We start from the raw sequence: 72,089 nt of genomic DNA, 5'->3' as shown, positions 1-72,089 counted from the left end.
TAGCACTTTCATCATGTTTTATTTATATAAATTTAAATATAAATTCTGAAATAATCTGATAATATGTTATTTGAATCTTTATGTCCTAATTTTAGGTTCAGCTTAGCTATTGGATTAGCAGGGCCTTTCATATATTCAATATTAATTTGATAACTACTGTATATTTAAAATTTTGATTTAAGCTGGTTAAAGCATGTAGACATTAGTAATATATTGCAATACTTATTGTGGTGTTTAATCTTTTATACATTTACTATTATTACTGAAGGACCTGGAAGACTGAAACACTTAAAAACAAACTTTGGTTCATTATGAAATAATAATAGTTAATTGGCAATAGCTGCAGAGCGATTGTTCAAAACAAATTAAAAATCTAAATTACTTTAAAATAATATCCTTCATGGACAATTTTATGACATGAAAATAAATGTGACGCCCCTGCTGAGTCACAGTCTTTTAAATTTTTAGCAGGAACACTATCACTATAGACTATATCTTTGCAGTTGCACAGGTAACAAGCTTGAAAATTAATAAAAAAAGACATTCAAATTATGCTAGAGTACTACTTATACATCAAAATGAATATATCTCTTGTTCAGTGGCAAACAAGGCATGCCAAAGGTCATGTGAGCCTTCTCTAGCTGATGAAATCTTCTGAATTGAGTAAAATGGTGGCAACATTTTTGGGTGGTTCGTGTGAAGCAAATTTTTAGAATTTATTGAGTTTAGTAAATTAAAAAAATCACACTTCTCTTTTGAATACCAAATTAGATTGTTTTTTGAGGGGTTTATTATACCAATTTTCAATTTATTATAATGTAAAATAATGAAAAGTTTTCAAAATATTCAAACATATTTTCCCAGTTATTTTCATTTGCTAATCATTTTCATGGCCTAAAAAATAATAATGACAATTAAAATTTTGCAATCATAAATTGCTTTGATTATAAATAAATCAGATGCATAATTGGTAGTATTCACAGTATTTATTAGAGAGGTACAATGCAACATGATAGGAAACCAAAATGAGCAAAATATGTTAATTTCTTTGCTACTATATGTATAATTTATAGTTTTTAGAACGCATCAATACTAACAGTAAAGTACAAAATAGCCAAAGAGTGTTGAAGTGGCATTAAAAATCACAATAGGTCATGCTCTCAACTGGTAGAAAAGCTCTTAGGTAACAATACATGACTGTTACAAGTCTGACGTATTGCTCGGGGCTCAACTCACCCTCTCACACTAATATATGTTCTGTTGGTTTGAAAACTAAAACATTGATTAAAAACAATATTGCCAATCATGAACAGCTGGAACTGTTTCAAAACGTATATTAAAAAAAAACTGTTATCACATACTGCTTAGCAACATAATAAACCTAGATGGGTTAATAATCACCTGAATGGGTACATTTTTTAATTCACTCCAATGAAATTTAACACAGGTTTAGAAAAATCAATATTACGTGCTTATTTACCTATGCAGGAGTTGTGATACCTCAAATAAAAACTTTGAAGCTCATGATTAGAAAAGAGCAATAATTACCAGGTTCTTCTTTTGTAGTTTTTTTCCCATTTGTAGTATCCGAAATAAGTTTTGATTTTAGAATAACGACAACTGGCACAGTCACTCTATGTAAGACAAAGCAAAAAAAAATAAGGGACATTTTAAGTTCTTCATTAGATGCTTGAATTAAAATATCATATTTTTCGGAATATAAGACGCACTTTTTTTCTCCTGATTTGGAAGAAAAATGGGGGTGCATCTTATAATCAGAAGGTAGAATACTGGTGGTCGGTGACGGTGGTGGAGTGGGGTCACAGGAGGCAGGGTCACTGCTTCATGAACTTGGTGGTGGCAGGAGTGGGGCGATGCTGTGGTACCTGTGCTTTCAGAAGATGCCGGTGCCTGTGAGCGGAGTCCGCTTTTCTCATTGCTTTCCCTGTGGTAGCTTCGGGAAAAAGGCTGACAGAGGCGGCGCGTGTGCAAATTGAGATCTTGGGAGACGAGATCTTTGCTCACTGCCACCAACATCTTCTGAGAGCACAGGCACAGCAGCATCGCCCTACTCCTGATGCTTGCCTCCTGAAGCAGAAACCCTGCCTCTTGTGACATATCTCCACTGCCGATAAGCTACCATTAAGATGGACTATAAGATGCGCCACCATTTATTTTAAAAAAACAATTTTATACTCCTAAATTTGGGCTATGTCTTATGGTCCGGTGCATTTTATAATCCACAAAATACAGTATTCATTTTCTATTAAGAAAAAGGTTCTAATGACAGAATATACATTAATTTTCTCTGTCTTCATTTTTTATATTTTTCTCAAATATTAGGCAAGTCTGCAGCATTGTGGTTGATGGAAGAAGTTCCATTTCATACCCTCCTATACAGTTCACTCCCCTTCACCCCATTCACAACTAATTCCTCTTTGGCAACTTAGTGAAATTAGAATAATTTGTGCTTTTCCATTGAATTTGCAGCATGAAAGTTAGCCACATTATTATCAATGGAATAATATCTGTTGTGTTTGTGTAGTCCTTAATCAAAAATCAAGTAGCTTCTTCAAACAGTTTAGAAACATGATTGGCATCCCTGATATTATTTATGATGATGTTTTTTAGATCCAATAGTTTTGTCCTAAATTGATTGGGTGGCAGAAGTAGCACCTTTTATCTCTCATATTCCTGAGATTCTGCTGCCACAAAATTAGCATCAAATTTTATGCAGATTTTGAATCTTGATTTCTCAAATCTGTCAGCCTCTAAGCTGCTGTTGCTAGAGATATTTTTTAGTAATATGATTATCTAATGATTCCACCATTATGAACAAAATCACCTTATTGACTTAATTGGCAGTCAATAACATGCTACATGTTGGCACTATTCTTTCTCATTGCTCTATTTCTCACTTAATCTCTTAAATTGCCTAATGTTATACCAGCAATGTTCAGTAGATGAGCCTTGCCATTTTTTTTAACCTATAATATCACCATTTATTCACTAAAACACCCAATTGATTACATAGTATTGAAAAAGAGAATGTAATAGTGGACACATTAGTATGTATGCACATTAGTTTATGATATATTATGTAAAAGAAAAGCTTATTCTTAGATATAAAGTGCTGCGGCAAATAGATGGTTTGGTGAGAACACTATATGAGTCAGTATCAAAATAAAACTTTTGCTGTTATATGTTTAGATTCCAGGGAAAAATTATTATAAATTATACTTCTAACTTTCATATTTCAATGATTCCCAATCATCTTAGGTCCTGCATTGAAGAGAATATTGTACAGTAACCAACAAAATAGCTTTCTCTGAACATTGCTTTATTATACTCCCAAACGTCTAAGGAAAAGGCAAATCATAGAAGCATAAACAGGGTGGATGCCAAAAATCTATTGCATGACCTTATTGCATGTTTTGACATGGCTTTTTTGCTGTCATTTTACACTACTGTAGCTTGGTAGCTCATTTTCTTTTAATATAGAAAATACATTCACATTGAGAGAGGCAAAGTTGTTTTTTCTTCTGTAATAATGATGATTGCTAAAATTAAACTGCAATGTACTATTGAATGTGGGAATCATAATCATTGGGCATATTTGAGATCTACCATTTTAAAGTAAAGTTGGTATTTTTCATCTTTAGATTGTTTAAGCAAGTTACTATTCTGTCTACTTAAAGGAAGTTATAATAAGATTAATTTTAAAGAGACAAGTCAAAGTCTAAAGTAGGGCATCAACCAGATCGTGCAGATCACGCTAAAATTACAATAATAGTATAATATCATTTTTTTATGACAATTTATTGAATTTTGTACAACCCTATTCCCAAAAAGTTTGGACGCTGTGTAAAATGTAAAGAAAACAAGAATGAAATGATTTGGGAATCTATTATGGCCATATTTTATTCAGAACACACAATATATATAAGAAGTTGAAAGTCATTTTTCCATTTCATTGGAAAAAGTTACCTTGATAGCAGCAGAAGCTGATAGCAGCAACACATCTGTAAAAAGTTGGGGCAGGCCCATGCTACCATTATGTATTATACTATCTTCTTTTTAAAACAGTCTGTAAATGTCTCGGAAGTAAGGAGACCAATTTCTTGAGTTTTGGGAGATAAATATTGTCCAATTCATGTCTGATGTAGGTTTCTAGCTGCTCATCAGTCCTGGGTTTTACTTGCAAATTGCTTTGTTTCACAATGTGCCAAAATGTTTTTTTATTGGTGAAAGGTCTGGAATGCAGGTATGCCAGAAAATTATCTACACTCTTCTCCTGAAAAGCAATGCTGCTGTGATGTGCATATACAGCATATGGTTTATTATTGACTTACTGAAATAGGCAAGGTCTTCCCATATATAGACATTGCCTGGGTGGGAGCATATGTTGTTCAAAAACCTTTATATATTGTGGATCACTGATAATGACTGTTACGCACACGCCCGGACTGACTGGCGGGAGCATGATTAGTGATCCCATTGCACCATGAACTGAGGAGTGCCTCGAGGGGCATAACTAAGTATCAACTCGGTCCAACCAAGGTCACATGGCGGCTCAGTCGACTCCGTGAACCTGAGAAGAACTGAGCAGAGCGACCAGGTGCTTCTCCAGGTCAGACCCCGGTCACAGCTGTTGACCCACACAGGGGAATGCAGGAACAGGCAGGTTAGGCTGGCATACAGACAGGTGGATACTGGCAGGCATGGCTGGTATGCAGACAGGTGGATATTGGCAGGCACGGCTGGTATGCAGACAGGTGGGCACTGGCAGGCACGGCTGGCATGCAGACAGGCGGATACTGGCAGGTAGGAACGCAGGCAGAATAGGGACCATTACAGACTGGAACACAGGAACAAAACCGCAGGTGCGGTAGACAGGCAGAGCAGAGCAAGACCCGCAGATGGGTTAGATAAGCAGAGCAGAGCAAACCCCGCAGATGCGGCAGACAAGCAGAGCAGGGCAAAACCCGCAGGTGCAGTAAGCAAGCAGAGCAGAGCAAAACCGCAGGTGTGGTGAACAAACAGAACCAGATACACACAAGGTACTTACAATGAAGTAGCGAGTGTACATAAAACTCACAAACAGAAGTTGAGAGACAATGAGTTGGAGTTAGGTGCAGTTTCAGACACTGCAGGAAAAGGGAAGGTTCGGACATAGAGAGAAACAAGTAACGGGCTAGGACACAGTTCAGACAGGAAATGAACCAGGAATAAGATACAGGAACGAGCCTGGGAACTCAGCCCCCAGGGTGGCAGAGACAGACTAGAAGTCACAGATAGGTAACAGGCCTGGGTATACAGCCCCCAGGGGCAGAAACAGACAAGATACAGGACGGGACCTGGCAACTCAGTTGCCCAGAACACACTGAATGAAAGTGTTGCTCAGGCACCTCCTACTGGGTGGAGGGGGTTTAAGTATCCAGTGACTCACAGCAATAGGCTGGGGATGCATTAGGACTGCGCACATTGTAGCTTTAGGAATCAGGAAGCAACAGCGCCGCCACACTAAGCCAGCAGACAAGAGACATACAAACAGCAGGTACTGGAGCAAAGTGTGCAGCCTGGCCTGATAGGTAGATTGCGGTCTTGCATGGTGGGAGGTGGTAAGCCATGCAAGCACGCCGCCATTGATGTTACAGTACCCCCCCTTTACGCCCCCTCTTCTTCAAGCCAGCAAAGATTTCCTGCAGAGAATTTGGAGGCTGATCCTTCTCTTCAAGAAGACCACCTTTTCTGTCCACCAGAGGGAACGAAACTGATCTCACCATCTTGGTGACTAGGATGCTTCCTCCCATTGAGCCATCCTCAGAAACAGATGAAGTGGGTGAAGTACCAGGAACAGGACACAGGAAAGTCTCTCTCCATTTTTTAATATTGGGTAGTACCCCAAAGGATTCACGAGACAACTGGAGGTCCTCCACCGGGTTGGAGGGGTGCAGAGACTCCAGGTTAACCACCACCTTGACGTACACTTTGCCAAGCTTACTGGATGAAGTGGGCGAAGTACCAGGTGCGGGGTGTAGAAAAGTCTCACTCCATTTGTTATCAGGTAGAACCCTGGAAGATTGAGGAGACAACAGGAGGTTCTCCGCCTGGTTGGAGGGGTGCAGAGACTTGGAGGTAGCCACCGCCTTGATAGATGTATTGCCAGATTTATTAGAAATAGAGGATCCTTGCTTAGGGAACAACTTCAGTCTGGTTTCTGAGATGACAAGTCTGTGAGGTGGGACGGTACCTGAAGCCAGATCATTGGTACAATCATCGAGAATGTGTGGGGACATTGCCTCTGCTTCCCTTCCTTCGGAGACTTCAGCGCACAGCGAGTCAGCGACTAGCAGATCTGGTGAAGAAGAAGAAGAAACTGCTGACTGTCCTGAAGGTATGGGGACTGGACACCCCTTGCACCTCAGCAGTCCCCCAGGAAACACCATGCAGGATCTCCAGACCTGAGCGGGCACTAGATCACTCGGCTCTGGACGATCTGTGGGTAAACCAGACAGCACCTGAAATGTGAACTTCTTCATGTGTAATGCTCCAATCTGGAGCTTAATTTGTACAGACATATTTTGACTGTTTCTGAGTAGGGCTCATCCTTCCGCTGACAATGCGCCAAGCGGCTTCTGGAGTTGTCGGACGGGAATCAGACACTGACTCTTCAAGGCTTTAAGCCCGAAACTTCCGGTTAATCCGAGGCCTTCACTTGCCACGGAAACAGTCATGGTCATCTGTGGAGAAGAAACACTAATGCCAAGGGCAGCCTCTCCTACAGGCCTAATGTCTTGGGATACTCCAACCTTCACTGGACAAAGACCGTCAGGTGGTCCCAAACAACCGCAGAGGGACCGCAATCCGATTTTGTGACTGAGTTCCGGCCTCTGCTTTGCCTGACGAACATAGTCATCCTTCATGGATTCTGTGCGGATAGCTGCCTCTACAGGCTGAGGAACAGGAGGTCTTTTGGAGGACAGAACCTGGCGTGATGGTTGACCTCTATGCCTTGCACGTCTGGACTGCCTCTTGAGGTTGGGAAGAGAAGAATTCTGTGGTGCATTGTCATCCTGTGTGGATTCTGTTTGGGCAGCAGTCTCTTCAGGCTGGAGTACTGGTAGGCTACCTACACACAGTACCCATCGTGGCTGCTCCAAGATATTGGGAAGGGAAGCTTTAGCAGAAGCTTCAGGATTAGGGTCATCGAAGACCATTAGAAAGGCCACCAGGAAGGCCTGCTGGTTCAAGACGATAGGATCCCATGCTTCCCATAGGGGGGGTGATCCATTTCAAAGCATCACCCACTAGGTAGGGCATCAGAAATGCTACTTTAACCCAATCAGTGGGAAAATGATGAGCATAAAATTTGAAATGTAGCATGCATTGCTGCACAAACACACGGCTTTGTTTTGGGTCCCCATAATACCGTGGTGGATCCGCAGGAACGAGTGCTGATAGCTCCATTTGGGCTGGTGCATAGATCGCCTGGACCTCAGCTTGAAAAAATTTTTTTCCTTGGTGCACGTATTTGCCAGTCAAGGATTCAAATATCTCTGAGAGCAAAGGGCCGTGGAGCTCAACGTGGACCATGGCCTGAGCAAACTGTTATGCTCACGCCCGGAATGACTGGCGTGAGCATGATTAGTGATCCCACTGGACCATGAACCGAGGAGTGCCTGGAGGGGCATAACTAAGTATCAACTCGGTCAGGCCAAGGTCACACGGCGGCTCAGTCGACTCCGTGAACCAGGGAGGAACCGAGCAGAGGGACCAGGTGCTACTCCAGGTCAGACCCCGGTCACAGCTGTTGACCCACACCAGGGAATGCATGAACAGGCAGATTAGGCTGGCATTCAGACAGGTTGATACTGGCAGGCACTGCTGGTATGCAGACAGGTGGATATTGGCAGGCACCGCTGGTATGCAGACAGGTGGGCACTGGCAGGCACGGCTAGCATGCAGACAGGTGGGCACTGGCAGGCACGGCTGGCATGCAGACAGGCGGATACTGGCAGGTAGGAACACAGGCAGAACAGGGACCAGTACAGACTGGAACACAGGAACGGAACCGCAGGTGCGGTAGAAAGTCAGAGAAGAGCAAAACCCACAGATGCGGTAGATAAGCAGAGCAGAGCAAAACCCGCAGTTGCGGCAGACAAGCAGAGCGGAGCAAAACCCGCAGGTGCAGCAGACAAGCAGAGCAGAGCAAAACCCGCAGATGGGGTAGACAAGCAGAGCAGAGCAAAACCCGCAGATGCGATAGACAAGCAGAGCAGACCAAAACCCGCAGATGCAGTAGACAAGCAGAGCAGACCAAAACCCGCAGATGCGGTAGACAAGCAGAGCAGAGAAAAACCCGCAGGTGCGGTAAACAAGAAGAGCAGAGCAAAACCGCAGGTGTGGTGAACAAGCAGAGCAGAGCAAAACCGCTGTTGCGGTGAACAAGCAGAGCAGAGCAAAACCTCAAATGCGGTAAACAAGCAGAGCAGATCAAAACCTTCAGATGCGGTAGACAAGCAGAGCAGAGCAAAACCCGCAGATGCGGTAGACAAGCAGAGCAGAGTAAAACCCGCAGATGCGGTAGACAAGCAGAGCAGTGCAAAACCCGAAGGTATGGTAAAAAAGCAGAGCAGAGCAAAACTTCAGGTGTGGTGAACAAGCAGAGAAGAGCAAAACCGCAGGTGTGGTGAACAAGCAGAACCAGATACACACAATGTACTTACAATGAAGTAGCTAGTGTACACAAAACTCACAAACAGAAGTTCAGAGACAATGAGTTGGAGTTAGGTGCAGGTTCAGACACTACAGGAAAAGGGAAGGTTCGGACATAGAGAGAAACAAGTAACGGGCTAGGACACAGTTCAGACAGGAAATGAACCAGGAATAAGATACAGGAACGAGCCTGGGAACTCAGCCCCCAGGGTGGCAGAGACAGTCTAGAAGTCACAGATAGGTAACAGGCCTGGGTATACAGCCCCCAGGGGTGGAAACATACAAGATTCAGGACGGGACCTGGCAACTCAGTTGCACAGAACACACTGAATGAAATTGTTGCTCAGGCACCTCCTACTGGGTGGAGGGGGTTTAAGTATCTAGTGACTCACAGCAATAGGCTGGGGACGCATTAGGACTGCGCACACTGTAGTTTTATGAATCCGGAAGCAACAGCGCCACCGCCCTAAGCCAGCAGACAAGAGACATACAAACAGCAGGTACTGGAGCAAAGTGTGCAGCCTGGCCTGATAGGTAAGATTGCGGTCTTGCATTATGGGAGGTGGTAAGCAATGCAAGCATGACACCAGGGATGTTACAGTGACTTTCAAGATGTGTAAGCTGCCCATGCCATAGGCACTAATGCAACCCTATACCTTCTGAAATGAAGGCTTTTAAACTGTGCACTGATAACAAGCTGGATGGCCCCTCTGCTCTCGAGTCTTTAGAACATGGTGTCCATGGTTTACATGAAAAATTTCAAATTGTGAATACTCTAACTACATAACAGTTTTTTATATTGCCTTAGCCTAGAGAAGACTGCAGCATTTCTAGATTGTGTAGAGCTTTTACCTGCATTTTTGATGGTGAATTGTTTTCACAGACACTGATTCCTAGAAGTATCCCTCAGCGAATGCCAGTAATTTGCATGATTAAATCATGCCTGTTTTTAATGCTGTGTTGCCTAAAGGACCATATATCATGAGCAGCATCCAATATTGACCATCATCATTGTCCAATGAGCACATGGATTTCTCCTAAATATTTGAATAAATTGATGATATTAAGTACTGCAGATTGTGGGATACTTATAATCTTTGCAATTTTACATAGAGGAACATTTTTCTAAAATTGTTCCACAATTTGTAGATGCTGTTGTTCATGGATTAGTTAATCTCTGACTATATTTGCTTCAAAGAGACTTTTTCTGTCTGACATGCTATGTACGGTCATGTGACTTAGTTGAAAAAGGCCTTCCCAGTGTTTGCCCTTAGTACCACGTATTTTTTTAGCCTTTGGTTAAACCTTTCTAAAAATGTGATTCTGCCATAAATGTTTAAATTAGTTATTTTTTCAAATGAATTGAAAAAAAGTCTAACTTTCAACTTCTGATATGATTTCTGTGTTCTGTTGTTAATAGAATATGGCTATAAGAGATTTTGAAGTAATCACATTCTTGCTTTCTTTACATTTTACACAGCATACCAACTTTTTGGGAGCTTATGTTGCATGTATTATTCTATTTTTTAATTTCATGTCTAGATTTTTAAGTATAGTTTATGTGACCTGAAATAATATTAAAGATTTGTGTGACAGCAGGAAGATTGAACCAAAGTGATAAAAAATTAGGCTAGGTTAATTTTAAATACACATATCATTTTTAGACCTGCTATATTAAAGTTATACTTACCAATACTGTAAGCACACTTATATGTAATATACTTCATGCTACAAACAGATGGTAAGGGAGTAAGCAACATGTTAATAAAGTCAATGTTGTGCATTGATATTTGACGCATCTGCTAAGGGACCCAGGTTTATAACATTACAGTCAACTTGATACATAGGCTTCATAACACATAAATGGATTGATGCTCCACAGAAATGTTAAGTTTATGGCATTGGAGCCAATACAAATTATGCAAGCATTAAACAGAATGCAGATCCATGTGGATAAAGTTTATATTGTGTTTCTCAATTTGGCATTTGCAAAATATCTTCTAAAATATTTCTCCACACACTTCCTGTGTTTCTTATGCATTATTCATCAGTGCTTTTTTAAAATATGAATTTTTAACAACATTTAACACAAAGGTAATAAAGCAGAAGATGAGTGAAGAATGCTAGCAATAAACGGTAAAATATACCACAATGTATACATGCACTAATTCTGTAGAAAAGCATACTGCATTGGGGTCATCCAAAGTGGTCAAACATTAATAAACAAGACATGCCAAAATTTGATGACTGAATAATGAGCAATGGAAATGAAATGTTGGATATCTATGGATATATTGAAAGGAGTCTTGAGCACAAAAGACTATTTAAACCAATCAGATGCAATCGGTAAATCCTTTGGCATGGCTTAACAATTTAGTACCCTGCACATCTACTTGTTATACATTACTCTTTGCCTCCTTCTCCTTGGAATGACAACTCTGGCTTCATAGGAGTTAGATGAGGGTGAAAATAAATGAAAGCAAGTAGGTTTGAAGGAGCACTGAACAACTTGGCTATACTAAAGGCGCAATGAATGCCTATACTTAATTTAAACAGTCATTTTGAGCTGACAGACTCCCTTCAATTTTAGATGCTCTGAAGATGTCTTAAAAACTTTTAAAAAAGATGCACTTTTTAAATATTACATATCATTAAAAGTTACATATGATGTTTATTAAAACAATGTATAACCAGTTTCAAAATGTATAAATCTGTGGAAAAAAATCAGCAAAGTAAGAATGCTTTGAAAAATGGAAGTGTTAATAGTTTATATTTCTAAATTAAACAAAATGCTAAGTGAATGAACAAAAGATAAATCTAAATCAAATCAATATTTGGTGTGACCACTAACTTGGCTTTGCCTTTAAAACTCCACCAGTTGTAGAAATGCAGCTTCAAACTTGCAAGGAACCACCACTATTAGAGATGAGCGGATCTGGGGAGATTCAAACTCGACAAATAGGGCAGAGTTTACAGGTAGATTTGTTTCATAGCAAATATATTCCCTGCAAATTGAATGTCCCTATTGTGCTATGGGGTCTAGAGAGACAGCAGGGCAAAATAAATGCAAATTGTAAATGAAAAAACAAACAAACTATTGCTCATCTGACTGCTCACCTACACTGCTCCCTGTCCCTAGAATGATCCTCTACAACGTTTCTTAACAACACAGCATGCGTCAGGCCGCTTCATGCTAGGATGAGACTTCTGGCCACAGCTATGCCAACAAGGTCACTGCAACGTTAAAAGGCGCATGCACTGAGAAGTCCTGGGCCTGTCTGCAGCCAAAAGTCCCAGCCTAGAGTGCGCTTCCTATAGTCATATTGCACATCATTATGTCATGATGTGCACTACGACCTAAAGACTCTAAGCTGTGACTTCTGGCCCTACGGAGACATCCAAGGCCTAGTCACGGGCAGAATTTCTGGCCTAGTATGAAGATGCCAAAGGTTGCAGCACATGACGGCCGTAAGAAGATGAGCTGAGGATTGTAAAGCAGAGAGAAAAAAAAATCAAAATGGCATAGTTACATTTGTTTGGTCCCACAACATTGCAATAAAATGCAATAATAGGCAAACAAAGCATGATATCTACCCTAATATGGTATCAATAAAAACGTCAGCTTGGGGCACAAAAAATAAGCCCTCAAACAGCCACAGACTTTGAAAAAATGGAGATGTTACAGGTCTCAGAAAATAGCGACATAAGCAAAAAATAAATTTCTTACAAATTTTGGCATTTTTTTCACCACTTTAATAAAAAACCCTATACGTGTTTGGTATCTGCATACTAGTCAGTTTTACTCGATGTACACATCAGTTTTACCATATAGTGAACATAGTAAATAAAAAACAATTGTGGAATTGCACTTTTTTGTAATTTCACCGCACTTCAAATTTTTTTCCCGCTTTCCAGTACACTGTATGGTAAAATTAATAGTGTAGTTCAAAAGTACAACTCCTCCCGAAAAAAAAAGCTCCATTCGACTAAATTAATGAAAAACGAAAAAAATAATGGCTCTTGGAAGAATGGGAGAAAAAAAACAAGTGCAAAAATGGAAAATCACAAGGTCATTAAGGGGTTAAACCCTTTTCATCTTTATTAATGCAAACGCATCTTTAGAAATGTCCAAGTAAGGTGAACATATCTAGACACGGGAAAATTGATTGTTTTCTGTGGTAAACAACACTTGCACTAACAGACTTTTTAGAATTCTTATATTGCAACAATTGTCCAAACATATCTCTTTGGGGGGTTGAAGTCTGTCTTGTTGTTATTTATACAGTTATATGAAAAAGTTTGGGCACCCCTATTAATCTTAATCTTAATGTTTTTTAAAAATTGGTGTTTTTGCAACAGCTATTTCAGTTTGATATATGTAATAACTGTTGGACACAGTAATGTTTCTGCCTTGAAATGAGGTTTATTGTACTAACAGAAAATGTGCAATCTGCATTCAAACAAAATTTGACAGGTGCATAAGTATGGGCACCTCACCAGAAAAGTGACATTAATATTTAGTAGATTCTCCTTTTGCAAAAATAACAGCCTCTAGTCGCTTCCTGTAGCTTTTAATGAGTTCCTGGATCCAGGATGAAGGTATTTTTGACCATTCCTCTTTACAAAACAATTCCAGTTCAGTAAAGTTTGATGGTCGCCGAGCATGGACAGCCCTCTTCAAATGATCTCACAGATGTTCAATGATATTCAGGTCTGGGGACTGGGATGGCCATTCCAGAACATTGTAATTGTTCCTCTGTATGAATGCCTGAGTAGATTTGGAGCGGTGTTTTGGGTCATTGTCTTGCTGAAACATCCATCCCCTGCATAAATTCAACTTTGTCACTGATTCTTGAACATTATTGTCAAGAATCTGCTAATACTGAGTGGAATCCATGCGTCCCTCAACTTTAACAAGATTCACGGTGCCGGCATTGGCCACACAGCCCCAAAGCATGATGGAACTTCCACCAAATTTTACTGTGGGTAGCAAATGTTTTTCTTGGAATGCTGTGTATTTTTGCCGCCATGCATAACGCCTTTTTGTATGACCAAACAACTCAATCTTAGTTTCATCAGTCCACAGGACCTTCTTCCAAAAAGAAATTGACTTCTCCAAATGTGCTTTTGCATACCTCAGCCGACTCTGTTTGTGGCGTGCTTGCAGAAACGGCTTCTTTCGCATCACTCTCCCATACAGCTTCTCCTTGTGCAAAGTGCGTTGTATAGTTGACCGATGCACAGTGACACCATCTGCAGCAAGTTGATGCTGCAGCTCTCTGGAGGTGGTCTGAGGATTGTCCTTGACTGATCTCACCATTCTTCTTCTCTGCCTTTCTGATGTTTTTCTTGGCCTGCCACTTCTGGCCTTAACAAGAACTGTCCCTGTGTTCTTCCATTTAGTTACTATGTTCCTCACAGTGGAAACTGACAGGTTAAATCTCTGAGACAGCTTTTTGTATCCTTCCCCTGAACAACTATGTTGAATAATATTTGTTTTCAGATCATTTGACAGTTGTTTTGAGGAGCCCATGATGCCACTCTTCAGAGGAGATTCAAACAGGAGAACAACTTGCAAGTGGCCACTTTAAGTAGCTTTTCTCATGATTGCATACACCTGGCTATGAAGTTCAAAGCTCAATGAGGTTACAAAACCAAAAAAAGGGCTTTAGTAAGTCAGTAAAAAGTAGGTAGGAGAATTTAAAACAAGAAAATGATAAGGGTGCTCATACTTATGCACCTGTCAAATTTTGTTTGAATGCAGATTGCACATTTTCTGTTAGTACAATAAACCTCATTTCAAGGCAGAAACATTACTGTGTCCAACAGTTATTACATATGTCAAAGTGAAATAGCTGTTGCAAAAACACCAATTTTTATAAAACATTAAGCTTAAGATTAATAGGGGTGCCCAAACTTTTTCATATAACTGTACATGCAGTATAAAATAAAGAAGAAATATTGGCATTGTCATAAGGGACAGTGCAAAAAATATTCCTGCTTGTGAATTATCTAAAGCACTGTTCTTTGCTGATTGAAGAAGTGATAGTTTTTTTAGAAGCTGTCAAAAAAATTTCCATTTATTTTAGGGGCAGAAACGGGTGTGCTATTTTGAAGGTGGAGAAGTAATAGATTCTCAACTTGGTTTGAAAATGTATATTTTTGGGGGGATTCACAACAGGTTTACTATTCTCAAAATGGCTAAAGAATTCCAAAAGCTTTTAACCCTTTCACAATGTGACCAATTTCTGTCTTTTTGTCTTTGTTTTTTCCTCCACTTCTTCCCAGATTTTTATTTTACTGCCTACATGACATATGAGGGCTTATTTTTTTGCGGAATGAGTTGTACTTTTGAATGACACAATTAATTGTACTGCATAGTGTACTGGAAAATGGGGAAAAAAATTCCAAGTGGGTAGAAATTGTGAAAAAAAAATGCAATTTTGACATTGTTTTTTGGTAATTGTTTTTGCGGTGTACATTTTGTGGTTAAAATGACCAATCAATATGAGTGTGCTCAGTATAATTACGATGATACCAAAAATTTCCAGTTTTTTTATTATTTTAGTGGTGAAAACAAAAATCAAAAGTTTGCAAAAAGAATGTTTGGGTTGCGTTGCTCTTTTCTGAGACATGAAATGTTTTTGTTTTTAGGTTGATGGAGCTGTGTGATGGCTTATTTTTTTGCGGGGGGAGACAAAGTTTTTATTGATTTCATTTTAGGATAGATATGTCTTTTTGATTGCTTGCTGCTACCAAAAAAAACATTTTGGCATTCTTAATTTTCTCTTTGTTTACGGTGTTTCCCTGTTGGGTTAATTATTTTTAGATTATGATTGATCAAATTTTTCTGAATTCTATGGTTTTTTTCATCTTTATTTTTAATGGTTGAAGGGGGTGATTTGAACTTTTATGTTTTTTTTCAGATTTTTTAAAACTTCTTTCTACTTTTCACTGTTCTTAATAGTTCCCTTAGTGGACTTGAAGCTGCAATCATCTGATCACTTGTGCTATATACAGTGATGCCATAGCATCGCTGCATATAACAAAAATCCCATTCTCCATTGAAGCCCAGCCACAGGCAGGATTTCAAAGGAGCTCCATAATGACAAGAGCAGAGGTCTTCAGCAGCCCCTTGGCTGTAATAGCTACTCATCAGCTACCCATTATCACGTCACGAACACAGATGGGTGCATGGAATGATGCATCCCCATGCTGGTGCATGTTAAATGGCGCTGTCAGAGTTAGACAGCAGGATTTAACAGGTTAACAATCATGGGCAAAGCTCAGCTCTACTCATGATTGTTACAAGCAGGTCCTGGCTGAAACACACAGCCATCACCTTCCAGGTTTAGAGCAGGCTTACCCCATGAGCACACTCCATATACCCACTTCTGACTTGTGCAGTACATGTACAGTACATGTAATGAAGGGATTAATAAAACTGTCCAAAATGTATTCTGTTATATAGTAAGTAGGAACAGGTTGACTGCTTTCAAAGCAAAGAAGCAATGACTTGTCAACAAGCCATGCAAAAAAAAATCCCTGTTTTGGGAGCAGTTTCATATTTATGTACCTTGAAGATGGTATCCTTCATAGCAGCAGTACAATATAGCTAGCTTTTCAGCCCTCTGTACAAGAGCAGGAAGTGTGTGGGCATCTAGCAGCAGTGGCAGTGCCAACTGAACAGTATACCATAGGATAGCACAGGCAATGGGATGTCTGTTAGTGTAGAGCAGCAAAGGCAGCCCTGGCAGGAACAGTTCTGTCTAACACTACATAACTCAGAGGGCAGCCAAGAGATATGTAACTGGCAAGGTTATGCAGTGTCAATGGCAGTGGTAAAAGTTGCATGGTATAAAAATATAATGTGAAAGACAAAGAGATTTCTGGCAGTGTAGAGCCAGCAATTGCAGCTCTGGCAGTAGCACTACAGTACTGCACTATAAAAGATGGCAAGGAACATTTAGCTGTCATAACTTTGCAGTGACGTAAAGCAAAATATAACAACAAGGCAGGCAATAAGATGTTTGGATGTGTAGCTCCTGCTGCAGCAACAGTGCAGTGTAAATTACATGATGAATAAAGAGGAAAACAAAAGAAAAGAACCACCGAACGAAAATGTATATCATTTGAAATGAATATTGGAATCCAGTCTCTGGCATAAAATCCAATGTTGGAGATCAGCACAAGGACCATGAATGGCAGACCATTCGGTATAATTGCACTAAAAGAAAAAAAGGAGAACAACCGAACATCCAGTCCCTAAGTAAATTAATGGAGGGACAATTTATAGATAATAAAATACCTTTATTAACATAGTGGTACACCATAAAAGGAGAGAATTATGTACGCAGATAGGCATATATGTTACTTCAAAATTTAGACATAAAATGAACCAATTAGGACAATCTATCCATCCTGTCCTCTAAGTAAGCAAACAAGAGAATAAGTAAGCAGATAATACATAAATGAGGACAAAAAAAAAGGGGGGAAGGGAGGGGGGAAGGGGGGGGAGGGGAGGAGGAGAGGAAAGAACTGGTAAAGTACTCAGGCACAAGGGAAATGCTTGGAATAGACTATATGGTCATATAACCTTTATAAGGAATGAATATGGCAATGCTACAATATCATATATGAAAAATCATACAGAGTATACCAAAATTATACCAAAAATATATGTAGTCATATGTCCCGAGAAAGGTATAAAGTGCCAGGAGTAAAGTTCGTCCTACAAATAAGGGAGAATGGACAGAGGTCCAAAAGTCGATATATCAAACATTCAAGTCATCTCATACCTGTAGGTAATAAGCCAGCCGCGTAGCGTAAACCCCGACTCGCATTTGGGATCGCCGTCCTTCGTCAGGGGGTGATGTTAATAGAGTGTACACGCTTTAAATAGGGGGAATCGGTGGTTTAATGCATGGATGTAGGGAGGAGCATAGTTTAATATTCAGGGCACGTCGCAGCATACACATGTCTAGAGTCTGCGTTCCAAAGTAGCGGAAGGAGAGGGGAATGTGTCACGTAAATGCGACGGTCGCACATTGCGGTTCGACCACTGGAAGTATGCATTCCAGCATGTAATGCACACGCCTGGGCTGAGCGGCATGTGCGTGTTATTCCACTGGACCGTGCCGGAGAGTGAATGCCTGGAGGGGCATAACTAGGTTTTCACCCGATCCGACCAAGGTCGCACGACGGCATACGACGACAGTGCACCAAGGAGGAACCGAGCAGAGGGACCAGGTGCTACTCCAGGACAGACCCCAGACACGGCTGTTGGCCCACACAGTGGAATATAGGAACAGACTGGTTAGGCTGGCACACAGACTGGTAGGAATAGGCAGGCACGACTGGTATGCAGGCAGGCGGGTATGCAGGCAGGGGGGTACAGGCAAGCACGGCTAGAGTGCAGACAGGGAGGCACTAGCAGGTAGGAACACAGGCGGGATAGGACCCAGTACACATTGGGACTCAGGAACAGAACCACAGATGTGGCGGACAAACACAGCAGAGTGAGGCCGCCCAGAGAGGTGAGCGAGAGCAGGGCAGGACGAGACAACCTGGAGCGGTGAGCGAGAGTAGAGCAGGACGAGGCCGCCTGGAGCGGTGAGCAAGAGTAGAGCAGGACAAGGCCGTCTGGAGCGGTGAGCAAGAGGAGAGCAGGACAAGGCCGCCTGGAGAGGTGAGCAAAGGGTCAGAGCTGAGAGAGACTGCTGGAGCAGTGAGCAAGGAGTCAGAGCAGAGCGAGACTGCCGGAGCAGTGAGCAAAGGAGTCAGAGCAGGGCGAGACTGCCGGAGCGGTGAGCAAAGGCAGAGCAGGCTAGAACCGCCGGAGCGGTGAGCAATGGCAGAGCAGGCTAGAACCGCCGGAGCGGTGAGCAAAGGCAGAACAGGCTAGAACCGCCGGAACGGTGAGAAAAGGCAGAGCAGGCTAGAACCGCCGGAGCGGTGAGCAAAGGCAGAGCAGGCTAGAACCGCCGGAGCGGTGAGCAAAGGCAGAGCAGGCTAGAACCGCCGGAGCGGTGAGCAAAGGCAGAGCAGGCTAGAACCGCCGGAGCGGTGAGCAAAGGCAGAGCAGGCTAGAACCGCCGGAGCGGTGAGCAAAGGCAGAGCAGGCTGGAACCGCCGGAGCGGTGAGCAAAGGCAGAGCAGGCTAGAACCGCCGGAGCGGTGAGCAAAGACAGAGCAGGCTAGAACCGCCGGAGCGGTGAGCAAAGTCAGAGAAGGCTAGAACCGCCGGAGCGGTGAGCAAAGGCAGAGCAGGCTAGAACCGCCGGAGCGGTGAGCAAAGGCAGAGCCGGGGGGACAGGGCTCTGTTCACACGGAACAGACAGGAAGGGAAAGGCAGAACCAGATACCCACAGGGTACTTGCAGTGAAGTAGCGAGTGGACCAAACTCACAAACGGGAGTACAGTGACAACGAGCAGGAGTTAGGTACGAGTTCAGACTCTGCAGAAAAAGGAAAGGTACGGACATAGAGAAAGACAGGAAACAGGCAGGAAGCGTATACAGACAAGAACAGACACAGTAGCAAGATACAGGAGCGGGTCTAGGTAGCAGCCCCTAGAAAGCGGGAGGAACAGGCTAGGAGCGTGTTCAGACAGGCCTGGAAATACAGCCTCTATTATAGGCAGACAAGAGAACACAGAAGGGACCTGGCACATTCAGAGTGCAAGAGCACACTAAATGAAACACAATGCTCAGGCAGGGATTGATTTGAGCAGCTGGGTTAAATACCAGGTGACAGACAGCAATAGGCTGAGGACGCACAAGGGGTGTGCCTGCAGCAGGTACAAAAAGCAGGAAGTGATCGGGCGCCGCCCTTAAGCAGCAGAAACAGACACAAGCAGACAGCATGGAGGGAAGCCAGAGAGACATTCTGGACTGGAGATCAAGTGCGCGCTCTTGCACAGTGGGAGATGGACCACTATGCAAGGACGCCGCCAGGTATGTTACAGTACCCCCCCTTACGCCCCCTCTTCTTCAGGCCTGCCAGAAAGTTCCGCAGGGAATTCGAGGGCCAATCCTTCACTTCAAGGAGATCACTTCCACTGTCCTCCGGAAAAACTGGTCTCCTCTGGGTAGCTAGGATGCTACCTCCTATCCAGCCATCCTCAGCAACAGACGAAATGGGTGGAGTACCAGGAACAGCACACAAGGAAGTCTCTCTCCATATATTTTCAGTTGGCACCCCAGAAGGTACAGGAGACAACTGGAAGTCCTCCACCGGGTTGGAGGGGAGCAGAGACTTGGGGGTAATCTCTGCTTTGAGGTACATCTTGTCAAACTCACAGGAAGAAATAGACGGGTTATCAGGTACAGGGTGAGGAAAAGTCACTGTAACTTTGTTATCTGGTGGTACCCCGGAGCATTCAGGAAACAACTGGAGGTCCTCCGCCGGGTCAGAAGAGTGAAGAGGCTCGGGGAAAACATCTGCTTCAGAGTACACTAGGTTGGACTCACTATACGAAGCAGGCGAGGTATCGGGTGCTGAGTATAGGAAAGTCTCTGTCCATTCACCCCCAGGTGGCACCCCGAAGGGTTCTGGAGACAACTGGAGGTCCTCCGCCTGGTCGGAGGGGTGTAGAGACTCGGGAGTAACCTCTGCTTCGGAGTACGCTATGTTGGACTCACTGGACGAAGCGAGCGAGGTATCAGGTACAAGTATAGGAGAGTCTCTGTCCATTCAACACCAGGTGGCACCCCGAAGGGTTCTGGAGACAACTGGAGGTCCTCCGCCTGGTCGGAGGGGTGTAGAGACTCATGGGTAACCTCTGCTTCAGAGTACACTAGGTTGAACTCACTGGACGAAGTGAGCAAGGTATCAGGTACAGAGTATAGGAGAGTCTCTGTCCTTTCGCTACCAGGTCGCACCCCGAATGGCTCAGGAGACAACTGGAGGTCCTCCGCCAGGTCGGAGGGGTGAAGAGACTCATGGGTAACCTCTGCTTCGGAGAACACTAGGTCGGAATCACTGGATGAAGCAGCCGAGGTATCAGGAACCAAGTATAGGGAAGTCTCTCTCCAATTGTCATCAAGTGGTATCCCGGGGGATTCAGGAGGCAACAGGGCTCCTCCGGTGTGGATTCAGGGTGGGCAGCAGTCTCTTCGGGCAGGAGAACTGGTGCACTACCCACGTACATTACCCATTGGGGCTTCTCTGGGATACAGGGAGATGAAGCTTCAGTAGGGACTTCAAGGTTGGGGTCAGGAGGTCTCAGGGAGGACAGACCCTGGTGTGACGGCTTGCCTCTACGTCTAGCACGTCTGGACTGCCTCTTGAGGTTGGGAGAAGTATTCCGGAGAGCGTAGTCACCCTGTGAGGAGTCTGGGTGGGCAGAAGTCTCATTGGGCTGGAGGACTATTGCGCTACCCACACACATTACCCATCGGGGCTGCTCCGGGATACTGGGAAGTGAAGCTTCAGCAGGAGCCTCCGGGTTAGGATCATCGAAGACCATTAGAAAGGTCACCAGGAAGGCCATTATGTCCAGGACGATAGGATCCTGTGCGTTCCATAGGGGGGTGATCCAATTCAAGGCATCACCCGCTAGGTAAGACATCATGAATCCAACCTTAGCCCGATCTGTGGGAAAACATAGAGGGTAGAACTTGAAGTGTAGGATGCATTGCTCCACAAATTCACTACTCTGTCTTGGATCCCCATAGTAACGTGGCGGATCCGCAGGAACGAAAGCTGATAGATCCATCTGGACGGGTGCGTAATTCGCCTGGAACTCAGCTATGGAAAAAAAAAAATTATTTATTTATTTTTAATGCATGTATTCGCTGGAAAACGTCTCAGAGAGCGAAGGCCGTGGGGCTCAACGGGAACCATGGCCTGAGCATGCTGTAATGCACACGCCCGGGCTGAGCGGCATGTGTGTGTGATTCCACTGGACCGTGCCGGAGAGTGAATGCCTGGAGGGGCGTAACTAGGTATTCACCCGATCCGACCAGGGTCGCACGACGGCATACGACGCCAGTGCACCAATGAGGAACCGAGCAGAGGGACCAGGTGCTACTCCAGGACAGACCCCGGACACGGCTGTTGACCCACACAGGGGATTACAGGAACAGACTGGTTAGGCTGGCACACAGACTGGTGGGAATAGGCAGGCACGACTGGTATGCAGGCAGGCGGGTATGCACGCAGGGGGGTACAGGCAAGCACGGCTAGAGTGCAGACAGGGAGGCACTAGCAGGTAGGAACACAGGCGGGATAGGACCCAGTACACACTGGGACTCAGGAACAGAACCACAGATGTGGCGGACAAACACAGCAGAGTGAGGCCGCCCAGAGAGGTGAGCGAGAGCAGGGCAGGACGAGACCGCCTGGAGTGGTGAGCGAGAGTAAAGCGGGACGAGGCCGCCTGGAGCGGTGAGCAAGAGTAGAGCAGGACAAGGCCGCCTGGATCGGTGAGCAAGAGTAGAGCAGGACAAGGCCGCCTGGAGAGGTGAGAAAAGGGTCAGAGCTGAGCGAGACTGCAGGAGCAGTGAGCAAGGAGTCAGAGCAGAGCGAGACTGCCGGAGCAGTGAGCAAAGGAGTCAGAGCAGAGCGAGACTGCCGGAGCAGTGAGCAAAGGAGTCAGAGCAGAGCGAGACTGCCGGAGCAGTGAGCAAAGGAGTCAGAGCAGAGCGAGACTGCCGGAGCAGTGAGCAAAGGAGTCAGAGCAGAGCGAGACTGCCGGAGCAGTGAGCAAGGGAGTCAGAGCAGAGCGAGACTGCCGGAGCAGTGAGCAGAGGAGTCAGAGCAGAGCGAGACTGCCGGAGCAGTGAGCAAAGGAGTCAGAGCAGAGCGAGACTGCCGGAGCAGTGAGCAAAGGAGTCAGAGCAGAGCGAGACTGCCGGAGCAGTGAGCAAAGGAGTCAGAGCAGAGCGACACTGCCGGAGCAGTGAGCAAAAGAGTTAGAGCAGAGAGAGACTGCAGGAGCGGCGAGCAAAGGCAGAGCAGTCTAGAACCGCCGGAGCGGTGAGCAAAGGCAGAGCAGGCTAGAACCGCCGGAGCGATGAGCAAAGGCAGAGCAGGCTAGAACCGCTGGAGCGGTGAGCAAAGGCAGAGCAGGCTAGAACCGCCGGAGCGGTGAGCAAAGGCAGAGCAGGCTAGAACCGCCGGATCGGTGAGCAAAGGCAGAGCAGGCTAGAACCGCCGGAACGGTGAGCAGAGGCAGAGCAGGCTAGAACCGCCGGAGCGGTGAGCAAAGGCAGAGCAGGCTAGAACCGCCGGAGCGGTGAGCAAAGGCAGAGCAGGCTAGAACCGCCGGAGCGGTGAGCAAACGCAGAGCCGGGGGGACAGGGCTCTGTTCACATGGAACAGACAGGAAGGGAAAGGCAGAACCAGATACCCACAGGGAATTTGCAGTGAAGTAGCGAGTGGACAAAACTCACAAACGGGAGTACAGTGACAACAAGCAGGAGTTAGGTACAAGTTCAGACTCTGCAGAAAAAGGAAAGGTACGGCCATAGAGAAACATGGGAAACAGGCTAGAAGTGTATACAGACAAGAGCAGACACAGTAGCAAGATACAGGAGCGGGTCTAGGTAGCAGCCCCTAGAAGGCGGGAGGAACAGGCTAGGAGCGTGTTCAGACAGGCCTGGAAATACAGCCTCCAGGATAGGCAGACAAGAGAACACAGAAGGGACCTGGTACATTCAGAGTGCAAGAGCACACTAAATGAAACACAATGCTCAGGCAGGGATTGATTGGAGCAGCTGGGTTAAATACCAGGTGACAGACAGCAATAGGCTGAGGACGCACAAGGGGTGTGCCTGCAGCAGGTACAAAAAGCAGGAAGTGATCGGGCACCGCCCTTAAGCAGCAGAAACAGACACAAGCAGACAGCATGGAGGGAAGCCAGAGAGACATTCTGGACTGGAGATCAAGTGCACGCTCTTGCACAGTGGGAGATGGACCACTATGCAAGGACGCCGCCAGGTATGTTACAGTACCCCCCCCTTACGCCCCCTTTTCTTCAGGCCTGCCTGAATAATCCGCAGGGAATTCGAGGGCCAATCCTTCACTTCAAGGAGATCACTTCCCCTCTCCACCGGAAAAACTGGTCTCCTCTGGGTAGCTGGGATGCTACCTCCTATCCAGCCATCCTCAGCAACAGACGAAATAGGTGGAGTACCAGGAACAGCACATAAGGAAGTCTCTCTCCATATATTTTCAGGTGGCACCCCAGAGGGTACAGGAGACAACTGGAAGTCCTCCACCGGGTTGGAGGGGAGCAGAGACTTGGGGGTAATCTCTGCTTCGAGGTACATCTTGTCAAACTCACAGGAAGAAATAGACGGGTTATCAGGTACAGGGTGAGGAAAAGTCACTGTCTCTTTGTTATCTGGTGGTACCCCGGAGGATTCAGGAAACAACTGGAGGTCCTCCGCCGGGTCAGAAGAGTGAAGAGGCTCGGGGAAAACATCTGCTTCAGAGTACACTAGGTCGGACTCACTGGACGAAGCAGGCGAGGTATCGGGTGCCGAGTATAGTAAAGTCTCTGTCCATTCACTACCAGGTGGCACCCCGAAGGGTTCTGGAGACAACTGGAGGTCCTCCGCCTGGTCGGAGGGGTGTAGAGACTCGGGAGTAACCTCTGCTTCGGAGTACGCTAGGTTGGACTCACTGGATGAAGCGAGCGAGGTATCAGGTACAAGTTTAGGAGAGTCTCTGTCCATTCGCTACCAGGTAGCACCCCGAAGGGCTCAGGAGACAACTGGAGGTCCTCCGCCAGGTCGGAGGGGTGAAGAGACTCATGGGTAACCTCTGCTTCGGAGTACACTAGGTCGGACTCACTGGATGAAGCAGCCGAGGTATCAGGTACCGAGTATAGGGAAGTCTCTCTCCAATTGTCATCAAGTGGTATCCCGGGGGATTCAGGAGTAGAGATGAGCGTTGTTCTACTCGAACTGTTCGCCAATCTCAAATTCGAGCTGTTTTGGGCGGTGTTCGAGCCGGTCGGCGAACACGAACAATTTGAGAAAAATTCGGCTGTTCAAGGTTATGTTCGATAACTGTTCGTGCACCAAAATCATAACTGGATTTTTTCTCAGTAATGATGAAAATTAATGTTAATACGCAGTTTGAGTGTACAGCGGGGCGGGGGGAGGGGCAGGGGATGGATCTCTGCAGGAACAATGAAGATCTCCATTTTTTTTTCTCTTTCCCGCATTTGCAGTGGGGAGGTGCAATCTGTCAGCCTATCAGCAGCGCACACACGGAGCGAAGTGCTTTTTTTCACACAAGCAAGGGCATGTGTGATTGGCAGTGTATGTCACATGTCCTTGCCCTATAAGACCAAGCCATTTTCCCCGTCGCCACCATTTTCTCACTGCTGCAGCTGCGTGTTAGACGGCACCGCTGTTGCTGTGTGCGCTATACCTTGTTAATTTCAAGCCAATTTTCGCACAAATATACAGATAGCTTGGGAGTAGGGAATAGTTGTGATTGCAGTCCTTTTAAGGACTAGGTTACAGCATTTCCTACGACTTTTATCAGGCAGGTCTGTGCTCTTAAATAGATAGATTGTGGGAGTACAGACTAATTGTAATTGGAGTCCTTTTCAGGACTAGGTTACATCAGTTCCTATCAGTTTTTGCCAGGCAGGTCTGTGCCAGTGCTGTGCAAGTTTTTTTCACAGCATTTGGCTGAATCTAGCAAAGCTAATCCTTTTTGGCCTATTGCAGAGTGTGTTAGTCAGTGGAGTAGCCTATCTGTGTTGCAAGATATACCACCTGTGTATAGAATACCAATTTTTTTACTGCACCTAGTGAAGTAAAATCTTTTGGGCATAGCATCATTCTATTAGTCCATCTATACTGACCTCCATCAGGTTGCAAACTGAATATAATTTTTTTCTGCATCTAGCTCTGAAAAAATATTTGGGCTTCTAGCGGTGTGTGGGACGTGGTCTATTAGTCCATCTATACTGACCTCCATCAGGTTGCAAATTAAAAATAATTTTTTTCTGCATCTAGCTCTGAAAAAATATTTGGGCTTCTAGCAGTGTGTGGGACTTGGTCTATTAGTGCATCTATACTGACCTCCATCAGGTTGCAAATTAAAAATAATTTTTTTCTTCATTTATCTCTGAAAAAATATTTGGGCTTCTAGCAGCGTGTGGGACTTGTTCTATTAGTCCATCTATACTGACCTCCATCAGGTTGCAAATTAAAAATAATTTTTTTCTGCATCTAGCTCTGAAAAAATATTTGGGCTTCTAGCAGTGTGTGGGACTTGGTCTATTAGTCCATCTATACTGACCTCCATCAGGTTGCAAATTAAAAATAATTTTTTTCTGCATCTAGCTCTGAAAAAATATTTGGGCTTCTAGCAGTGTGTGGGACTTGGTCTATTAGTCCATCTATACTGACCTCCATCAGGTTGCAAATTAAAAATAATTTTTTTCTTCATTTATCTCTGAAAAAATATTTGGGCTTCTAGCAGCGTGTGGGACTTGTTCTATTAGTCCATCTATACTGACCTCCATCAGGTTGCAAATTAAAAATAATTTTTTTCTGCATCTAGCTCTGAAAAAATATTTGGGCTTCTAGCAGTGTGTGGGACTTGGTCTATTAGTCCATCTATACTGACCTCCATCAGGTTGCAAATTAAAAATAATTTTTTTCTGCATCTAGCTCTGAAAAAATATTTGGGCTTCTAGCAGTGTGTGGGACTTGGTCTATTAGTCCATCTATACTGACCTCCATCAGGTTGCAAATTGAATAAAAAAATTTTCTGCATCTAGCTCTGAAAAAATATTTGAGCTTCTAGCGGTGTGTGGGACTTGGTCTATTAGTCCATCTATACTGACCTCCATCAGGTTGCAAATTAAAAATAATTTTTTTCTTCATTTATCTCTGAAAAAATATTTGGGCTTCTAGCAGTGTGTGGGACTTGGTCTATTAGTGCATCTATACTGACCTCCATCAGGTTGCAAATTAAAAATAATTTTTTTCTTCATTTATCTCTGAAAAAATATTTGGGCTTCTAGCAGCGTGTGGGACTTGTTCTATTAGTCCATCTATACTGACCTCCATCAGGTTGCAAATTAAAAATAATTTTTTTCTGCATCTAGCTCTGAAAAAATATTTGGGCTTCTAGCAGTGTGTGGGACTTGGTCTATTAGTCCATCTATACTGACCTCCATCAGGTTGCAAATTAAAAATAATTTTTTTCTGCATCTAGCTCTGAAAAAATATTTGGGCTTCTAGCAGTGTGTGGGACTTGGTCTATTAGTCCATCTATACTGACCTCCATCAGGTTGCAAATTAAAAATAATTTTTTTCTTCATTTATCTCTGAAAAAATATTTGGGCTTCTAGCAGCGTGTGGGACTTGTTCTATTAGTCCATCTATACTGACCTCCATCAGGTTGCAAATTAAAAATAATTTTTTTCTGCATCTAGCTCTGAAAAAATATTTGGGCTTCTAGCAGTGTGTGGGACTTGGTCTATTAGTCCATCTATACTGACCTCCATCAGGTTGCAAATTAAAAATAATTTTTTTCTGCATCTAGCTCTGAAAAAATATTTGGGCTTCTAGCAGTGTGTGGGACTTGGTCTATTAGTCCATCTATACTGACCTCCATCAGGTTGCAAATTGAATAAAAAAATTTTCTGCATCTAGCTCTGAAAAAATATTTGAGCTTCTAGCGGTGTGTGGGACTTGGTCTATTAGTCCATCTATACTGACCTCCATCAGGTTGCAAATTAAAAATAATTTTTTTCTGCATCTAGCTCTGAAAAAATATTTGGGCTTCTAGCAGTGTGTGGGACTTGGTCTATTAGTCCATCTATACTGACCTCCATCAGGTTGCAAATTAAAAATAATTTTTTTCTTCATTTAGCTCTGAAAAAATATTTGGGCTTCTAGCAGTGTGTGGGACTTGTTCTATTAGTCCTTCTATACTGACGTCCAGCAGGTTGCAAATTGAATATAATTTTTTTCTGCATCTAGCTCTGAAAAAATATTTGGGCTTCTAGCGGTGTGTGGGACTTGGTCTATTAGTCCATCTATACTGACCTCCATCAGGTTGCAAATTAAAAATAATTTTTTTCTGCATCTAGCTCTGAAAAAATATTTGGGCTTCTAGCAGTGTATGGGACTTGGTCTATTAGTCCATCTATACTGACCTCCATCAGGTTGCAAATTAAAAATAATTTTTTTCTGCATCTAGCTCTGAAAAAATATTTGGGCTTCTAGCAGTGTGTGGGACTTGGTCTATTAGTCCATCTATACTGACCTCCATCAGGTTGCAAATTAAAAATAATTTTTTTCTTCATTTAGTTTTGAAAAAATATTTGGGCTTCTAGCAGTGTGTGGGACTTGTTCTATTAGTCCTTCTATACTGACCTCCAGCAGGTTGCAAATTGAATATAATTTTTTTCTGCATCTAGCTCTGAAAAAATATTTGGGCTTCTAGCGGTGTGTGGGACTTGGTCTATTAGTCCATCTATACTGACCTCCATCAGGTTGCAAATTAAAAATAATTTTTTTCTGCATCTAGCTCTGAAAAAATATTTGGGCTTCTAGCGGTTTGTGGGACTTGGTCTATTAGTCCATATATACTGACCTCCATCAGGTTGCAAATTAAAAATAATTTTTTTCTGCATCTAGCTCTGAAAAAATATTTGGGCTTCTAGCAGTGTGTGGGACTTGGTCTATTAGTCCATCTATACTGACCTCCATCAGGTTGCAAATTGAATAAAAAAATTTTCTGCATCTAGCTCTGAAAAAATATTTGGGCTTCTAGCGGTGTGTGGGACTTGGTCTATTAGTCCATCTATACTGACCTCCATCAGGTTGCAAATTAAAAATAATTTTTTTCTGCATCTAACCCAGCCAATAGTTTTGGCCTAATACCACAGTTTGGCCACTCAGCTCTGCTCGGTTACCATCCATTGTTTTTTTGTGCAAACAACTCCAGAGTTGTGAATTAGTTAACCACCAAAATGAGTGGAAAAAGGCCTGCTGCTGGTGGAAAGGGGAATAGGCGTGTTGGGAAAGGGAAAAAAGGTTGTGTCCGTGGGGTAGGTGCAGAAGAAAGACCATCTTCCAGCCAAACTAAAATGTCTACTTCTTTTAGCGGACAATGTGATAAGATCCCTTTCTTACGGCCACGCCAATCGCTACAAATTCCAGATGAGGCACAAAAACAGCAGGTGCTTCAACGGATATCAAGTGCTCCTTTAAGTGGGCTCTCCTCCACATCAACTTCAACATCACAAATACTCCAGTCCTCAAAGGTGTCACCCAAATTGCACTTGCTTCCTCACAGCTCCCAAATCTCCAGCTGCCCGTCTGAGTATGAGGTAGAACAGATGGTTGAGTCTGCAGAGCTGTTTACTCATACTATAGCCTGGGAATCAGAGGTCGACTCCAGCGCTTCTGTGAATCCAGACGAGGAAATGATCTGCACTGATGCCCAGAATCTTTATGAGTCGGACCCAGGACCAGACGCAGAAGGTTCTGAACATAATGTAGACCCTCATTCCCAAACTGTAACTCCTGTTGGTGGAGACAATGAGGAAGACGATGATAAGACTCAAATACCTGATTGGAGCGACAACTTTAGTTTTTTGTCAGGGCAGGAACAGGTTGGCTCTGAGGACGACTGGTGTGATAACGCACAGGGTGATGATGATGAGGTCGGAGATCCCACTTACTGTCAACCCACAGTCAGCCAAGAGATGAGGTCAGCAGAGGAGGTGGAGGAAGATGCTAGTGACGACGAGGTCAGGTTGCGCCTTCCTGGACAGAGACGTAGTACTGGAAGCACGTCAACAACTGCATCCTCAAACACAACTCTGCCTCTCACCACAAGTCGTGGTGGCTCTTCAGGTCGCATGGGTGCTAAGCCTTGCATAGCCTGGGCATTTTTTCAGATCGATAAAGATGACCCAACTCGTGTTATCTGTAACATTTGTCAGCAAAAGCTAAGTAGAGGCCAAAAAATACATAGTTTGAGTACTTCATGCATGAACCGGCACATGGACATGAAGCATAAGTTGCAGTGGGAAGCTCAGTGTGCTACAATGCGGTCTAGCCGGCCGGGCCAACCACCGTCTGCCATATCTTGTGCATCCGCGGCCTCTTCATCCTCTGTGACTGGGGGGACAGCAGTCACACCTGTTTTGGGGCGCAGACCTGCCACCTCTTTACCCGCAACAGCCAGCGTGATTGGCAGGTCATCATTTTCTTTGGAGGTGGTAACACCAGCTGGTCTTGAGCGCTGTCCGACATCGATAGCACCACCTTTGGATCAAGGCAACCTAACATGTCCGCCTGCATCTTCCTCACAGACCGGCAGTTTGCCGGGGACACCCTTATCAACCCCGTCTAAGCACAATAGCCAGCCCTCGGTCCCTCAGATGTGGACAAGTAAAAGACCATTTCCTCCTAGCCATGAGAAAGCTAAGAGGTTGAATTTCACCATCTGCAAACTCTTGGCTACAGAAATGCTGCCTTTCCGCCTGGTGGACACAGAGGATTTTCGAGACCTTATGTCCGTCGCAGTGCCCCAGTACCAGATGCCCAGTCGGCACTACTTCTCAAAGAAAGGTGTGCCTGCGCTCCACCAGCATGTCGCACACAACATCACCGCTTCTTTGAGAAACTCTGTGTGTGACAGGGTGCATTTCACCACAGACACTTGGACGAGTAGGCATGGACAGGGGCGTTACATGTCGCTGACTGGGCACTGGGTAACTATGGTGACAGCAGGACAAGGGGCTGCTGTCCAAGTCTTGCCGTCCCCACGAGTTGTGCGTCAATCCTCTTTATGTCATTTTTCCTCCACTGCTTCTGCCTCCTCAACCTCCTCTCGGTCTTCCACCTGCACCCAAAGCCTGTCTGGTCATGCCACAAGCTTTCTAACTGTGCAGAAGGGATCCTGCACACCTCCTTACTATGCTGGCAGTAGGGCTCAACGTCATCAGGCGGTTTTTACATTGAAATGTCTGGGAAATGTGAGTCACACAGCTGAGGAGTTGTGGTCAGCTCTGGAGAACCAATTTCATGAATGGTTGTCTCCACTGGACCTGAAACCAGGGAAGGCCGTGTGCGACAATGCTGCAAACCTGGGTGCGGCCCTTCGCCGGGGCAATGTCACACACGTGCCTTGTATGGCTCACGTGTTGAATCTGGTTGTCCAGCAATTTTTAGCCCACTATCCCAGACTAGATGGCCTTCTGCAGAGGGCACGGTCGCTGTGTGCTCACTTCCGCCGTTCGCATCCCGCAGCTCAGCGACTTACATCTCTACAGAAGTCGTTGGGCCTGCCACTTCACCGGCTAAAATGCGATGTGCCTACCCGGTGGAATTCAACTCTGCACATGTTGCAGCGACTGTGGCAGCACCGACAAGCCCTGGTGCAATACGTTCTGACGTATAGCCTGGGCCAACGAGATTCAGAGGTGGGGCAAATCACGCTGGAGGAGTGGTCTCAGATCAGGGACCTATGCACCCTTCTGCACAGTTTTGAAATGGCGACGAAGATGTTTAGTGCTGACGATGCCATTATCAGCATGACTATTCCGGTGATTTACATGCTGGAGCACATGTTAAACAGAATTCGGAGTCAGGTGGTGGCACAAGAGGAGGTGGAGGAAGTAGAGGAGGAGGAGTTGTATGCGGAAGGGCTAACATCTGCAAGGTCCAGACGGTCGGCAGCACCAAGGCGGCAGGCATGTGAGGGTGGGGAAGATGATTTTACCAGGGCGCATAGTAGCAGCCAAACTAGTGAGGAAGGTGCAGGAGCCCAGGAAGAAGTGGAGGACGAACTGATGGAAGACTCATCAGATGAGGGAGACCTTGATCACATTTCTGTTGTGCGAGGTTGGGGGGAGAGGACAGAGGAAGGAAGCATGATTGCTACCTCGCCACCAACACAACAGGGACTTGGTGCTCCTGGATGCGCAACACACATGAGTGCCTTCTTGCTGCACTACCTGCAACATGACCCTCGAATTGTGAGAATTAGAAATAATCCTGACTACTGGGTTGCCACACTGTTAGATCCCCGGTACAAAAGTAAATTTGCAGAAATTATTCCTGCCATAGAAAGGGATGCACGCATGCAGGAGTATCAGCAGAGACTGTTGCAGAATCTTACATGTGCTTTTCCACAAAATACCAGTGGTGCACGTAGTGAATCTCACAGTTCCAACTTGCCAACCGTGGGACCGTCAAGTGTTCAGCACTCAAACCGTAACAGAACCACAGTATCTGCTGGTAACATCAATTTTGCGGAAACATTTCACCACTTTTTTAGCCCATCCTTTGCAAGGCCACAGGAGACAAGAAGTCTGACACATAGTCAACGCCTAGAGACGATGGTACAGGAGTATCTCCAAGTAAACATTGAAGCCACGACTGTGTCACTGGACCCTTGCTTTTTTTGGGCTTCCAATCTGGATAAATGGCCGGAGCTAGCCACTTACGCCTTGGAGATCTTGTCATGCCCCGCAGCCAGCGTTCTGTCTGAACGTGTGTTCAGCGCTGCTGGTGGTGTGCTGACAGATAAGCGCACGCGGCTCTCCACTGATAATGTAGACAGACTCACGTTCATAAAGATGAACAAATCATGGATCCGAAACGACTTTTCTACCCCTGTGTCATCCTGGGGAGAGTAAAAGCTTGATGATTGGTTAAAATCACCCTACCAACCGTTTTAGGCTTTCAAATTACTAATCATGTTTATCTGTATCTTGACTGGAAAATAATTTGGGCTTTGTAGCAGTGTGCAGCACTGATCCTATTAGGCCATCTATAATAAGCTTCACCAGATTTAAAATTAAAAATAATTTTTAGCTGCATCTAGCCCGGAAAATAATTTTGGGGCTCCGAGATGCGCAAGACACATAAGTGCCTTCTTGCTGCACTACCTGCAGCATGACCCTCATATTGTCAGAATTCGAAGTAATCATGACTACTGGGTTGCCACACTCTTAGATCCCCCAAACTTTTCGATCAACCTTTTCATTTTAATAAAGACCAAAAAAATGGTCATTTTTGAAATTATAAGCATTAGCAGGTTGTTAGAAACTGAAATCAAACAGTTTTCAACTCAAAACTTTATTCTAGGTGATGTTACATTTTCACAAAGGACCCCTTGTTCGAAAGGAGCTTCTGAACTCTCTCGTCCATTGAATTTGTCAGGTTTTGGATGGTTTCTGCTTCAACTGTTTTGCATGAGGACAGAATACCCTCCCAGAGCTGTTGCTTAGATGTGAACTGCCTCCCGCCATCATAGACACTCCTTTTAATGATGCTCCAAAGGTTCTGAATGGGGTAGAGGTCAGGGGAGCATGGGGGTCACACCATAAGTTTGTCCCCTTTTATGCCCATATCAGCCAGAGATGCAGATATTTTATGTGCAGCATGAGATGGTGCATTATCATGCAGAAAAATGATCTTGCTGTGAAATACACGGTTCTTCTTCTTGAACCATGGCAGGAAGTGCTGTTTGAGAAAATCCACATACATTATGGAGTTCATCTTTAGCGCCTTCAGGGATCCTAAAGGGGCCGACAATCTCTCTCCCCATGATTCCAGCCCAAAACATTACTCCACCTCCTCCTTGTTGGCGCTGTAGCCGTGTTTGCGTGGGGTGTCCATCAACCAGCCATCCTCCACTCCATTCATCTGGACCATCGAGCGCTGCACGGCACTCATCCGTGAACAAAACAGTTTTGAAATCAGTCTTCATGTAATGTTTGGCCCACTGGAGCCGTTTCTGCTTGTGTGAAGTGGATAGAGGAGGTCGACAGGATGGCATATGCACAGCTGCAAACCTCTGAAGGACCCTGCATCTTGTTGTTCGGGGGACGTTGGAGGCACAAGCAGCTTCAAAAACTTGTCTGCTGCTATGACAAGGCTTTTTTGCCGCTGCTGTTTCAACCTGACGTAATTGCCTGTAGGAAAGAGTCCTCAATTTGCCCTTATCAGCACGCACACGTGTGTACTGTGAATCAGCTACATACTTCTTGATTGCCAAGACACTTCATCCTGATCATCGCACAATGTTGATTGTAGTCATGCCTTGACCTAAACACTCCACAATTTGTTGCTTCTCAGCAGCCGACACATCCTTTTTCTTTCCCATTTTGGCAGAAAATGTAGGCTGCTTAATAATGTGAGAGAGCCTTCTTAAGTAGTCTTGCCTTTCATTGGACACACCTGCCAAACTAATTAGCACAGGTGTCTGCAATTGCTTACAGTGATATAAAGAGCCCTGACACACATCACCATCAATGAGTTTAACTGACAAACAAACAAATTCTTCCCTTATCACTCCTAAACACTTTTTGCATAATAATTTGGAACGCGGTGTACATGTGCTTTTCCACAAAACACCAGTGGTTCACGTAGTGAATCTTACAGTTCTAACTTGCCAACCGTGGTCTGTATGGAATTGTTCAATAAAGGGCCCAAAATTAAGATAACATAGATGGGAGAGGTCTCTATGAATAGGAATTCCTAAGTATTTGATACCCTGTGAGGGCCAGGCAAAGGGAAAGTTGGACTGGATGGAATCCTATATGGATTTAGGGAGGGAGACATTGAGGGCCTCAGACTTCGCTGCATTGATTTTAAAATTTGACCATGTAACAAAGTGATCTATTTCAGCCATAACAGCATGGATGGATATATGTGATTGAGTGATATATACTAGGACATCATCAGCAAATAGAGAGCACTTGTACTCGGTGCCTCCCACCTCAATCCACCTAATATTGGGGTTATGGCGAATTGATGAGAGCAGGTGCTCCGTCACTAGGATGTATAAGAGAGGGGACAGAGGACATCCCTGCCTTGTCCCATTGGTGATTGTGAAAGGTGATGAAAATGTTCTGACGCACCCCCTGGGCCTTGGGACACCCGGAGCCGGACCCTTTTTGGTGGATGCTGGTGGTTGTAGTCTTCGTGGCGGCGATCCGGTTCCGTGGCTCAGGGCGGTCAAACCAGTGGCGGAACTATTTATGTGGTTTTGATGTTTAAATGTCCGACTACGCCACCCGTGGATTGCGGTCAGAGTGAACCGCCGCTACAGGGCAGACCGCTAAGGCTGGTGTTGTGGGTGCAGCAGAGCATAGCATAACTCCCCACGGGAGGAGTATAGCCTCAGGGCAGTGTATGCGGAGGATGGGGGTGATGGTGCAGGGCAGCAGCAGTAACGACACGGAGTCAGTGATGCAGTTCAGGGCCTTTTCTCACAGTTCTTATTATCCAGACCACGTCTGCAGGTAACGGCTGCCCACGTCGAACTGTGCTCACCAGGTGAGGGGCTCAGACAACTCCCAGATAACTTTAGAGCGCTTCACAGGACCCCCTTTGTGTGTCCTTTGTCTGGCCTTTCTTACCAACACTTCTGTCCGGCTGCCTCGGGCCTCCTCTTGGTAAACTTGGCGCCAGTTTCCCTGACCCTATGTGGTGCCTTCCTAGCGGGTGGAGCAAGGGGCTGCGCCACATAAAATGTCAGAGCCTCCGGTTTCTAGCTGAGGGTCGTTTCCTGCCTCCACTAGTTCGGGGACCGGTCTCCCCCTTTGGCCTGACCCCTCCACGCAGGTGGATTCGGGCGTGCGGTGGCGACTCGCCCGTCCGCACCCCTGGGATCCCTTCATTCCTCGTTCCTGGAGCCTTCTCCGCTCCTCTTCCTTCCTTCTCCCTCTTGCAGGCCTGGGCCTCTGTTACTAGGCACGCCTCCGGAGCAGAGCTCATGCAGAGCCCCTGCTCCCTGCCACTTCTGCTCAGACTTCTCTGCACTGAACTAAGATGGTGCCCACCTTTTATACTCCCTTCTCAATGCACCCAGGAACTGCTTCCTCCCTGCTCCTGCACTGCAGGGTTCCCCTTCCTCAGTGTTCCCTCCCCCCACTCCAGCCAGGGACAGGGACTGTCGTGCCCATCTCAGGGGCATATTGGTCGCCCTGCCCCACGGCAATGTGGTGTAATGCATGCAGGTGTCGGGTCCTGATCCACACTGCATCCTTATCTGAGAGTGAGATATCACACCTCTGGGTGAGGTGCAATACGTCTGTAGCAACCGAGCCCTCGGTGCTACAGTTCCATTTATCTTCAGCCTAGGTGACGTATTGTGATACAGGGCCGTGATTTTGGCTATAAAAGGGTCCCCTAGACCCCTACCCCAAGCTTTTTAAGAGAATCATATATGGCGTGCCAGGAGACTCTATGGAATGCTTTCTCAGCATCCAACGAGAGTATCTACTTTCAAATTTTTAACTGCATCTAGCCCAGGAAATACTTTGTGCCTAGTAGCAGTGTCTGCTAGTCAGCGGATTATCCCGGCTGTTAAGCAAGCTACACCACCTGTAGTTTGGACACTTAATTTTTTCAAAGGAAATGCTTCGGGACCACGGGATACTTAGTGAAGAGCATCAGGAGGCACCCCAAGGCATAGGGGCTGGGACTGGCACTAGGATGCCTTGCGGTGGACAGCCGAGCTCGATCCTTATAAAAGCTTTTTAACTGCAGCAGCTTTAGTGGACGCTACTGGAGCTGGAATTACGCGGCTGCTGGCATGAGACTTGCCCTCCAATAGATCCTTGTAAATGGATTTAAAGTGTATTCATTCAAATTAGAGGGACAATTTAAATTAAAAAGCTTAGAGCTGCCTCCACCACAGGGGGGCTCTCTCGACCCACCAGTGGACAGGCACCAGTATTGGGAGAGGGGGGCTGGCCGTCAGGGTTCACCGCGGCTCTAGCACAACCCGGCGACACGGAGGTGGCACGGGCAGGAGCGGACTGGCCGTCTCGGCTTCTCACTTTTTGGATTTTAGAAGGGCATGACATGCCTATATCTGTGTCTCCCCCTCCTTTTACTCCTCCACCTCTTTTCTTTTCGCATGACTATATGTACTTGTCACTTTTCCATGTGTTAGTTGTGTCTTCTGAGCAGTTTGTCAGCTTTTGGACACCTTTGAAGGTGTTTTCTATGTGTTTCTATGTGTTTTTGTTTGCCTGCCATTGGTTTTAACGGTGTTCGAAGGTGTTCGACGAACAGTTCGACGAACAGTTCGGCGAACACACGGGTGTTCGACGAACCGAACCGAACTCGAACACTACGGGGGTGGCTCAACACTATTCAGGAGGCAACAGGGGGTCCTCCGGTGTGGATTCTGGGTGGGCAGCAGTCTCTTCGGGCAGGAGAACTGGTGCACTACCCACGTACATTACCCGTTGGGGCTTCTCTGGGATACAGGGAGATAAAGCTTCAGTAGGGACTTCAAGGTTGGGGTCAGGAGGTCTCAGGGAGGACAGACCCTGGCGTGATGGCTTGCCTCTACGTCTAGTAAGTCTGGACTGCCTCTTGAGGTTGGGAGAAGTATTCCGGAGAGCGTAGTCACCCTGTGAGGATTCTGGGTGGGCCGAAGTCTCATTGGGCTGGAGGACTATTGCGCTACCCACACACATTACCCATCGGGGCTTCTCCGGGATACTGGGAAGTGAAGCTTCAGCAGGAGCTTCCGGGTTAGGATCATCGAAGACCATTAGAAAGGCCACCAGGAAGGCCATTATGTCCAGGACGATAGGATCCTGTGCGTCCCATAGGGGGGTGATCCAATTCAAGGCATCACCCGCTAGGTAAGACATCATGAATCCCACCTTAGCCCGATCTGTGGGAAAACATAGAGGGTAGAACTTGAAGTGTAGCATGCATTGCTCCACAAATGCACGACTCTGTCTTGGATCCCCATAGTAAGGTGGCGGATCCGCAGGAACGAGAGCTGATAGATCCATCTGGACGGGTACGTAATTCGCCTGGAACTCAGCTAAGGAAAAAAAAAATTATTTATTTATTTTTAATGCATGTATTCGCTGGAAAACGTCTCAGAGAGCGAAGGCCGTGGGGCTCAACGGGAACCATGGCCTGTGCATGCTGTAATGCACACGCCCGGGCTGAGCGGCATGTGCGTGTGATTCCACTGGACCGTGCCGGAGAGTGAATGCCTGGAGGGGCGTAACTAGGTATTCACCCGATCCGACCAGGGTCGCACGACGGCATGCAACGCCAGTGCACCAAGGAGGAACCGAGCAGAGGGACCAGGTGCTACTCCAGGACAGACCCCGGACACGGCTGTTGACCCACACAGGGGAATACAGGAACTGACTGGTTAGGCTGGCACACAGACTGGTGGGAATAGGCAGGCACGACTGGTATGCAGGCAGGCGGGTATGCAGGCAGGGGGGTACAGGCAAGCATGGCTAGAGTGCAGACAGGGAGGCACTAGCAGGTAGGAACACAGGCGGGATAGGATCCAGTACACACTGGGACTCAAGAACAGAACCACAGATGTGGCGGACAAACACAGCAGAGTGAGGCCGCCCAGAGAGGTGAGCGAGAGCAGGGCAGGACGAGACCACCTGGAGTGGTAAGCAAGAGTAGAGCAGGACGAGGCCGCCTGGAGCGGTGAGCAAGAGTAGAGCAGGACAAGGCCGCCTGGAGCTTTAAGCGAGAGTAGAGCAGGACGAGGCCACCTGGAGCGGTGAGCAAGAGTGGAGCAGGACAAGGCCGCCTGGATCGGTGAGCAAGAGTAGAGCAGGACAAGGCCGCCTGGAGAGGTGAGCAAAGGGTCAGAGCTGAGCGAGACTGCTGGAGCAGAGAGCAAGGAGTCAGAGCAGAGCGAGACTGCCGGAGCAGTGACCAAAGGAGTCAGAGCAGAGCGAGACTGCCGGAGCAGTGAGCAAAGGAGTCAGAGCAGAGCGAGACTGCCGGAGCAGTGAGCAAAGGAGTCAGAGCAGAGCGAGACTGCCGGAGCAGTGAGCAAAGGAGTCAGAGCAGAGCGAGACTGCCGGAGCAGTGAGCAAAGTAGTCAGAGCAGAGCGAGACTGCCGGAGCAGTGAGCAAAGGAGTCAGAGCAGAGCGAGACTGCCGGAGCAGTGAGCAAAGGAGTCAGAGCAGAGCGAGACTGCCGGAGCAGTGAGCAAAGGCAGAGCAGGCTAGAACCGCCGGAGCGGTGAGCAAAGGCAGAGCAGGCTAGAACCGCCGGAGCGGTGAGCAAAGGCAGAGCAGGCTAGAACCGCCAGAGCGGTGAGCAAAGGCAGAGCAGGCTAGAACCGCCGGAGCGGTGAGCAAAGGAAGAGCAGGCTAGAACCGCCGGAGTGGTGATCAAAGGCAGAGCAGGCTAGAACCGCCGTAGTGGTGAGCAAAGGCAGACCAGGCTAGAACCGCCGGAGCGGTGAGCAAAGGCAGAGCAGGCTAGAACCGCCAGAGCGGTGAGCAAAGGCAGAGCAGGCTAGAACCGCCGGAGCGGTGAGCAAAGGCAGAGCAGGCTATAACCGCCGGAGCGGTGAGGAAAGGCAGAGCAGGCTAGAACCGCCGGAGCGGTGAGCAAAGGCAGAGCAGGCTAGAACCGCCGGAGCGGTGAGCAAAGGCAGAGCAGTCTAGAACCACCGGAGCGGTGAGCAAAGGCAGAGTCGGGGGGACAGGGCTCTGTTCACACGGAACAGACAGGAAGGGAAAGGCAGAACCAGATACCCACAGGGTATTTGCAGTGAAGTAGCGAGTGGACCAAACTCACAAATGTGAGTACAGTGACAACGAGCAGGAGTTAGGTACGAGTTCAGACTCTGCAGAAAAAGGAAAGGTACGGACATTGAGAAACACGGGAAACAGGCTAGAAGCGTATAAAGACAAGAACAGACACAGTAGCAAGATACAGGAGCGGGTCTAGGTAGCAGCCCCTAGAAGGCGGGAGGAACAGGCTAGGAGCGTGTTCAGACAGGCCTGGAAATACAGCCTCCAGGATAGGCAGACAAGAGAACACAGAAGGGACCTGGCACATTCAGAGTGCAAGAGCACACTAAATGAAACACAATGCTCAGGCAGGGATTGATTGGAGCAGCTGGGTTAAATACCAGGTGACAGACAGCAATAGGCTGAGGACGCACAAGGGGTGTGCCTGCAGCAGGTACGAAAAGCAGGAAGTGATCGGGCGCCGCCCTTAAGCAGCAGAAGCAGACACAAGCAGACAGCATGGAGGGAAGCCAGAGAGACATTCTGGACTGGAGATCAAGTGCGCGCTCTTGCACAGTGGGAGATGGACCACTATGCATGGACGCCGCCAGGTATGTTACACAGCAAAACGGAAGGGGGGTTTACGCTACGCGGCTGGCTTATTACCTACAGGTATGAGATGACTTGAATGTTTGATATATCGACTTTTGGACCTTTGTCCATTCTCCCTTATTTGTAGGACAAACTTTATTCCTGGCACTTTATACCTTTCTCGGGACATATGACTACATATATTTTTGGTATAATTTTGGTATACTCTGTATGATTTTTCATATATGATATTGTAGCATTGCCATATTCATTCCTTATAAAGGTTATATGACCATATAGTCTATTCCAAGCATTTCCCTTGTGCCAGAGTACTTTACCAGTTCTTTCCTCTCTTCCTTCCCTCCCCTCCCCCTTCCCCCCCTTTTTTTGTCCTCATTTATGTATTATCTGCTTCCTTATTCTCTTTTTGCTTACTTAGAGGACTGGATGGATAGAGGACATTTTGTCCTAATTGGTTCCTTTTATGTCTAAATTTTGAAGTAACATATATGCCTATCTGCGTACGTAATTCTCTCCTTTTATGGTGTACCACTATGTTAATAAAGGTATTTTATTATCTATAAATTGTCCTCCATTAATTTACTTATGGACCGGATGTTCGGTTGTTCTCCTTTTTTTCTTTTAGTGCAATTATACCGAATGGTCTGCCATTCATGGTCCTTGTGCTGATCTCCAACATTGGATTTTATGCCAGAGACTGGATTCCAATATTCATTTCAAATGATATACATTTTCGTTCGGTGGTTCTTTTCTTTTGTTTTCCTAACTATTCTACTGTGTTTTGCACAGGCACTTTTTACCCCGGACATGGACCTTAAGACCAGGGAGATTTCCTGGTAGGGGCATTTAAGAGAAGTTTTTGAAAACAGTGGTACTGCTATATCTGCTTCAGCTGGTTCTAATACAGACATGTTTTTAAGCACTATTTAAAGTTTGGTTTTCAAGAGAACCTGCCTCTGTTGGAACAGAGCCTTTTTGGAGAACTATGTCCTTAAAAAATTAATCCCAAGAGGCTTGAGAATTAGGGTTACACCCTCTTTTGTCGTCCAAGATGAGGACTTTATTAAGGACTGGGAGAACATATGCAATGATCCATCATGGAAATTGATGGAACTACTTATACAATGTGATCAGAAGTCTATATTAGAACTGGATAAAACACTTGAGACGACATTATCTAATGCCAAAAGTGAGTTGACAACAGAACAGATGACTTCAATTGACATCAAGGTGAATAAATCACTTGATATCTGGGTTAAGGAGATTTAGAATAACCAAACCAACAAACTTAACCATGATCTGAAGGACTTTGCATCTGGCAGAATCTATAGATGGAAACGACAAACACAGTTAGGGGAGAACAGGGATAGAGCATCCTCAATTACATCTAACCCTTCCAAGAGTGACAAATCGGACGTCTACTCTTCCGCCTCTACATCTGTTGCTGTTACGCCCAAACGCAAACGGGAACTGCGATTCCTCCCTAATAAATGCAGTTATGGATACTCACCTGAAAATAAAAATACTCTAAAGGTAATCAATTTAAGTTCCCATGTTTTTACTGAGATGGAAAACTCAATATTAAACCGAGGTTTGATGTTTTGTCCAACAACACACTTCGATTGATTTACTGCTATCAAAGATCTACACCTCTTTGCTAGAAAATTGCTCTTCAAGAGATTCTTTCATGATGAGACCACTTCTCGTTTGTTTCCCATAGAGACGGAACAGGAGGCACTGAGGGTCCTTGAGGAATTGGCCATTGAGCATGATGCTCCGTTGGGAAGTGAAATACCAGCATCAATTAAGCCGAAGTCCCGTAAATTTCCTCCCCTTTCTACATGTCCCACAATTGACATTTTTGTTAAAATGGTAAGTAGGGACTTTGAAAACATCCCACATTATGCGTCCCATAAGTATCTTACAAAAGGAGAAAGACAATCCATACAGAGATTACGGAACTTACCTGATGTAATTTTCAAACCTGCAGACAAGGGGGGAATGTGGTAGTGTGGCCCAAGGCCATGTATGAGGAGGAGGCTTACCGACAATTGGGTGTGACTAACTCTTACAAGAGATTGAAGTTCAATCGCCTCACTAAATTTCAGACAGGATTGCAATTGATCCTTCAGAATGCGAGAGATGCAGATATCATCACTAAGGAGGTATATTTAGCCCTACAGGTTACGGAGCCATCTATCCCTACCTTGTACCTCTTGACCAAGATCCACAAAAATTGCCATATACCACCAGGGAGACCTATTATCTCTGGTTGCGGTAGTTACTTAGAGAATGTTAATCGCTTCATTGACCACAACCTACAACATATCGTGGAATCTATTCCTTCGTATACAAGAGATACCAGTGATTTTCTAAAAAAAGTAGATGGACTACATATTGAGGAAAATACTTTATTGGTAACCTGTGACATTGAGTCACTCTACACCAGTATTTGCCATACTGATGGGATACGGGCAACCCAGTTTTTCCATGAAACTACATCAAGAATTACACCCTTGATGACCAAATTGATTGTCCAATTACTGGATTTCTCCCTATCTCACGATTTTTTTCTTTTCAAGGGGTCCTTCTACCTGCAGCTCCAGGGGACAGCCATGGGGGCATCATTTGCACCAGTGTATGCCAACTTATTCCTGGGGCTGTGGGAGAGGGACCTCTTCCTGGCAGATCGATATGCATCAATGGACCGCATCCTTTTTTGGACGCGGTACATTGATGACATATTTTTGATCTGGCAGGATTCTGAGGAGGAGCTTCATAAGTTTATTGATTCTTTAAATCACAATGACCTTAACATCCATATTACGTATCAGTATGACAGAGACACTATTGATTTTTTGGATGTGAAGTTGGCAAGGGACGAAAAAAACTGTCTACAGACATGTCTCTTCAGAAAACCAACATCAGTAAATTCCTTTTTATTTGCTACCTCGGACCATCCGGCTGCAGTGATTAGGTCGATACCTATTGGCCAATTTCTTAGATTAAGAAGGATCTGCTCTGTTGAGCATGAGTTTATAACACAAGCTGAGGAATTGAAGGAGAGACTACTCGATAGAGGATACAGTAGACGTTCAGTCAAAAGAGCCTTCAATAGGGCGAGACACACCACGAGACATGATGCGTTATATACAACTCGGATAAGAACTCCTCAAAAACATGTCCGCCTCATTACCCAATACAACGGAAATGAAGGACTAATGCGACACTTTTTGGAGAAATCGTGGCCTATTCTGTTGTCTGACCCTATCCTAGCCCAATATTTGGATAGTAAACCATGCATCACTTTTCGAAGATCCCCAAATTTAGGTGATGCACTAGTTAAGAGCCATTATGTTAATGTACCAACAAATTTTCTATCCAATCATAAACCATCTTGGGGATGTTAACCATGCGGCAAGTGTTTCGCATGCCCAAATATTGGATGTGCAGACAATTTTGGAGGGTCTGACTGTAAAAAGACCTTTCTGATTAAACACACTATCAACTGCAATACTAAGGCTGTGATCTATCATGCCACGTGTCCCTGCTCCCTTATATATATTGGACTAACGACACGCCAATTGAAAGTACGTGTACGGAAGCACGTTTTGGGGATCCGTGCTGCAAAAGAAATTACTGAGTTAACCCTCTTAAAAACCATACCCCGCCATTTTAAACTACATCACAACTGTGATGCCTCACTCTTACAAGTGATAGGGATTGACAAGATTACACCAAAAGCTAGAGGTAGTAAGGTCAGTGTACCCCTAGAACAACTAGAGGCCAGATGGATCTGGACCCTCAATACAGTTTCTCCCTTAGGGTTAAATGAAAATCTTAGCTTTGCACCTTTTTTATAACTGGCTGAACCAATTGTTGCTTTTGTTTCTGTTTTTAGAGTCTTTTAACATTTTCTAGTTTTTAATATCTCTTTCTCTTTTTCGGTCTTTCAATACTCACCCATTGTTGTCGGTGGTTTTCCTTTTGGGGGCTGGATCTCCTTGGACGTTGCGGACGTGGTCGTTCCCTTGGCTCTGTCGCTGGTTTCTGGCTTGTCCGAGGGGATCTACTTTCACATCCTGGAAACATTTTTTTTATAAAAATGAGAAATGAACTTTCTAATAATCAAGAATTCAAGTTATTAATATATATTTAATTATGTTTCACTATGTACTTGTTAAGCTGTACTTGTGAGTGTTTAGGCGTGCACATTGTACTCTACCTTAGTATGTCTTTGACTTTTTACTCTGCATTCTATTCACCAATTCTTGTTTTTATTATCATCACATATGTTTGCCAATGTTCCTCCCTTTCCCCTCCTTTCTTTCCCTCCCTCTCCCCTCCTCTTCCTCTCCTTCCCTCCCCCTCCCCTTTTCCTTCCCCCCTTTTTTCCGTCCCTCCCCTTTCCTTCCCCTTTCCCCTCCCTTCCCTTCACTTTCTAGTCCTATTTGTCGGGTTGGCCTAATACTGCTGTATGGGATATAGCACATAGCAGTTCTTAGCTCACTTCACCACGTACACAGTTGTACCCTATCACCACACACCCTTTACATATTTGAGTGGTTCACTTTGCACTCCCTCTTCCTCTCTTTATTTTATTCTTTATTTTTTATTTTTTATTCCTCCCCCCTTCCCCCCCTCTTATTTTTATCACTGCTGTATTCAATTTTGTTATTAGTATTATTCACATTTTATCACTCCATCTTTATATATATGTATATGTATACATATATATATCCTTTATATGTATTTTTATATATATTTTTATAATCAAATTCCCTTTCTTATATTCACTCACTTTTTTACATTATATGTTCTATGTCTTTTATTAACACTGTGACCTAACTGTGACCTTAGGGCTGATGTGTTCTTCACGAGGTGATTTTCCACTTTGAATATACTGGGTTCGGGTGCGCGCATCCCCCGTCTGTGGTCCGATGGGTTGCCGCCCCTGTGTCTTGGGGTGATCGATCGCTTGGAATCTTTGTATGTGAATGAAAATCTGCAGTAATCCATAACTAATTCATTTTTATTTAGATAAGATTTTCTATGGTTGTTGATTATATCCTGATTTGACTGGGCATTTCTGGGACACTAAAGCCATGCTAAAGCCACACTAAAATACCGTTTCCAACACTGCACAAGAGGCCGGACATAAGAGTACACACAGAGAAAACATAAATCTTGCTACTGGTCCAATCTGCTGACCTAGAAGTCTGTGGTATTAGGGCTCAAAGATTTTGCCAGACAAAAAACTAGTCTATATGCATATTGAACTGTCATGTTCGAGTAGCAGTAGTTAAAATATCTGGTCCTTCAAATCAAATATGATGTAGTTGCTGCTTGCTCATCTACTTATTATAGCCTGAGCAGGGTCACATAAAGGGGAGAATTGATTTTGAAAGTTTTAGAAAAGGATCTTCTTGTCAGCTGTGTGGTTGGTAGGCATCTGTTCAGTGAAAGCCTAGCTGAGCAGGCAACACAGCTTAAACTGGTAATATGCCAATTTGGACACTCTTTCGGAAGATATGAAAAATTCCCAATATTTTGCTTTTATAGCAAAGGTCTAAAAGCATAGCTATGGCAATAGTCATTCCATTACTTAATGACAACTATACACCTGACTTCCCTTAAGCATTCAAGAACACAGTTTGCCAGCATTACTGAGGGCACCATTGGTTCACTTTTCACATCCCGCTGCAACGGTTGGTGGTCATGAGCAATGTTGTCATTCACGCCATTATTTTGACTCTGACAGTCAGCCTCATTTCCCATCTGTACCAGCAATAACTTAATTTCCCTCTCCACATCCTTCTGCTGTTTTTCCTCCTTTTGCTCCACTTTCCATACATCCATGTAACCTTGACTTTGAGGGTTCCCAAAAGACACAATGGCAATGAACATGTACACGTTGCTATTATTTCTCATCCCTTGCTTCATTTTGGAAAGTGTTTTTTCGAGGAAAAATATCGAGTAAGAGCTTTTACTTTCCAGGAGAGAGAGAAAAGACATTGCTGACCATAAGAGCTTAGATTCTATTGGAGAGAGTGAAAGGGAATACCCTGCTAGCCATAAAAGCCTACTCTCTACAGGAGAGAATAATAGAGGATCCTGCTGACAATAAGGGATTACACTCTACAGGAGAGAGAGACTTACCCAGTGACACAGGATATGGAAAATGACTCTGCCGTACAATCTGTGCTCCAATGGGAAACAGTGATCTCAAATGGACAAGGTACTGATCCTCACTGTACAAGCAACGGGAATTGGAAAAAATATCATGGCTGTTGGGCATTAGGGAACCATGAATCAATTCTCAAAATGTTCAAATTCGCACCTGCAATTAACAGGCCAATATATTTGCTTAGTGTGTAGGGGTGTAATATTGGACTTCTACAACGAGCATGCAAAAAAAAATTAGAGCATTTTTAAAACATGTACACTTTGAGGTGCACAGTTGGATTTACATTTTTGGAGTGTTAAGATATTTTTTGTCTTTAACCCCTTAAGCCCCGAGGGTGGTTTGCACGTTAATGACCATGCCAATTTTTACAATTCTGACCACTGTCACTTTATGAGGTAATTACTCTGGAACGCTTCAACAGATCCCCCTGATTCTGAGAATGTTTTTTCGTGACATATTGTACTTCATGATTGTGGTAAAATTTCTTCGATATCACTTGCGTTTACTTGTGAAAAAAATGGAAATTTGGCAAAAATTTTGAAAATTTTGCAATTTTCAAAATTTGAATTTTTATGCCCTTAAATCAGAGAGATATGTTACACAAAAGAGTTAATAAATAACATTTACCACATGTCTACTTTACATCAGCATAATTTTGGAATCAAAATTTTTTTTGTTAGGGAGCTATAAGGGTTAAAAGTTGACCAGCGATTTCTCATTTTTCCAATAAAATTTACAAAACCATTTTTTTAGGGACCACATCACATTTGAAGTCACTTTGAGAGGTCTTTATGACAGAAAATGCCCAAAAGTGACACCATTCTAAAAACTGCATCCCTCAAGGTGCTCAAAACCACATTCAAGAACTTTATTAACCCTTCAGGTGCTTCACAGGAATTTTTTGAATGTGGAAGAAAAAAATGAACATTTAACTTTTTTCACAAAAATGTGACTTTAGACCCAATTTTTTTTATTTTCACAGAGGCAACAAGAAAAAATGGACCCCAAAATTTGTTGTGCAATTTCCCCTGGGCACGCAGATACCCAATATGTGGGGAAAAAACACTGTTTGGGCGCACGGCAGGGCTCGGAAGGGAAGGAGCGCCATTTGACTTTTTGATTGTAAAATTTGCTTGAATAATTAGCGGACGCCATGTTGTGTTTGCAGAGCCCCTGTGTGCCCAAACATTGGAGCTCCCCCAAAAGTGACCCCATTTTGGAAACTAGACCCCCCAAGGCACCTATCTAGATGCATAGTAAGCACTTGGAACCCCCAGGTGCTTCACAAATTGATTCGTAAAAATGAAAAAGTGAAAAAAAAAACACTTTTTCATTTTTATGAATCAATTTGTGAAGCACCTGGGGGTTCCAAGTGCTCACTATGCATCTAGATAGGTGCCTTGGGGGGTCTAGTTTCCAAAATGGGGTCACTTGTGGGAGAGCTCCAATGTTTGGGCACACAGGGACTCTCCAAATGCAACATGGTATCCGCTAACAAATTGAATGGAAAATCGGCTCAAATTGTTAGCGGACACCAAGTTGCGTTTGGAGAGCCCCTGTGTGCCCAAACTTTGGAGCTCCCCCACAAGTGACCCCATTTTGGAAACTAGACCCCCAAAGGCACCTATCTAGATGCATAGTGAGCACTTGGAACCCCAAGGTGCTTCACAAATTGATTTGTAAAAATGAAAAAGTGAAAAAAAAAACACTTTTTCATAATTATGAATCAATTTGTGAAACACCTGGGGGTTCCAAGTGCTCACTATGCATCTAGATAGGTGCCTTGGGGGATCTAGTTTCCAAAATGGGGTCACTTGTGTGGGAGCTCCAATGTTTGTGCACGCAGTAGCTCTCCAAACGCAACATGGCGTCCGCTAACAATTTGAGCCGATTTTCCATTCAATTTGCTAGCGGACACCATGTCGCGTTTGGAGAGCTACTGTGTGCCCAAACTTTGGAGCTCCCCCACAAGTGACCCCATTTTGGAAACTAGACACCCCAAGGCACCTATCTAGATGCATAGTGAGCACTTGGAACCCCCAGGTGCTTCACAAATTGATTCGTAAAAATGAAAAAGTGAAAAAAAAACACTTTTTCATATTTATGAATCAATTTGTGAAACACCTGGGGGTTCCAAGTGCTCACTATGCATCTAGATAGGTGCCTTGGGGGGTCTAGTTTTCAAAATGGGGTCACTTGTGGGGGAGCTCCAATGTTTGGGCACACAGGGACTCTCCAAATGCAACATGGTATCCGCTAGCAAATTTTCGGCTCAAATTGTTAGCGGACATCACGTTGCGTTTGGAGAGACCCTGTGTGCCCAAACATTGGAGCTCCCCCAAAAGTGACCCCATTTTGGAAACTAGACACCCCAAGGCACCTATCTAGATGCATAGTGAGCACTTGGAACCCCCAGGTGCTTCACAAATTGATTCGTAAAAATGAAAAAGTGAAAAAAAACAACACTTTTTCATTTTTATGAATCAATTTGTGAAGCACCTGGGGGTTCCAAGTGCTCACTATGCATCTAGATAGGTGCCTTGGGGGGTATAGTTTCCAAAATGGGGTCACTTGTGGGGGAGCTCCAATGTTTGTGCACGCAGTAGCTCTCCAAACGCAACATGGCGTCCGCTAACAATTTGAGCCGATTTTCCATTCAATTTGTTAGAGGACACCATGTCGCGTTTGGAGAGCCCGTGATTTGCCTAAACAGTGGAGCTCCCCCACAAGTGACCCCATTTTGGAAACTATACCCCTCAAGAATTTAATTAAGGTGTATAGTGAACATTTTGAACCCAGAGGTACGACACAGAATTTGTTTACATTAGGTCATCATATTGAATAAGTTGTCATTAGTCTTGAGCGCAAGTGCTCGCTACTTGAGTTTGCATCGGGTACTCAGGTATGCACCATGTACAGCGTGTGCTCGAGTGACATGCTCGAGTCCCTGCTCCGCATGTTTCACGGTTATCAGACACCCAAAAAAAAACATGCAGGGATAGCTCATGCATGGCAGGCAATCCCCGTAAAGTTTTTTTGGCCGCGAAGCATATGGGGCAGAGACTAGAGCATGTCACTCAAATACCCACGATACTCAATGCATACCAGAGCACCCGATGCAAACTCAAGTAGCGAGCACTTGCGCTCAACACTAGTCGCCATATCGTCATATTTTTTCTTACTTTTGAAAAAAATCCCAACCCCATCACAACCCTAACCCCAACCCTAACCCCAGCCCCAGCCCTAACCGTAGCACAACCCTAACCGTAGCACAACCCTAACCCTAGCACAACCCTAACCCTAGCACAACCCTAACCCCAAACCCAGCCCTATCCCTAGCCTAATCCTAACCCAAGAGTTTATTTTTGACGCCGTTCCTCGTGCGGTATAAGTGATTAGACGACTTTATTCTTCGGGTCGGTGTGATTACAGCAATACCAGAATCATATGGGGTTTTTATGACAGACAGCTGTCACACACAAAAAGACGCATTTTTTGTAAAATCTAGTTTTTGCATCGCCATATTTTGAGAGCTATAATTTTTCCAGATTTTGGCAGACAGTCATGTGACGGCTCGTTTTTTGCGGGATGAGTTGACATTGTTATTGGTGCCATTTTCAGGCACGTGACATTTTTTGATCGCTTTCTATTCCGATTTTTGGGAGGCAGAATAAACAAAAACCAACAATTCAGGAATTGTTTTTTTTTTTTTTATTCTGTTCTGCGTGTGGTAAAAGTGATAAGGCAGCTTTATTCTTCGGGTCAGTACGTTTACAGCGGTACCACATTTATATAGTTTTTTTATGTTTTGCACTTTTACATAATAAAAGCAATTTTATAGAAAAAAATATTTTTTAGCAAAGCTTTATTCTGAGAGCTATAACTTTTTTATTTTTCGGCTGATGGAGCTGTATGGCTTGTTTTTTTTGCGGGATAAGATTATGTTTTCAGCGGTGCCATTTTTATTTATATTCGTCTTTTTGATCGCGTGTTATTCCATTTTTTATTTGGCGGTATGGTGATAAAGCATTGTTTTTTGCTTCGTTTTTTTTTTTTTTTTTTTACCGTGTTCACTGAAGGGGTTAACTAGTGGGACAGTTTTATAGGTCAGGTTGTTCCGGACGCAGCGATACCAAATATGTGTACTTTTATTGTTTTTTTTTATAATAATATTTATTGATGGGTACATTATATTTTTATTTTTGGTGGATTATTTTATTTATTTATTTTTTATATTTTTGCAATTTTTTTTTTTTTTTTTACTTACTGACAGTTTTTATACTTTATTACTTTGTCCCACTATGGGACTTTAGCTTTTTTTTCTCTGATCGCCTGCATGGCACAGGAATGCAGCACCATCCCTGTGTCATACAGGCTATCAGCGCTGCACAGTGAGAAGATTGTTTGGAGATGCACTGCGCATGTCCAAACAATCTTCCTGCTGTCTGGTGACCCGGATGTTGTCATGACGACATCGGGTCGTCATGGCAACACCCGGGAAGCCTCTGCAGACAGCGCTGGAAGCCGGAAGAGGAGGTGAGTATCTGCGATCACCTCCCCTTGTCCCCGCAATGCTGCGATCGGCTGCGATCGACTTCGATCGCAGCATCGCAGGGGTTAATGTGCTGGGAGCGGTGCAGGACCGCTCCCTGCACATAGTGCCGGGTGTCAGCTGTGACAATCAGCTGACACCCGGCGGCGATCGCCCCCGCACAGCCTGTGTGCGCGCGCGATCGCGATGACATACTAATACGGGTCTGGCTCTTAAGTCCCAGGGCACAGACGTGTATTAGTACGTCAGATGTTATTAAGGGGTTAAAATAACCTCTAACCAAAAATACAAAGAATTGAAAAGTGATATGGATGCTTATTGCTTGCCCATCTCACAACAAGCCTAAAAGCACACTTTAGCAGACTGACTTGCATTGATTTCAGTATTTTTCTTCAGTAGAAAACTGAGGACTGATGAAACATAAACTGTTCTCCTGGTTTATAGAGCATCAAGAATAAAAAGAAAAATGAATCATAGAATCAAAGAATCATAGAATGGTAGAGTTGGAAGGGACCTCCTGGGTCATCTGGTCCAACCCCCTGCTCAAAGCAGGACTCACTAGATCATCCCAGACAGATGTCTGTCCAGCCTCTGTTTGAAGACGTCCATTGAAGGGGAACTCACCACCTCCCGTGGCAGCCTGTTCCACTCATTAATCACCCTAACTGTCAAAAAGTTTTTTCTAATATCTAATCTGTGTCTCCTCCCATTTAGTTTCATCCCATTGCTTCTAGTCTTTCCTTGTGAAAATGAGAATAAAGATGATCCTTCTACAATGTGACAGCCATTGACATATTTGTAGACAGCTATTAAGTCTCCTCTCAGTCTTCTTTTTTGCAAGCTAAACATTCCCAAATCCTGCAACCGTTCCTCATAGGACATGGCTTGCAGACCAGTCACCATTCTGGTCGCTCTTCTCTGAACTTGCTCCAGTTTGTCTATGTCTTTTTTAAAATGAGGTGCCCAAAACTGTACACAGTATTCCAGATGAGGTCTGACCAAAGAGGAGTAAAGACCGATAATGACTTCACGTGATCTAGACTGTATGCTTCTGTTAATACATCCCAGAATTGTATTTGCCTTTTTTGCTGCTGCATCACACTGTTGACTCATGTTCAGTCTATGATCTATTAGTATACCTAAGTCTTTTTCACATGTACTGTTGCTTAGCTCTATTCCTCCCATTCTATATATGCTTTTTTCATTTTTATTGCCCAGATGTAGTACTTTGCATTTTTCCCTGTTAAAAACCATTCTGTTGGTTGCTGCCCACTGCTCCAGTTTATTTAGGTCTTTTTGAATCCTCTCTCTCTCTTCTCTAGTATTAGCTATCCCTCCTAGCTTTGTGTCATCAGCAAATTTAATCAGTTTACCCTCAATTCCTTCATCTAAATCATTGATAAAGATGTTGAACAATACAGGTCCCAGGACGGAGCCCTGTGGTACCCCACTTGAGACATTCATTCAGCTGGATGTGAAGCCATTTACAACCACACTTTGAGTCCGATCACTAAGTCAATTATGAATCCACCTAACAGTTGCCTGGTCCATTGCATACTTGGTCATTTTTTCAATAAGGATGGTGTCAGATACTTTGTCAAATGCTTTGCTGAAGTCAAGATATACTATATCTACAACATTTCCCTGATCCACCCAGTCAGTGATTCTGTCATAGAAGGAAATTAAGTTAGTCTGACATGACTTGTTAGTTACAAACCCATGCTGACTCTGGTTAATCACTTCATTCTTATCCATGTACTTACATACATGTTGTTTAATAATTTGTTCAAAGATCTTTCCTGGTATAGAAGTCAGACTCACCGGCCTATAGTTCCCTGGGTCCACCTTCTTCCCCTTTTTGAAGATAGGAACAACATTTGCTCTTCTCCAGTCTTCTGGAACTTCTCCTGTTCTCCAAGAATTTTCAAAGATTATGGAGAGTGGTTCTAAAATTTCTTCTACGATCTCCTTCAGTACTCTGGGGTGTAATTCATCTGGACCTGGAGACTTGAACTCATTTATGTTAGCTAAATATTCCCTCACAATCTTTCTGTTTACAGATAACTTGGATTCCTCTATTCCTTTAAAAGGACAGTGAAGATCAGTTGATGTTACATTTTCTTTCTGAGAGAAAACAGATGCAAAATAGGAATTAAAAAGTTCGGCCTTCTCAACATCCTATCTTACCATTTCTCCATTTTCATCCTGTAAAAATCCTGTAGCATCTTTGACTTTTCTTTTACTTTTGACATACCCCCAAAATCCTTTTTTATTGCTTTTGACATCTCTTGCAAGCCTTAATTCATTGTCAGCTTTAGCTAACCTGATACGTGCCCTGCAGGATCTGCAGACTGCATTATAATCTTCTTTAGATATGCCTCCCTCTTTCCATTTAATAAACATTTATTTCTTTATTTTTAGCATGTGTTTAAGTTCTGTGTTCATCCATCCTGGTTTCCTTAAATGCTTGCCATTCTTCCTACTTTTCGGGATTGTTAACGATTGTGCTTTGAGAATCTCGTTTTTAAAAATTTCCCATCCTTCCTGGACATTTTTGTCCTTAAGGACATCCAGCCATTGGATCCCTCCTATTCTCTTTCTGAGTCTCTTAAAATCTACCTTTCTAAAATCTAACCTTGAAGTTTGAGTCTTCGCATGTCTTCCTCCTCTAGTTATCCAAAATTCTATAATAGCATGATTGCTGCCTCCTAGGGTCCCAGCCACCTTTACCTCCTCAACCATTTCCTCCCTGTTTATAAGGATTAGATCCAAAGTAGCAGATCCCCTTGTTCTCTCCCCTACCTTTTGGAAGATAAAGTTGTCAGTAAGAGAGGATAAGAATTTGCTTGACCTGTTAGTTTTACTTGAGAGAGATTCCCAACAAATGTCTGGCTAGTTGAAATCTCCCATGACCACTACGTCATATTTTTTGGAGAACTTGGTCATTTGATACATAAAGAGTTCATCCATATCTTCAGCTTGCCCAGGTGGCCTGTAGTAAATGCCTACAATGGTGTCCTTTCCGTTGTTCTCTCCTTGTATTCTTACCCAAACAGTTTCCACAGAACTCCCAGTCTCTGAAGCTTCAATCTCTGTGCAGATATACGCTTATCTAACATACAATGCAACACCTCCTCCTCGTTTATCAAGTCTGTTTCTTGCAAATAAGTTGTATCCTTTTAGCCTTTTATTCCAATCATGTGTATGGTCCCACCAAGTTTCAGTGATTCCAATGACATCATATTCCTTTTCCTGCTTTAGTAGTTCCAATTCTCCTTGTTTGTTGCCCATGCTTTGTGCATTTGTATAAAAACATTTTAGTTTGTGATTGGTTTCTCTTCCTCCCATATTTTTATTATTTAGATTTTTTTGTCTTTGTTCTTCTTTTCCACTTCCAGTAGCAGAGATCTCAATAGTATTTGTCAGCTGTATGGCTTTTTCTGGCCTTTTGCTTCCCTTCCCACATTGTTCTAGTTTAAAGCTCTTCTGATGAGTGTAGCAAGGCGACTTCCAAGTACATGTTTTCCAGTCTTCGTAAGGTGCACCCCATCTCTAGCAAGTAGTCCATCGTATAGGTAATTCATTCCGTGATCCAGAAATCCAAATCCTTGTTGACGGCACCATCGACGTAGCCAGTTGTTCACCTGTAGAATCTTATTCCACCTCATTGTTCCATGGCCATCCACTGGGAGGATGGATGAGAAGACCACCTGCGCTCCCAATTCTTTCACTTTCTTGCCTAAGTCTTCAAAGTCACTGCAGATGGTTTCCAGGTCCTTTCCTGCGGTGTCATTTGTCCCCACATGTATTAGCAGTAATGAGTAGTGATCTGTAGGTCTGAAGAGTCTTGATATCCTGTCAGACACATCTTTAATTTTTGCTCCTGGAAGACAGCACATTTCTCTTGAGGTTATGTCTGGTCTGCAGATAGCGGCCTCTGTTCCTCTTAACAGGGAATCCCCCATGACCACCACTCTCCGTTTTTTCTTCACAACATTCTTCTTTCTCCATCCAGGAGAATTCTGAGGGCTTACAAGGTTATTCATTGCTGGCAAAGTCTTATTTTGCTGTATTTCTTCATGGTTCTCCTGCGTGAGAGACTGGTACTGGTTCCTGAGCAGTATGGGTGCTGACTGCCTCTCGATCCTCCTGCTTCTGTGGGTCACATGCTTCCATTCCTCTGTTTCGTCAGGTGCAGTTCGAATTTCTTCTCTTTCTGAATCATGAAGAGATAATTCTGCTCTGTCTAAGAACTCTTCACCTTCCTTAATGATTTTCAAGGTAGTTAACCTCTCTTCTAGATTTCGCAACTTTTCCTCCAACAGGGACACAAGCTTGCATTTCTGGCATGTGAAGTTTGGCTTTTCCACTGGCAAGTCTGTGAACATGTAGCAGGATATGCAGCTCACCAAATGGCTCCTGGACTCTTCCATGTTCTTATTGTTAATGTTCTGAAAACAGTGAAAAAAGCTTAAAAAAAAAGCTTCAAAATGCGCGCGCCGGTAGGTAGGTAGGTAGGTTTATCGATGTCCTCTTTTCAGCTCCAACAGCCAAAATCCAGTGTTCTTTGAGCTCGCGGAGACTCTTCACTTACCCCAAAATGCAGTGGGAATATGCAAATTATCTCCTCAGGACTCCTCCCCTGGTTTACCGATGTCCTCTTTTCAGCTCCAACAGCCAAAATCCAGTGTTCTTTGAGCTCGCGGAGACTCTTCACTTACCCCAAAATGCAGTGGGAATATGCAAATTATCTCCTCAGGACTCCTCCCTTGGTTTACCGATGTCCTCTTTTCAGCTCCAACAGCCAAAATCCAGTGTTCTTTGAGCTCGCGGAGACTCTTCACTTACCCCAAAATGCAGTGGGAATATGCAAATTATCTCCTCAGGACTCCTCCCATGGTTTACTGATGTCCTCTTAACAGCTCCAACAGCCAAAATCCAGTGTTCTTTGAGCTCGCGGAGACTCTTCACTTACCCCAAAATGCAGTGGGAATATGCAAATTATCTCCTCAGGACTCCTCCCCTGGTTTTACTAAGTTGCTGTACTGTGGTATATCATGCATCAATTGCTTCATTATCACTCACACACTGCAAGTCCTGCACTTTCCTATCACTTAAATGTGTCTTATTATTCATAGATTGAAACTATGACTCCCATTTTCTGTTCTTCAGCAAAGCACAGTCGATCTTTAATGATCAGCAGTATGCCCTGACTTCCTAACTGTAGGACGTAAACCATGCAAACAACAACTGCTTTTTCTACCTTAATCTTTATACTACTTGAGATAATCCTTCTGATTGGCTGCCCTGTACTATGGGATGTGATAGCTGCAGTGTAAGGCTATGTGCGCATGTTCAGGATTTGATTGCAGAAAAGTCTGCAGCATTTCTGCATCTCTTGGCAGTAAAAATACAGCAGAAAAAAACGCTAGTCTTGTGATTTTGATGCATTTTTGAGGCGTTTTTGATGCTTTTTTTAATGCGTTTTTGTACATCAATGAATGCTTTTTGGAGCTAAATAAAGTTATTTGAAAAAAAGAAACATGGAATATTGCTTTAACCCTTGGATTACCTATAGAACTGGGGTAAGCATATTGGTTAATTTAATTGATTAAACAATGTGTTTGTTGTATTTCAAATAAAGTGTTTGCTCTTTGTCTGTGTGTTTATTTAAATCTTTACCTTACTTTAATTAGGTTTAGTAATGAAAGGGCCTGATTGACACCTTGTCATCACCACACAAAAAGGGTTAGGTGTCAGCTAATCCCATATACCCAATCTCATTAGCATTTCCATTCAAATCATTTCTGGGGCAGCTGAGAGCTGATATTTTTAGACTAGGAAGGTGCCATTAGGCAAACATGTTCCCTGGCTATAATAATAGATCACAGCTCTTTCATTAACTGCTATGTCCTCTCGAATAGCAACAAGCAGCTCTATGGACGCAGCGTATTTTTGCTGTGCCCAAAATGCTGTGTTCTAATGCCACACTTTTGTTGTCGTTACATGTCAATTCACCGCAGATAATGACATTTCAATCAGTCAAATACTGCAGTGGAGACTAGTGTCTCTGCTACAGAAATTGATATGCTGCCGGTGAGTTTGGGTATGTGGTCATGATCAGGAAATGTTGCGGGTTTGACGCTGCATATTTATACAGCAAAACCCACAGTGTCCAGATGTTACAGCATAGTGGATGGTATTTTTACAAATCCCAACTCCACTATGCATGCATCTGAGGCTGCGAATCACCGTGGACATTGACATGCCGCGCGTCTTTTAGGACTGCAGCATGTCAAATTCTCTTGCGGAGTCGCTAGTTTGACCACTAGAATGTATAGAATTCGGTAAATCCACATGGTTCAGTGAACACATGAGGATTTACCTGCATTCAATAGAATGCAATGCTTCCAAAAATATGCGTCCAAAGCTCCGCTACGTCCAGATCGTGGGAACAGAGCCTAAAACTTAAAAAAAAAATGGCATGGGCTCCGGCGTCATTTTCATAACCAGCAGAGGGAAAGCCGACCGCTGGAGGCTGATATTTGTAGCCGGGGAGGGGCCCACCAGCCAAAAATGTTCCCTGACTATTAATAGCAGCCCACAGCTGTTTGCTTAGCCTTTACTGACTAGATTACAGGGGAACCCCAGAAAAAAATTGACGTAGGGTCCCCCTGTAAAATCTAACGAGAAAAGGCTAAACATACAGCTGCAGAATGATATTAATAGGCTAATAATATCACCCCTCAGCAGTCCCAGAAATGGTGCATCCATAAGATGTGCCAAATCTGGTGCTTAGCCTCCGCTCTTCCCACTGCCCTGTAGCAGTGACGAGTGGGACAATGGAGTTGGGGTTCATGTCAGCCTTGTATTGGCGGTTGACATGAAGCCCTGGTTAGTAATGGAGGGTGTCTATAAGACGCCCCCATTACTAACCGCGTAGTTCATTTTTCAATGCTTTTTCAATAAAAGACACAGCCAGAATAAAGTATTTTATTGAAATAAAGGGACACACGGTTTTAATAATTTATTTATTATACTTCCAATCCCCAAAGCCCTCGATCTTCGGTAAAAAAAATAAAAACTAAAATACATCCATTTCCCTAACTTGTCTGCCGTCGTGACATAATCCAGATTGTCCCAGGTGATCCGGGTCATTTGTACAGCAGCCACATCAATCACTGATGTGACTGCTGTAGAAGACAGCACTGTACACTGAGAGGAGTGTAAACACTCCTGTCAGTATACATTGCTCTGCTGCAGGAGTGAGGTCACTTGGGTTCATCAGCTGAAGATCAGTGGATCAGCCCCAGTGACCTCAGCGTCAGTGCTATGTGGGAGCATACTCACAAATGTTCTAATACAGCACCGGTGCCATAAAGTGAGGTCCTGGGCACATCAGCTGATCTCCAGCTGCTAACTCGCATGACCTCAGCTGGCAATGCAGTGATGTACACTTTACGCCGTTGGATCAGGACACCGGTGGACATCGCAAAGACACCGGGGGATGCCATACAGGTGAGAATACATTTTTTAAAAAATGTTTTACTTTTTTTTCCCTGACCACGTATAGCCTCGGTTTGGCTGAGGAGACTGTTATCAGCGGGAGCGGTGGTCAGATGATGGGAGAAGTAGTCTTCCCCAGCCGACCTGGGTACAACTCTATGTGCGTTTTTGCTCTATGTGCATTTTTTCAGTGTATTTGACCCATTTACTTGTCAAACATGCAACAAGCAACTGCAGCAAATCCGCAAATATATTTATACCTGTGGATTTTCTGCAGTTCAATTAAAGTCAATAGGTGGGAAATGCTGCAGAAACGCTACATAGGATGGACATGCTGCGTATTTAAATGCAATGACAATCCTGAGCGGAAAATTCCGCATCATGTGCACAGCACATCAGGATTGTCATTGCATTAGTTGTCAGACAGATTACATTGCGTTTTTTATGCATTTCCGCTCAGAAAAAAACACTATGAAAACACATAAAAAACGCACAGTGTGCACTTAACCTAAGGCAACATTCAGGAGGCCTATATGGCTGCACCTGGTGTCATGTGAGCCCACTCTCAGACTTATGCATTCTTCAACAATGTGTAAAATAGCATCTAGCATTTTTTTACGAGTTCTGTATGAATACAATCACAAATTGTTCAAATTCACTAGGACCTGCAAATTTCATGAAATTTGGCTCAAATTATATCATTATCAGATTAATTTCTATAATTTCTAATACAGCTCAAACTTTTAGATTTGCCTTTTAATGTAAAGGATTTCCTTATTTTTAGTGAAATGTGTACATTGTAGATCCAGACTGAAGACAGCAAGTACGAAGAAACACATAGAAACATAGAGTAAATAAATACATGTGAAACAAATGAGAATATTAAAGATGAGTGTACCTTACAAAATTGAATTTGCTTGTTAAAGCAGATTTCACCTGAAAATTCTATTCGCAGAGAAGATACTCCCCATAAATGTAATGTCTCTTATTATGCTCTGGTGTCTTTACAGATCCGAGAGCATAATAATAATAATAAATGTAACATGCAAACATGAAAAAGTAAGGTATACTCACCTTAACGTTCACCTCTCTGGCTGCTCCTGCTGCTTTCTACCCTCTGTCTGTCCTCTGAGGCTCTGCCTTTTGTGTCACATCTCTGGCTCTGTGTGCATTCTAAGCTGCGGTATATTTCTCAGAGTAGGCCCGGAGCATGGCAGTGAGCTCCAGGACCTGCACGATCCATGGAAACCCTGCCTAGAGTTAACACTGGACCTGAGATACCATGCAACAGAGGTGTGGAAGACCATACAATAGGTAGGAAGCATCAGTGCAGGTTGTTAAGGCAAGCAGTGAGGTGAGTATGTTTCTTCTTTCTTTCAATTTTTGCTAGCCACCCATCTCTATAGCTTCCCCTGCTGTTTCATACATGCTGTCTGGTCCTCCGTACTTCAGTTGCATAACATTGTTGGCCTGGTTTTCACTCTAGGCCAGTCTTCTGGCCATGAGCAGGCCTTTGAGTTCACTGTGTATTCTCATTTATCATATTTTGGGATCTGGAGAGACCCCAGGGCATAATAAGTGACATAAAATTTATGGAGAATAACTTCCCGGCAATGAAGTTTCCCAGTAAAATCCATGCAAACTGGAGTACAAAAATTTTTCTTTATCCACTCATCTCTACTTAAAAGTTGAAAATTAAAATGAAAATCTGCTGAACACTCAGTGAGTGCACTAATTGTGTCAGGCATTGCTGCACTGCCTTCTCAATAATTCCCTACAGCAGTCAGATCACATGATCTAACCCAGCCAATAAGGGAGGCTATCACATCAAGTATAAAATATAGGGGCCAGTCAAGGAATGTTATGCTTGATTTTTTCTTTAGTGATAGAGGCTTAGTACACACAGCATAGGGATCAAAAAATTCCAATTGTAATTGTGGTGTACTACTTCACCAGGTTTAAACTGGAACTGATAGTCACTCAGTTTATGAATCTAAAAAATGTAAATTATATATACAGTAGGGAACAGCAATAGTTGTATAGTCTCTTAGTGTGATTTTGAATTGATTGTTTTATTATATAGTGCAGTAAAAGTGATATAATAGCTGCAATTTTTTTCCACATAAAGCAAGAAAGGAGAGTCAATAATAAAACCCTCATTGATAATTATTAGTGATGATCGAGCATGCTCGCTACTGCTCGGTGCTCACCCGAGCATTTCACTGCTCGAGATGCTTGGTGCTCGCCGAGTATTTCCGGGGTTGCTTGGCGGGAGCTCCGGTCTCCTCCCTGCATGTTTGGCACTCTCTACAGAGCCAATGAACATGCAGGGATTGCCTGCCACTCACTGTAATGCCATAGTCATGTTGGTTGTGGCATTACAGCGATTGGCTGTCCACACAGAGTCATCAGGCCTATATCAGACCTTGCGCTGCCATGCTCGTCACAGTCACTCCGGAATCAGACAGTGTAGGGAGAGCTGCTGCTGAGCTAGGGAGAGATTTGCTTGTTTCTAGTTAGTGTAGGTGTACCAAACTATATTAGAGACATATATCCATCTCAACAAACAGTCCTTCTGAGGACTAATCCATCTGCAGAGATCTCAGGCAGGCAGTGTATATAGGCAGGAAGGTAGTGTATATAGCAGACTGCAGTGCACAAAGCACAAGAGGCTCCATTCCAGTTCTGTCTGCTGCTGCTGTTAGATATTTCAAGAAATAGGCCCAGGTCTCAGGGGCCAGGAATATTTTTTTTTGGACCTTAATCCTAATTATTTGCTTAAAAAGCAATACAGAGAACAGAGCTTTTCTGCACGATTTGCTTGTTGGCACTGCAGAATACAGCTAGGTCCTTTCCATACTACAGCGCTAAAAATCCAAATATTTAAAACAGTGTTTTCTCCATCACATGGATCACATATACGTTTTCAGAAAATACTACCATTTCTGACCTCCATTAAAAATGTATTTCAGTGTGTCAGTGACTTGACACCAGTTTGCTGTTCAAAATAGTTACCTACAGGCCAGGTATTTAAAACTGTGGTTTCTCCATAACACGGATCACATATATGTTTTCAGAAAATACTGCCATTTCTGGCCTCCATTACATTTTTTTTTCAGTGTGACATATGTATTATAATATAAAAATATGACATATTTTTTACAGTGTATCACATATAAGTTTGCTCCAAATTCAGCCATTTGTAGTGAGACAGGAAGATATTGTCCACCATTTAAAATGGACAGGGCACGTGGCAAGGGATGGACGTAATGGTGATGATGGTGCATGCAGAGGCCGTGGGCAAGCTGAAATTGTGCCACAACAAACAACCACATCTTCTCGCTCGACCTTCCTGTCCCAATTAATAGGGGACCGCAGAACACCACTATTGAACACAGAGCATTGTGAAAAGGTTATTGGTTGGATAGCAGATAATGCTTCCAGTCACTTAGCCACCACCACCACCACCCTGTCTTTCACACGGTCAAGTCTCAGTAGCTATGATTCTAGACCACATATTCCTCACCCTGAACCTCCTTCCTCCCATCATTCCGAGTGCCCAGAGACAACTGATCGCACGCTTAGACACACCGAAGTGCTGTTAACTTTTCTATTTATAGATTCGGGCCTCTCGCCCGGTCCACTTGAAGCGGCGCAAGAGGAAATTGCATGTAGCGATGCCCAAATATTTGAACAGCCACGGTCACATGAAGGCGATGGTTGGAAAGTGTCACAAGAGGTGGATGATAATGAGACACAATTGCCAGAAAGTCAGGAGGAGGACCAGAATGCGGAAGTGGAAGTCGAGGTGGTGGATGATATAGTAACTGACCCAACCTGGCAGGAGGACATGCAGAGCGAGGACAGCAGCACACAGGGGAAGGGAGGCAGAGCACCCCAACAGGCAGGAAGAAGCAGTGTGGTGGCTGCAGAATGAAGGCTGGCAACCATTCCCCGTAACACAAACACGAAGGAAGTTGCCAGTACAACTGTTAGGTCTTCCCGAGTCTGGTTGTTTTTGAAAGATTCTGCCGATAACCCCAAAAAGGCCATTGTTACGCTGGCGTGTCCTTTAATAAAATAAAACTTAACGGACACGTCGGGGTCCACCGGACTGCAGAGGAGCTGCAGCAGCTGAGTCCAGAGGAATGTTCAGCTAAGCACAGAGAAAGAAATGAACTAGTGTGTTAAGTGCACACACTAGTAGTAACTAAACAAGGTACAATGCTGGGAGTTAACAACACTCCAGAAACTAAACTAATAAACGTCTGCACTGCAAGCCACCGCTGTGCAGAGCAGGAAGTATTTGGCAGCATGAAATGCCCGAGCACTAGATGGCGGCGTATCGAGTTGCAGATAGCTGCTGGCCAGGAAAGGCCTGGAACCTAAGTTTGTAAAGAGGGGGAGGATCTCTGCAGCACCCAACACATGGGTGTAAAAGCAGCAGTGAGACCACACATACAATGGCGGACAAAGGAATACTGGATCGGTAGCACTACGACACAGTAGAGCAAGCTGCTCACAGCATTCCCCTATCCCTAATTGATGGCTAGGATGACTAGGGAGCTTTCAGCAGGAACCCTTGACAATGACTCTTACACACTGCATTTACTGCCAGAGACCTCACCCCAGGTTAGAAAGAGATAGACTAGGCACCGGGGCGGAGCACACGGAGTGCTTAAATACACTAGAGACAGCCTTAGCCCCCCAGGACAACATGCCAAGCTGTACCAGACAGCAGGGGGTGTGGCTTAGCGGCACATGACCACAATGGACGTGGCTAAGCGGCACATGAGCAGAAACGCAGAAACCACACTTAGAATCCCTAGAACGGAACCTAAATGCTGACAATTACTGACCAACAAGAATGGGAATGGCTGGACGCTGCGAGAAAGCCCTTCTCTTGCGTACCGGCCTAACAGCCATTTGCACCACCTGCCAGTCCAGCATCAGCAGGGGTGGCAAAACGACCAGCCTGACCACCACCAGCATGATCAGGCACATGGCAGCAAAGCACCCGACTTTGTGGGCCGAACCTCAGGGTGCAGGAACAGTGTCTGAGGGTGGCACCACTGCTTCTTTCACTGTTGTGCATGCAAGCCAATCCCCTGTCCCTGATGCATGCGAAGATGCCTCCTGCCTTGCACCTGTCATTCCACACTCTCAAGTAGCAGCATCAGGAAGCATGTCCTCATTCTTGTCGCAGCACAGTGTTCAATTGTCCATACCCCAGTCGATGGAACACAAACACAAATACGCAGCCATCGACCCACAGGCCACACTACTAAATTCCCACATTTCGCGACTGCGTGCACTAGAAATGTTGCCTTTTAGGCTCATGGAGACAGAAGCATTCCACAACCTGATGGCTGCGGCCGTTCTTCGGTACCCGTTCCTCAGCCGCCACTATTTCTCCCGGTGTGCCGTCCCCGCATTACACAAGCACGTGTCCCAAAACATTTGCCGTGCCCTCAACAATGCAGTTACCGGGAAAGTCCACCTAACCATGGACACGTGGGCAAGTGCTTGTTGGCAGGGACGGCATATCTCACTGACGGCACACTGGGTTAACAAAGTGGAAGCCTGGACCCAGTCAGACCTTGGGACAGATCATGTCCTCCCGAAGCCAAGGATTGCGGGCCCTAGGTCAATTAGGGTTGCCCCCAGATTCTACAGCTCCTGCACCTCATCCTCCTCAGTCTCCTTATCTTCAGCCTCCATCAGTCGCAAGCTGAAAGCACTGCCGTACTGCTTCGGCCAAGTGGCAACGGGCTGTGCTGAAGCTAATATGCTTAGGTGACAAACCGCACAATGCTGAAGAGTTGAGGACAGTTCTGAAAGAGCAGGCAGATCTGTGGCTCACAACGCTGAACCTACAGTCAGGCATGGTCGTGTGTGACAATGACTGGAACCTGGTGGCGGCTCTGAGGCGAGGCGAGCTCACACACTTACCATGCCTGGCCCATGTGCTTAACCTCGTGGTTCAGTGGTTTCTCAAATCCTACCCAGAGCTGCTGGATCTGCTTGTTAAACTACAGTGGCACCCCTGCAGTTCTGTTAGATAATACTCAGTTTCTTCCTGAAAATTATTGCAATCACAAATTCTTTGGTATTATTATCTTCGTTTAATTTGTCTTCAATGAAAAAGCACAAAAAGAATTAGCCTAAAGCCAAATTAGATATAATTCCACACCACACCTAAAAAAGGGGGTGGACAAAAGTATTGGCACTGTTTGAAAAATCATGTGATGCTTCTCTAATTTGTGTAATTAACATCACCTGTAACTTACCTGTGGCACCTAACAGGTGTTGGCAATAACTAAATCACACTTGCAGCCAGTTAACATGGAATAAAGTTGACTCAACCACTGTCCTGTGTCCTTGTGTGTACCACATTGAGCATGGAGAAAAGAAAGAAGACCAAAGAACTGTCTGAGGACTTGAGAAACCAAATTGTGAGGAAGCATGAGCAATCTCAAGGCTACAAGTCCATCTCCAAAGACCTGAATGTTCCTGTGTCTTCCGTGCGAAGTGTCATCAAGAAGTTTAAAGCCCATGGCACTGTGGCTAACCTCCCAAGAAAAATTGACGAGAGATTTCAACGCAAGATTGTGCGGATGGTGGATAAAGAACCTCGACTAATATCCAAACAAGTTCAAGCTGCCCTGCAGTCCGAGGGTACAACAGTGTCAACCCGTACTATCCGTCGGCGTCTGAATGAAAAGGGACTGTATGGTAGGATACCCAGGAAGACCCCACTTCTTACCCCGAGACATAAAAAAGCCAGGCTGGAGTTTGCCAAAACTTACCTGAGAAAGCCTAAAACGTTTTGGAAGAATGTTCTTTGGTCAGATGAGACAACAGTAGAGCTTTTTGGGAAAAAGCATCAATATAGAATGTACAGGGAAAAAAAAGAAACATTCAATGAAAAGAACACGGTCCCTACAGTCTAACATGGCGGAGGTTCCCTGTTGTTTTTGGGTGGCTTTGCTGCCTCTGGCACTGTACTGCTTGACCGTGTGCATGGCATTATGAAGTCTGAAGACTACCAACAAATTTTGCAGCATAATGTAGGGCCCAGTGTAAGAAAGCTGGGTCTCCCTCAGAGGTCATGGGTTTTCCAGCAGGACAATGACCCAAAACACACTTCCAAAAGCACTATAAAATGGTTTGAGAGAAAGCACTGAAGACTTCTAAGGTGGCCAGCAATGAGTCCAGACCTGAATCCCATAGAACACCTGTGGAGAGATCTCAAAATGGCAGTTTGGAGAAGGCACCCTTCAAATATCAGGAACCTGGAGCAATTTGCCAAAGAGGAATGGTCTACAATTCCAGCAGAGCATTGTAAGAAGCTCATTGATGTTTACTGGAAGCGTTTGATCGCAGTTATTTTGGCTAAAGGTTGTGCAACCAAGTATTAGGCTGAGGGTGCCAATACTTTTGTCCAGCCAATTTTTGGTGTTTTGTGTGAAATGATCAATGATTTTATTTTTGCCTCATTCTCTTTTGTGTTTTTTCCTTGCAAGCAAATTAAATGAAGATACTAATACCAAACAATTTGTGATTGCAATCATTTTCAGGAAGAAACTGAATATTATCTGACAGAATTGCAGGGGTGCCAATACTTTTGGCCACCACTGTACGCCGCTTTTGTGCCCATTTTAGAAAGTCACCTACAGCTTCCACTGCCCTTGCCATGTTTCAGTAGCATTTGCAGCTTCCGGCTCACAGACTGGTATGTGGTGTCCCCACGCATTGGAACTGTACTGTTATGATCTACAACATAAACTAAGGAAAGAATGGGAAAAGCTGTCCCTACCGTAAGACTAAGCTGAATCCCTATGATGTAGCGGGCAGCCTGTTCCTAGTGAACAGACCCTCCTTCGTCCTCGGCTAGTCTGAAAGGAGACCTATAGAATAAAGGGAGGGGTCCCTAAAAGAACTAAGGACTGGGACAAAGATGGGACACCTCCTAACAGAAGTTGTTGCAGAGCAAAAAGACAAACTGACAAAAAGTACTAGAGGTCCCAGAGGACCAAGCAAACTAGACAGATAGGCACCGAAGCACCTGGCTAGAGAGACAGGCAAAAAACACTGAAGTCCAGCAAAGCCACAAGGGCGGAGCCAGGGCCGGCTCCAGGTTTTTCTGGGCCCCGGGCGAAAGAGTCTCAGTGGGCCCCTTTAACACATACCACGATTCATGATGCAGAGATACGGCGGAGAAATATATATATATATATATATATATATATATATATATATATATATATATATAGTACAATGCAAAGATTTCACTTCTTACATTACATGAGTGATATCTATTGTAAATTCCACAATGGCTCAGAAACCGGTGAATCGCTCCACACAGAATACTGGCCCCCATATAAGGCTCCATACGGAATACTGGCCCCCATATAAGGCTCCATACGGAATACTGGCCCCCATATAAGGCTCCATATGGAATACTGGCCCCCATATTACGCTCCATACGGAATACTGGCCCCCATATAAGGCTCCATGCAGAATACTGGCCCCCATATAAGGCTCCATACAGAATACTGGCCCCCATATAACGCTCCATACAGGATACTGGTCCCCTTATAAAGCTCCATACAGGATACTGGTCCCCTTATAAAACTCCATACAGGATACTGGCCCCCATATAATGCTCCATACAGGATACCGGTCCCCTTATAACGCTCCATACAGGATACCGGTCCCCTTATAACGCTCCATACAGGATACCGGTCCCCTTATAACGCTCCATACAGGATACTGGCCCCCATATAATGCTGCATGCAGGCTGTTACCCACCACTTAATACCCCATACAGGCTATCCCTCCCTTATAATGCTCCATGCAGGCTGTTACCCCCCACATAATGCCCCATACAGGCTGCCCCCCCCCTTATAATGCCCCATGCAGGCTGTTCCCCACCTTATAATGCCCCATGCAGGATGTCACCCCCCCTCTTTATAATGCCCCATGCAGGATGCCCCCCCCTCTTTATAATGCCCCATGCAGGATGTCCCCCCCTCTCTTTATAATGACCCATGCAGGATGTCCACCCTTCTCTTTATAATGCCCCATGCAGGATGTCCCCCCTTCTCTTTATACTGCCCCATGCCTCCATACATTAAAAAAAAAAAATCAAATACTCACCTCCCTCCTTCTCACCTGCTGCCCGCTGCTCGGGTCCGAACTCCAGCGTTGTCGGCATCTTCCCGCTCAGCGCTCCCTGTGACGGCTCAGGGGAGGGCGCGGTGTAAAGACGTCACCGCGCTCTCTGACCTGAGACGTCACAGGGAGCGCAGAGCAGGAAGACAGCTGATCTGCGGAGGCACGGGGAGAGGTAAGTATCCAGCTGCCGGGGCCCTGAGCAAGCGGCGGAGAAGGGTGGGCGCTGACAGCGCTCTCCTCCGCCCATAGCCCAGCGGGGTGCGCGACCGCCAGTGGGCCCCTCTGCCTGCTCAGGGCCCCGGCATTTGCCCGGGTGCGCCGGGTGCTGACGCCGGCCCTGGGCGGAGCTGGAATATATAGGCAGCTGGTCACGTGACCGCAAAACACAAGATAGCAAAAACTAACAGGAGGGTTCTAACAGTACCCCCTCTTCTATGAGGGTCCTCCGGATCCTCCAGGCCCAGGCCTATCAGGAAACCTCCTGTGGAAAGCTTTAACAAGCCTAGGAGCAGAGACATCATCCGTCCTTACCCAGGAGTTTTCTTCGGGACCGAAACCCTTCCAGGAGACAAGATACTGTAATATCCCTCTATGCCATCTTGAATTCAAAATACGAGAAATTTCATATTCACGGTCTTCCACCACAGGAGGAACTGTGGCAGTGGCGTCTCTATTAGAAACGTCAGCCTTTTTCAACAAGGAAACATGAAACACAGAATTAATCTTCCAGGAAGTAGGGACATCCAACCTGACAGCAGATGGGTTAACAACCTGAAGCACTTTAAATGGACCCACAAACTTAGGACCCAGTTTTTTAGAGGGAATCCTCAACCGCAAGTTCTTCGAGGACAACCAAACCATGTCACCCACAGTAAACAAAACCTCTTTATGCTTCCTGTCAAAATATTTCTCGGACTTCTTGTTAGCCTCTTGCAGGTTACAAAGTACATTAGTCCAAACTCTCTCCAAATCACTGGAAAAATTCTCCTCCTCCGGCACCACCGACCCCAATTTGGAGAACGAACCAAAAGATGGATGTCTCCCCGTGCAACAAAAAAAAGGAGAACACCCAGCAGTGGAGAATGTATGATTGTTAAGAGCAAATTCTGCGAGAGGCAGAAACTCAGACCACACCTCTTGATTGTCCGCCACAAAACAAGCAAAAACTGTTCAACATCCTGGTTCTTTCTTTCAGTCTGTCCTTTAGACTCAGGATGATAACCAGATGAAAATGACAAATGAACACTCAACCTGTCACAAAAAGCATGCCAAAAGTGAGCCACAAACTGAGGTCCTCTATCAGAAACAATATCCGTGGGAATGCCATGGAGCTTGACAAGTGTCTTGGTGCAGGGCAACTTAATGAATGGAACCAAATGACACAACTTACTAAAACGGTCTACAACCACCCAGATGACAGTAAAACCCTCAGACACAGGAAGATCCGTAATAAAATCCATAGAGAGATGCATCCAAGGCACACTAGGCACCTCAAGAGGGCAAAGCAACCCCGCAGCAGGAGTATGTGAAGCCCTTGACCTGGCACACACAGTACACTGACGCACCCACTTGATGACTTCCTTCTGCCATCCAGGCCACCAAAAACTACGACTGATGAGTCTCTTGGTCTCCGAAACTCCTGGATGACCTGCCAACCGAGACTCATGACACTCCACAAACAAATCTCTCCTAAAGGCTCTAGGTACGAACAACCTCCCATGGGGAGTGTTAGATGGAGCATCATCTTGAGCATTCAGAATCCCATTCTCCAAATCGGAGTCCAATGCCGCCACCACAACTCCTTTCTGCAAAATACTCTCCTCCTCCTCGGCACCGACCGTAGGAGAGAAGCTGCGAGTTAAAGCATCGGCTTTAACATTCTTAGTACAAAGGATATAGGTAACAGAAATATGAAACTGAGAAAAAAAAAGTGCCCACCTAGCTTGACGGGCATTCAAGCACTTGGCAGCATCCAGATAGATCAAATTCTTATGATCTGTGAAAACCTGAATAGGAAATCTAGCGCCTTCCAAAAAATGACGCCAGTCTTCAGACGCAAGTTTATTAGCCAGCAACTCCCGATTTCCAACATCATAATCCAGTTCAGTTTCCGAAAATTTTTTCGAAAAGAAGGCACAAGGAGGTACTCCACCCTTGTTCTCCTGAGACAAAACTGCTCCGACCCCCACTGATGAAGCATCGACCTCGACCAAAAAAGGTTTGGTCTCATCAGGCTGTATAAGGATAGGGGCAGAACTGAACCTCTCTTTGAGATACTCAAACGCTTCAATGGCTTCAGTAGTCCACTGGGTCGTATTCGCACCTTTCCTGGTGAGATCGGTTAGAGGTTTAACAATTACAGAAAAATTCTTAATGAATTTCCTGTAATAATTGGCAAAACCCAAAAACCTCTGTATAGATTTCAAACCAATAGACCTAGGCCATTCATGAACAGCCTGAACCTTCACAGGGTCCATCTCAAAGCCCTCGCTGGAGACAATGTAGTGCAAAAAACTAATTTTCTGCACAGCGAACTCACATTTCTCCAGCTTAGCAAAGAGTGAATTATCACTCAATAACTGCAAAACTTCACGTACACTCTGAAAATGGGACTCTAAATCTGGTGAATAAATCAAAATGTCATCCAAATACACAACCACATCCTTACCAATCAAAGGTCTCAGGATGTCAATAATAAGGTTCTGAAAAAATGCAGGTGCATTTGTAAGACCGAAGGGCATCACCAGATTCTCAAAATGACCTACCGGAGTGTTAAAAGCAGTTTTCCATTCATCACCCTCCTTCACACGTAACAAATTGTATGCCTCTCGGAGATCAATTTTTGAGAACCACTTGGCCCCCACTAACTGGTTAAACAAGTCAGGAATTATCGGCAATGGGTAGGAATTGCATACTGGTAATCTTATTAATTTCATGAAAATCCAGACATGGACGTAAACCGCCGTCCTTTTTTTTAACAAAGAAGAATCCGACTGCCACAGGTGACTTAGAAGGTCTAATGTGACCAGCTGCCAGGCTAGTCTCTATGTACTCCTCCAAGGCCTTTCTTTCAGGGATAGTAAGATTAAACAAGCGACTTTTGGAAAGAGTAGCACCTGGAACAAACTCAATGGCGCAATCATAATCCCTATGAGGAGGTAAAACTTGGGACTCCTCCTCCGAAAAATCCCTCCAAAAATCTTGAATAGGCACTGGTAATTCCCCTTTTTCCACAGCCGCAATGCGACCATTACAACATTTATCATAGCACTTCTGACTCCAAGACTTAATCAAATTAGTAGACTAGTCCAACAAAGGACTGTGCAGTTTTAACCAAGGCAATCCAAGAACAACTGGAGAGGGCAAATTATCCAAAACAACCAAATCCAAAATTTCTTGGTGATCTCCATTGATAGTGAGAGGTAATGCAGCAGTTTTGTGAGTAATACATTTCAAAGGAGTGTTATCAATTGCAACCACAAAAATAGGAGATGACAAAGGTTTGGATTTCAATTTAAGTTTTTCCAAAAACCCTTTATCAATCACATTAAGTGTTGAACCACAATCCACAAATACCTGAAATTCAATCAAATCTCCCTGCAGAGTAGTACACCCTGAAAGGAACACTCCTGCAGAGCGTAAACAAGCTATACGGGCGTAACTGACCTTTTTTTTTTCTTTGCTTAAACGACGCTCACAATACTTAATCAAATGATCAGCTTTACCACAATAAAGACACAAACGTTCGGCGAATCTCCGATCTCTTTCTTGAGAGCGGAGTGATATCGCCCCAACCTCCATTGGTTCTCCACTGTCAGAGCAGATTTTCTGGAAACTAGGACCTGAAGTTACAGGAGTTTTTACATCATTGACCCTGGACCGTATTCTCCTGTCCACACGAACAGCTAACTGCATAGCTTCTTGCAGAGTCTCAGGTGCAGGGAATGCAATTAGCAAATCCATAACCCTTTCACTCAGACCAGCAAGAAATATACTTTTCAGCGCCGAATCATTCCACTTAACTTCTGAAGCCCATCTCCTGAAGTGTGTGCAAAAAATTTTAGTTGTTTTTTTTTGGGCTGGACTTACTGTTATGATCTGCAACATAAACTAAGGAAAGAATGGGAAAAGCTGTCCTTACAGTAAGACTAAGCTGAATCCCTACGATGTAGCAGGCAGCCTGTTCCTAGTGAACAGACCCGCCTTCGTCCTCGGCTAGTCTGAACAGAGACCTATAGAATAAAGAACTAAGGACTGGGACAAAGATGGGACACCTCCTAACAGAAGTTGTTGCAGAGCAAAAAGACAAACTGAAAAAATGTACTAGAGGTCCCAGAGGACCAAGCAAACTAGAAAGAGATAGGCACCGAAGCACCTGGCTAGAGAGTCAGGCAAAAAACACTGAAGTCCAGCAAAGCCTGAAGGGCGGAGCTGGAATATATAGGCAGCTGGTCGCGAGACCGCAAAACACAAGATAGCAAAAACTAACAGGAGAGTTCTAACATCTACACTGCAGATGTTGGGAAGGATTTATGAGCAGAAGAGGTCAGTTGTTGAGTACCAGAATCAACAAGGCCATCGGCAGAAGAAGTGGAACACTGTCAAAGTTCTGGGAGAATTTTCTCAGCCCCTCCCATCGCACAAGCCCTGAAGCGCGGGGCACTCTCACAAGGAGTGCAAAGTTTGGGAAGATGCTGAAAGAGTGTACCAACATCCTCCGTGATTCCTCTGTGCCTTATAATTATTGGGTATCCAAGCTGGATATGTGGAATGAACTTGCTCTCTGCGCCTTGGAGGTCCTGACCTGCCCTGCCGCCAACATTTTATCAGAGCTGGTTTTTAGTGCCGCT

The sequence above is a fragment of the Phyllobates terribilis genome, unplaced genomic scaffold (genome assembly GCF_046119375.1).
Source record: "Phyllobates terribilis strain yellow unplaced genomic scaffold, ASM4611937v1 Scaffold_2__4_contigs__length_985480577, whole genome shotgun sequence".
Lineage (NCBI taxonomy): Eukaryota > Metazoa > Chordata > Amphibia > Anura > Dendrobatidae > Phyllobates > Phyllobates terribilis.
Note: the sequence above shows the minus strand (reverse complement) of the source record.